This window comes from Cetorhinus maximus, chromosome 13 (assembly GCF_964194155.1).
Source record: "Cetorhinus maximus chromosome 13, sCetMax3.hap1.1, whole genome shotgun sequence".
NCBI classification, from domain to species: Eukaryota; Metazoa; Chordata; class Chondrichthyes; order Lamniformes; family Cetorhinidae; genus Cetorhinus; species Cetorhinus maximus.
Genome location: NC_135891.1, coordinates 120,940,925 through 121,013,013, shown reverse-complemented (window position 1 = coordinate 121,013,013; position 72,089 = coordinate 120,940,925). Strand labels below are relative to the sequence as shown.

Genomic DNA, 72,089 nt, shown 5'->3' with positions numbered 1-72,089 from the left:
ATTCAGGGTAAGGATCACTCACTGTGCAACTGTACAGAGTCACTGTTTATTCAGGGTTAGGTTCATTCACTGTGTAACTGCATAGGGTAACTTGTTTCACGGCAATGATCACTCACTGTGTAATTGTACAGAGTCACTAATTATTCAGAGTAAGGATGACTCACTGTGTAACTGTACAGGATCATTGTTTATTCAGGGTAAGGGTCATTCACTGTGTTACTGTACAGAGTCACTGTTTATTCATGGTTAGGATCACTCACTGTGTAACTGTAGAGTCACAGTTTATTCATGGTAATGATCATTCACTGTGCAACTGTACAAAGTCATTGTTTATTCAGCAGGGTGTGAGGGTCATTCAGTGTGTCACTGTCCAGGGTCACTGTTTATTCATGGTTAGGATCACTCACTGTCTACCTGTAGAGTCACTGTTTATTCAGAAGGGTAAGGGTCACTCACTGTGTAACTGCACAGAGTCACTGTTTATTCAGGGTAAGGGTAATTCACTGTGTAACTGTACAGCATCACTGTTTATTCAGTATCGTGGCCACTCACTGTGTAACTGCACATAGTCATTGTTTATTCAGGGTAAGGATTGCTCAGTGTAACTGTACAGAGTCACTGTTTATTCAGGGTAAGGGTCACTCACTAAGTAACTGTACAGAGTCACTGTTTATTCAGGGTAAGGGTCACTCACTAAGTAACTGTACAGAGTCACTGTTTATTCAGGGTAAGGATCACTCACTGTGTAACTGTACAGAGTGACTGTTTATTCAGGGTAAGGATCACTCACTGTGTAACTGTACAGAGTCACTGTTTATTCAGGGTAAGGGTCACTCACTGTGTAACTGTACAGAGTCACTGTTTATTGAGGGTAAGGATCACTCATTGTGTAACTGTACAGAGTCACTGTTTATTCAGGGTAAGGATCACCCACTGTGTAACTGTACAGAGTCACTGTTTATTCAGGGTAAGGGACACTCACTGTGTAACTGTACAGAGTCACTGTTTATTGAGGGTAAGGATCACTCATTGTGTAACTGTACAGAGTCACTGTTTATTCAGGGTAAGGATCACCCACTGTGTAACTGTACAGAGTCACTGTTTATTCAGGGTAAGGGACACTCACTGTGTAACTGTACAGAGTCACTGTTTATTCATGGTAAGGATCACTCACTGTGGAACTGTCCAGAGACACTGTTTATTCAGGGTAAGGATCACTCACATTGCAACTGTACAGAGTCACTGTTTATTCAGGGTAAGGGTCACTCACTGTGTAACTGTACAGAGTCACTGTTTATTGAGGGTAAGGATCACTCATTGTGTAACTGTACAGAGTCACTGTTTATTCAGGGTAAGGATCACCCACTGTGTAACTGTACAGAGTCACTGTTTATTCAGGGTAAGGGACACTCACTGTGTAACTGTACAGAGTCACTGTTTATTGAGGGTAAGGATCACTCATTGTGTAACTGTACAGAGTCACTGTTTATTCAGGGTAAGGATCACCCACTGTGTAACTGTACAGAGTCACTGTTTATTCAGGGTAAGGGACACTCACTGTGTAACTGTACAGAGTCACTGTTTATTCATGGTAAGGATCACTCACTGTGGAACTGTCCAGAGACACTGTTTATTCAGGGTAAGGATCACTCACATTGCAACTGTACAGAGTCACTGTTTATTCAGGGTAACGTTCATTCACTGTGTAACTGCACAGGGTCACTGTTTATTCCGGGTAAGGATCACTCACTGTGTAATTGTACAGAGTCACTAATTATTCAGAGTAAGGATGACTCACTGTGTAACTGTACAGGGTCACTTGATTCAGGGTAAGGACCAGTCATAGTGTAACAGTACAGAATCATTGTTTATTCAGGGTCGGGGTCACTCATTGAGTACCTGTGCAGAGTCACTAATCATTCAGAGTAAGGATCACTCACTGTGTAACTGTACAGATTCACTGTTTATTCGGGGTAAGGGTCAACCGCTGTGCAACTGTGCAGAGTCACTGTTTTTCAGGGAAAGGGTCACTCACTGCGTAACTGCGCAGAATCAATGTTTATTCATGCTTAGGATCACTTAATATGTAACTGTACCGAGTCACTGTTGATTCAGGGTATGGAACACTCACTATGTAACTGTACAGAGTCACTGTTTATTGAGTGTAAGGATCACTCACTGTAACTGTATAGTGTCACTGTTTATTCAAAAGGGTGAGGGTCACTCACTGTGTAACTGCACAGAATCACTGTTTATTCAGGGTAGGGGTCACTCATTGAGTAACTGTGCAGAGTCACTGTTTATTCAGGGTAAGGATCACTCTGTGTAACTGTACAGAGTCACTCTTCATACAGATTAAGTATCTCTCACTGCATAACTGTACGGAGTCACTGTTTATTCATGGTAAGGATCACTCACTGTGGATCTGTCCAGTGTCACTGTTTATTCAGGGTAAGAATCACTCACTGTGGAACTGTCGAGTCGCTGTTTACTCAGGGTAAGGGTCACTCACTGTGTAACTGTACAGAGTCACTGTTTATTCAGGGGAAGGGTCACCAACTGTGCAGAGTCACTGTTTATTCAGGGTAAGGAACACTCACTGTGTAACTGTACAGAGTCACTGTTTATTCAGGGTAAGGGTCACTCACTGTGTAACTGCACAATGTCACTGTTTATTCAGGGTAACGATCACTCATTGTGAAACTGTACAGAGTCACTGTTTTTTAAGGCAAGGGTCACTCACTGTGGAACTGTCCAGAGTCACTGTTTATTCCGGGTAAGGATCACCCACTGTGTAACTGCACAGGGTCACTGTCGTTTCATGGCAAGGATCACTCACTGTGCAATTGTACAGAGTCGCTGTTTATTCAGGGCAGGGTCACTCACTGTGTAACTTTACAGAGTCACTGTTTATTCAGGGTAATGGTCACTCACGGTGCAACTGTACAGAGTCACTGTTTATTCAGTGTAAGGGTCACTCACTGTGGAACTGTACAGAGTCACTGTTTATTCAGAGTAAGGATCACTCATTGTGTAACTGCACATAGTCATTGTTTATTCAGGGTAAGGATCGCTCGGTGTAACTGTACAGAGTCACTGTTTATTCAGGGTAAGGGTCACTCACTGTGTAACTGTACAGAGTCACTAATTATTCAGAGTAAGGATGACTCACTGTGTAACTGTACAGTGTCACTTTATTCAGGGTAAGGATCAGTCATAGTGTAACAGTATAGAATCACTGTTTATTCAGGGTAGGGGTCACTCATTGAGTAACTGTGCAGAGTCACTGTTTATTCATGGTAAGGATCACTCACTATGGATCTGTCCAGTGTCACTGTTTATTCAGGGTAAGAATCACTCACTGTGTAACTCTACAGAGTCACTGTTTATTTAGTGTAAGGATCACTCACTGTAACTGTACAGAGTCACTGTTTATTCCAAAGGGTTAGGGTCACTCACTGTGTAACTGCACAGAGTCACTTTTTATTCAGGGTAAGGGTCACTCACCGTGGAACTGTACAGAGTCACTGTTTATTCTGGGTAAGGGTAATTCACTGTGTAAATGTAGAGCGTCACTGTTTATTCAGTATCGTGGCCACTCACTGTCTAACTGTACAGAGTCAGTGTTTATTCAGGGTAAGGGTCACTCACTGTAGAACTGTTACAGGGTCACTGTTTATTCATGGTAAGGATCACTCACTGTGTAACTGTACAGTGTCACTGTTTATTCAGGGTAAGGATCCCTCGCTGTGTAACTGTACGGAGTCACTGTTTATTCATGGTAAGGATCACTCACTATGGATCTGTCCAGTGTCACTGTTTATTCAGGGTAAGAATCACTCACTGTGTAACTCTACAGAGTCACTGTTTATTTAGTGTAAGGATCACTCACTGTAACTGTACAGAGTCACTGTTTATTCCAAAGGGTTAGGGTCACTCACTGTGTAACTGCACAGAGTCACTTTTTATTCAGGGTAAGGGTCACTCACCGTGGAACTGTACAGAGTCACTGTTTATTCTGGGTAAGGGTAATTCACTGTGTAAATGTAGAGCATCACTGTTTATTCAGTATCGTGGCCACTCACTGTCTAACTGTACAGAGTCAGTGTTTATTCAGGGTAAGGGTCACTCACTGTAGAACTGTTACAGGGTCACTATTTATTCAGGGGAACGATCACTCACTGTGCAACTGTACAGAGTCACTGTTTATTCAGGGTAAGGGTCACTCACTGTAGAACTGTTACAGGGTCACTGTTTATTCAGGGTAAGGATCACGCACTGTGTAACTGTACGGAGTCACTGGTTATTCATGGTAAGGATCACTCACTGTGGATCTGTCCAGAGTCACTGTTTATTCAGGGTAAGGATCACTCATTGTGTAACTGCACAGGGTTACTGTTGAATCACAGTAAGGATCACTCACTGTGTAATTGTACAGAGTCACTAATTATTCAGAGTAAGGATCACTCACTATGCAACTGTACAGAGTCACTGTTTATTCAGGGTATGGGTCAACTGCTGTGCAACTGTGCAGAGTCACTGTTTTTCATGGAAAGGGTCACTCACTGCGTAACTGCACAGAGTCACTGTTTACTCATGCTTAGGATCACTCACTATGTAACTGTACAGAGTCACTGTTTATTCAGAAGGGTAAGGGTCACTCACTGTGTAACTGTACAGAGTCACTGTTTATTCAGGGTAAGGATCGCTCAGTGTAACTGTTCAGAGTTAATGTTTATTCAAAGTAAGGATCACTCACTGTGTAACTGTACAGAGTCACTGTTTATTTAGGGTAAGGATCCCTCACTGTGTAACTGTATAGAGTCACTGTTTATTCATGGTAAGGATCCCTCACTGTGTAACTGTACAGAGTCACTGTTTATTCAGGGAAAGGATCCCTCACTGTGTAACTGTACAGAGTCACTGTTTATTCATGGTAAGGGTCACGCACTGTGCAACTGTGCAGAGTCACTGTTTAGTCAGGGTAAGGGTCACTCACTGTGGAACTGTACAGGGTCACTATTTATTCAGGGTAAGGATGACTCACTGTGTTACTGTACAGAGTCACTGTTTATTCATGGTAAGGGTCACTCACTGTGTAACTGTACAGAGTCACTGTTTATTGAGGGTAACGATCACTCATTGTGTAACTGTACAGAGTCACTGTTTATTCATGTTAAGGATCATTCACTGTGTAACTGCACAGGGTCACTGTTTATTCCGGGTAAGGATCACCCACTGTGTAATTGTACAGAGTCACTAATTATACAGAGTAAGGATGACTCACTGTGTAACTGTAAAGGGTCATTGTTTATTCAGGGTAAGGGTCATTCACTGTTACTGTACAGGGTCACTGTTTATTCATGGTTAGGATCACTCACTGTCTAACTGTAGAGTCACTGTTTATTCAGAAGGGTAAGGGTCACTCACTGTGTAACTGCACAGAGTCACTGTTTATTCAGGGTAAGGGTAATTCACTGTGTAACTGTACAGCATCACTGTTTATTCAGTATCGTGGCCACTCACTGTGTAACTGTACAGAGTCAGTGTTTATTCAGGGTAAGGGTCACTCACTGTGTAACTGCACATAGTCATTGTTTATTCAGAGTAAGGATTGCTCAGTGTAACTGTACAGAGTCACTGTTTATTCAGGGTAAGGGTCACTCACTAAGTAACTGTACAGAGTCACTGTTTATTCAGGGTAAGGATCACTCATTGTGTAACTGTACAGAGTCACTGTTTATTCATGGTAAGGATCACTCAATGTGGAACTGTCCAGAGACACTGTTTATTCAGGGTAAGGATCACTCACATTGCAACTGTACAGAATCCCTGTTTACTCAGGGTAAGGTTCATTCACTGTGTAACTGTACAGAGTCACTGTTTATTCAGTGTAAGGGTCACTCACTGTGTAACTGTACAGAGTCACTGTTTATTCAGTGTAAGGGTCACTCACTGTGTAACTGTACAGGGTCACTGTTTATTCCGGGTAAGGATCACCCACTGTGTAACTGCACAGGGTAACTGTTGTTTCACGGTAAGGATCACTCACTGTGTAATTGTACAGAGTCACTAATTATTCAGAGTAAGGATGAGTCACTGTGTAACTGTACAGGGTCACTTGATTCAGGGTAAGGATCAGTCAAGGTGTAACAGTACAGAACCATTGTTTATTCAGGGTAGGGGTCACTCATTGAGTAACTGTGCAGAGTCACTAATTATTCAGAGTAAGGATCACTCACTGTGTAACTGTACAGATTCACTGTTTATTCGGGGTAAGGGTCAACCGCTGTGCAACTGTGCAGAGTCAATGTTTTTCAGGGAAAGAGTCACTCACTGCGTAACTGCGCAGAATCAATGTTTATTCATGCTTAGGATCACTTAATATGTAACTGTACAGAGTCACTGTTGATTCAGGGTATGGAACACTCACTATATAACTGAACAGAGTCACTGTTTATTTAGTGTAAGGATCACTCACTGTAACTGTATAGTGTCACTGTTTATTCAAAAGGGTGAGGGTCACTCACTGTGTAACTGCACAGAATCACTGTTTATTCAGGGTAAGGGTCACTCACTGAGTAACTGTACAGAGTCACTGTTTATTGAGGGTAAGGATCACTCACTGTGTAACTGTACAGAGTCACTCTTTATTCAGAGTAAGGATCATTCACTGTGTAACTGTACGTACTCGCAGTTTATTCAGTTTAAGTGTCACCCACAGTGTAACTGTACAGAGTCACTGTTTATTCAGGGTAAGGATCACTCACGTTGCAACTGTACAGAGTCACTGATTATTCAGGGTAAGGTTCATTCACTGTGTAACTGCACAGGGTCACTGTTTATTCAGGGTGAGGATCACGCACTTTGTAACTGGACAGGGTCGCTGTTTATTCAGGGTAAGGATCCCTCACTGTAACTGTACAGAGTTACTGTTTATTCAGGGTACGGGTCACTCACTGTAACTGTACAGAGTCACTGTTTATTCAGGGTAACGTTCACTCACTGTTTAACTGTACAGAATCACTCTTTATTCAGAGTAAGGATCACTCACTGTTTAACTGTACAGAGTCACTGTTTACTCAGGGTAAGGATCATTCACTGTGTAACTGTACGTAGTCGCAGTTTATTCAGTTTAAGTGTCACCCACAGTGTAACTGCACAGAGTCACTGTTTATTCAGGGTAAGGATCACTCAATGTGTAACTGTACAGAGTCACTGATTATTCAGGGTAAGGATCATTCACTGTGTAACTGTACAAAATCACTGTTTATTCCGGGTAAGGATCATTCATTGTGGAACTGTGCAGAGTCACTGTTTATTCAGGGTAAGGATCACTCAATGTGTAACTGTAGAGTGTAACTGTTTATTCAGAGTAAGGATCACTCACTGTGTAACTGTACAGAATTACTGTTTATTCAGGGTAAGTGTCACTCATTGTCTTACTGTGCAGAGTCACTGTTTATTCAGGGGAAGGTCCACTCACTGTGTAACTGGACAGAGTCACTGTTTATTCAGGGTAAGGGTCACTCACTGAGTAACTGTACAGAGTAACTTATTATTCAGAATAAGGTTCACTCAATATGTAACTGTACAGAGTCACTGTTTATTCGGGGTAAGGATCATTCACTGTGTAACTGTACAGAGTCACTGTTTATTCAGGGTAAGGATCAGTCACTGTGTAACTGTGCAAAATCACTGTTTATTCCGGGTAAGGATCACTCATTGTGGAACTGTGCAGAGTCACTGTTTATTCAGGGTAAGGATCACTCAATGTGTAACTGTACAGTGTAACTGTTTATTCAGAGCAAGGATCACTCAATGTGTAACTGTACAGAATTACTGTTTATTCAGGGTAAGTATCACTCATTGTCTTACTGTGCAGAGTCACTGTTTATTCAGGGGAAGGTCCACTCACTGTGTAACTGGACAGAGTCACTGTTTATTCAGGGTAAGGGTCACTCACTGAGTAACTGTACAGAGTAACTTATTATTCAGAATAAGGTTCACTCAATATGTAACTGTACAGAGTCACTGTTTATTCGGGGTAAGGATCATTCACTGTGTAACTGTACAGAGTCACTGTTTATTCAGGGTAAGGATCAGTCACTGTGTAACTGTACAAAATCACTGTTTATTCCGGGTAAGGATCACTCATTGTGGAACTGTGCAGAGTCACTGTTTATTCAGGGTAAGGATCACTCAATGTGTAACTGTACAGTGTAACTGTTTATTCAGAGCAAGGATCACTCAATGTGTAACTGTACAGAATTACTGTTTATTCAGGGTAAGTATCACTCATTGTCTTACTGTGCAGAGTCACTGTTTATTCAGGGGAAGGTCCACTCACTGTGTAACTGGACAGAGCCACTGTTTATTCAGGGTAAGGGTCACTCACTGAGTAACTGTACAGAGTAACTTATTATTCAGAATAAGGTTCACTCACTATGTAACTGTACAGAGTCACTGTTTATTCAGGGTAAGGATCATTCACTGAGTAAATGTACAGAGTCACTGTTCATTCATGATAAGGGTCACTCACTATGTAAAGTACAGAGTCACTGTTTATTCAGGGAAAGGGTCCCTCACTGTGTAACTGTACAGAGTCACTGTTTATTCCGGATAAGGGTCACTCACTGTGTAACTGTATATGGTCACTGTCTATTCAGGGTAAGGATCAGTCACTGTGTAACTGTACATGGTCACTGCTTATTCAGGGTAATGATCTCTCATTGGGTATCTGTACAGAGTCACTGTTTATTCACAGTTAGGATGATACAGTGTTTAACTGTACAGAATCACTGTTTATTCAGGGTAAGTATCACTCATTGTGTAACTGTACAGAGTCATCGTTTTTTCAGTGTAAGTTTCACTCACTGTGTAATTGTGCAGGGTTACTGTTTATTCAGGGTAAGGATCACCCACTGTATAACTGTACAGAATCACTGTTTATTCCGGCTAAGTATCACTCACCGTGTAACTGTGGAGAGTCACTGTTTATTCAGGGTAAGGATCACCCACTGTTTAACTGTACAGAGTCACTGTTTATTCATGGTAAGGGTCGCCCACTGTGCAAAGTACAGAGTCACTGTTTATTCAGGGTAAGGATCACCCACGGTGTAACTGTACAGAGTCCCTGTTTATTCAGGGTAAGGAGCACCCATTGTGTAACTGTACAGAGTCACTGATTATTCAGGGGAAGGTTCACTCACTGTGTAACTGGACAGAGTCACTGTTTATTCAGCAGGGTATGGGCCACACACTGCATAACTGTAGAGAGTCACTATATATTCACGGTACAGGTCACCCACTGTATAACTGTACAGAGTCACTGTTTATTCAGTGTAAGGTTCACTCACTGTGTAATTGTACAGAGTCACTTATTCAGAATAACGTTCAATCACTGTCCAACTGGTCAGAGTCACTGCCGAAGTTCTGCCGAAGGGCCATGGAGGCTCGAAACGTTGACTGATTTCTTCTCCGCCGATGCTGCCAGACTTGCTGAGTTTTTCCAGGTAATTCTGTTTTTGTTTTGTTTTGGTCAGAGTCACTGTTTATTCAGGGTAAGGATCACCCACTGTGTAACTGTACAGGGTCACTGTTTATTCAGGCTAAGGATCACTCACTGTGTAACTGTACAGAGTCACTGTTTACTGAGGGTAACGATCACCCTCTGTGTAACTGTACAGGGTCACTGTATATTCAGGGTAAGTGTCACTCATTGAGTAACTGTACAGAGTCACTGTTTATTCAGAAGGGTAAGGGTCACTCACTGTGTAACTGTACAGAGTTGCTGTTTATTCAAGGTATCAATCACTCATTGTGTAACTGTACAGAGGCACTGTTTATTCAGGATAAGGGTCACTCACTGAGTAACTGTACAGAGTCACTGTTTATTGAGTGTAAGGGTCACTCACAGTGTAACTGTACAAAATCACTCTTTATTCAGGGTAAAGCTCACCCACTGTGTAACTGTACAGAATCACTGTTTATTCAGGGGAAGGATCACTCACTGTGTAACTGGACAGAGTCACTGTTCATTCAGTAGGTTATGGGTCACTCACTGTATAACTGTAGAGAGTCACTGTTTATTCAGGGTAAGGGTCACCCACTGTATAACTGTACAGAGTCACAGATTATTCAGCGTAAGGATCATTCACTGCGTAACTGTACAGAATCACTGTTTATTCCGGATAAGTATCACTCACCGTGTAACTGTGGAGAGTCACTGTTTATTCAGGGTAAGGATCACCCCTGTGTAACTGTCCAGCGTCACTGTTTATTCCGGATAAGGATCACTCACTGTTTAACTGTATATGGTCACTGTCTATTCAGGGTAAAGATCAGTCACTGTGTAAGTGTACAGGGTCACTGTTTATTCAGCAGGGTAAAGGTCACTCACTGTGTAACTGTACATGGTCACTGTTTATTCAGGGTAAGGATCACTCACTGTGTAACTGTACAGAATCATTGTTTATTCAGGGTAAGGATCACTCACTGTGTAAGTGTACAGAGTTACCTTTTATTCATGGTAAGGATCACTCCTTGTGTAACTGTACAGAGTCACTGTTTATTCAGAGTAAGGATCACTCATTGTGCAACTGTACAGAGTAACTGTTTATGCAAGGTAAGGCTCACCCACTGTGTAACTGTCCAGGGTCACTGTTTATTCCGGGGAAGGATCACTCACTGTGTAACTGGACAGAGTCACTGTTCATTTAGCAGGTTATGGGTCATTTACTGTATAACTGTACAGAGTCACAGATTATTCAGGGTAAGGATCATTCACTGTGTAACTGTACAGAATCACTGTTTATTAAGAGTAAGGTTCACTCACTGTGCAACTTTTCAGAGTGACTGTTTATTCAGGGTAAGGATCACCCACTGTGTAACTGTACAGAGTCACTGCTTATTCAGGGTATGGATCACTCACTGTGGAACTGTACAGGGACAGAGTATATATTCAGGGTAAGTGTCACTCTTTGTGGAACTGTAGAGTCACGGTTTATTCAGGGTAAGGATCAACACTGAGGAACTGTACAGAGTCACTGTTTATTCATAGTAAGGGTCACTCACTGTGTAAAGTACAGAGTCACTGTTTATTCAGGGTAAGTATCACTCATTGTGTAACTGTGCAGAGTCACTGTTTATTCAGGGTAAGGATCACCACTGTGTAACTGTACAGAGTCACTGTTTATTCAGGGTAAGGAGCAACCATTGTGTAACTGTACAGAGTCACTGATTATTCAGGGTAAGGATCACTCACTGTGTAACTGTACAGAGTCACTGTTTATTCAGGGTAAAGATCCCTCACTGTAACTGTACAGAATCACTGTTTATTCAGGATAAGTGTCACTCACTGAGTAACTGTACAGAGTCACTGTTTATTCAGGGTAAGGATCACTCACTGCGTAACTGTACAGAGTCACTGTGTATTAAGGGTAAGGATCACCCACTGTGTAACTGTACATGGTCACAGTTTATTCAGGGTAAGGATCACTCACTGAGTGACTGTATAGCTTCACTGTTTATTCGGGGTAAGGATCATTCATTGTGTAACCGTACAGAGTCACTGTTTATTCGTGGTACGGATCACTCATTGTGTAACAGGACAGAGTCACTGTATATTCAGGGCAAGGATCACCCACTGTGTAACTGTACAGAGTTACTGTTTTTTCAGTGTAAGGGTCACCCACTGTGTAACTGTACAGGGTCACTGTTTATTCAGGGTAACGTTAACTCACTGTTTAACTGTACAGAATCACTCTTCATTAAGAGTAAGGATCACTCACTGTTTAACTGTACAGAGTCACTGTTTACTCATGGTAAGGATCATTCACTGTGTAACTGTACGCAGTCGCTGTTTATTCAGTTTAAGTGTCACCCACTGTGCAACTGTACAGAGTCACTGTTTATTCAGGGTAAGGATCACTCAATGTGTAACTGTACAGAGTCACTGTTTGTTCAGAGTAATGATCACTCACTGTGTAACTGTACAGAGTCACTGTTTATTCCGGGTAAGTATCACTCATTGTGGAACTGTGCAGAGTCACTCTTTATTCAGAGTAAGAATCACTCACTGTGTAACTGTACAGAGTCACTGTTTATTCAGGGTAAGGATCACTCACTGTGTAAATGTATATGGTCACTGTCTATTCAGGGTAAGGATCAGTCACTGTGTAACTGCACATGGTCACTGTTTATTCAGGGTAAGGATCACCCCCTGTGTAACTGTCCAGGTTCACTGTTAATTCCGGATAAGGATCACTCACTGTGTAACTGTATATGGTCACTGTCTATTCAGGGTAATGATCAGTCACTGTGTAAGTGTACAGGGTCACTGTTTATTCAGGAGGGTAAAGTTCACTCACTGTGTAACTGTACATGGTCACTGCTTATTCAGGGTAAGGATCTCTCATTGTATAACTGTACAGAGTCACTGTTATTCAGGGTAAGGATCATTAACTGTATAACTGTACTGAATCACTGTTTATTCAGGGTAATAATCTCTAATTGTGTAACTGGACAGAGTCACTGTTTATTCAGGGTAAGGATCACCCACTGTGTAACTACAGAGTGAGTGTTTATTCAGGGTAAGGTTCACTCATTGTGCAACTGTACAGAGTCACTGTTTATTCAGGGTAAGGATCACCCACTGTGTAACTGTACAGAGTGACTGTTTATTCGGGGTAAGGATCACTCACTGTGTAACTGTACAGAGCGACTGTTTATTCAGGGTATGGGTCACTCACAGTAACTGCACAAAATCACTCTTTATTCAGGGTATGGCTCACCCACTGTGTAACTGTACAGAGACACTGTTTATTCAGGGGAAGGATCACTCACTGTGTTACTGGACAGAGTCACTGTTCATTCAGCAGGTTATGTGTCACTCACTGTACAACTGTAGAGAGTCACTGTTTATTCAGTGTTAGGCTCACCCACTGTGTAACTGTACAGAGTCACTGATTATTAAGAGTAAGGTTCACTCACTGTGCAACTTTTCAGAGTGACTGTTTATTCAGGGTAGGCATCACCCATTGTGTAACTGTACAGGGTCACTGTTTATTCAGGCTAAGGATCACTCACTTTGTAACTGTACAGAGTCACTGTTTATTCAGGATAAGGATCACCAACTGTCTAACTGTACAGGGTCACAGTATATTCAGGGTAAGTGTCACTCTTTGTGGAACTGTAGAGTCACTGTTTATTCAGGGTAAGGATCATTCACTGAGTAAATGTACAGAGTCACTGTTTATTCAGGGTAAGAATCACTCACTGTGTAACTGTACAGAGTTACTGTTTATTCTGGATAAGGATCACTCACTGTGTAACTGTATATGGTCACTGTCTATTCAGGGTAAGGATCAGTCACTGTGTAAGTGTACAGGGTCACTGTTTATTCAGCAGGGGAAGGATCTCTCATTGTGTAACTGTACAGAATCACTGTTTATTCAGGGTAAATATCACTCATTGTGTAACTGTACAGATTGACTGTTTATTCGCGGTAAGGATGACTCATTGTGTAAATGTACAGTCACTGTTTATTCAGGGTAAGGGTCACTCAGAGTGTAACTGTATAAAATCACTGTTTATTCAGGGTAAGGCTCACCTACTGTGTAACTGTACAAAGTCACTGTTTATTCAGGGGAAGGATCACTCATTGTGTAACTGGACAGAGTGTCTGTTTATTCAGTGTAAGGATCACCCACTGTATAACTGTACAGAGTCACAACTTATTCAGGGTAAGGATAATTCACTGTGTAACTGTACAGGGTCACTGTTTATTCAGGCTTAGGATCACTCACTTTGTAACTGTACATTGTAACTGTTTATTCAGGATAAAGATCACCCTCTGTGTAACTGTACAGGGTCACAGTATATTGAGGGTAAAAGTCACTTTTTGTTGAACTGTAGAGTCACTGTTTATTCAGGGTAAGGGTCACTCACTGTGTATAGTGCAGAGTCACTGTTTATTCAGGGTAAGGGTCACTCACTGTGTAACTGTACAGAGTCACTGTTTATTCAGTGTAAGGAGCACCCAACGTGTAACTGTACAGAGTGACTGTTTATTCGGGGTAAGGATGACTCATTCTGTAACTGTGCAGAGTCACTGTTTATTCAAGGTAAGTTTCACTCACAGTGTAACTGTACAAAATCACTGTTTATTCAGGGTAAGGCTCACCCACTGTGTAACTGTACAGAGTCACTGTTTATTCAGTGTAAGGAGCACCCAACGTGTAACTGTACAGAGTGACTGTTTATTCGGGGTAAGGATGACTCATTGTGTAACAGTACAGTCACTGTTTATTCAGGGTAAGGGTCACTCACAGTGTAACTGTACGGGGTCACTGTTTATTCAGGGTAAGTATCACTCATTGTCTAACTGTACAGAGTCACTGTTTATTCAGGGTAAGGATCATTCATTGTGTAACTGTACAGAGTCACTGTTTATTCAGGGTAAGGGTCACTCACTGAGTAACTGTACAGAGTCACTGGTTATTCAGAATAAGGTTCACTCCCTGTGAAACTGTACTGAGTGACTGTTTATTCAAGGTAAGTATCACTCATTGTGTAATTGTGCAGAGTTACTGTTTATTCAGGTTAAGGATCACCCCTTGTGTAACTGTGTAAAATCACGGTTTATTCAGGGTAAGGCTCACCTACTGTGTAACTGTATATGGTCACAGTTTATTCAGGGTTAGTATCACTCATTGTGTAACTGTGCAGAGTCACTGTTTATTCAGGGGAAGGATCACTCACTGTGTAACTGGACAGAGTCACTGTTTATTCAGCAGGGTATAGGTCACTCACTGTATAACTGTAGAGAGTCACTGTTTATTCAGGCTAAGTGTCACCCACTGTGTAACTGTACAGAGTCACTGTTTATTCAGTGTAAGTACCACTCACTGTGTAAGTGTCCAGAGTCACTGTTTATTCAGTATAAGGTTCACTCACTGTGTAATTCTACAGAGTCACTGTTTATTCAGGGTAAGGATCACCCACTGTGTAACTGTACAGAGTCACTATTTATTCAAGGTGAGGATCACTCTCTGTGTAACTGTACAAAGTCACTTTATTCAGGATAAGGATCACCCACTGTGTAACTGTCCAGGGTCACTCTTTATTCCGGGTAAGGATCACTCACTGTGTAATTGTACATGGTCACTGTCTATTCAGGGTAAGGATCATTTCCTGTGTAACTGTTTTGAGTCGCTGTTTATTCAGTGTATGGGTTACTCACAGTGTAACTGTATACAATCACTGTTTATTCAGGGTTAGTCTCACCCACTGTGTAACTGTATAGAGTCACTGTTTATTCAGGGTAAGGATCACTCACTGTGTAACTGTACAGAGTCACTCTTTATTCAGGGTAAGGATCATTCGCTGTTTAACTGTACAGAATCACGGTATATTCAGGGTAATTATCACTCATTGTGTAACTGTGCATAGTCACTGTTTATTCAGTGTATAACTCATTGTGTAACTGTACAGAATCACTGTATATTCAGGATAGGTATCACTCATTGTGTAAGTGTACAGTCATTTTTTATTCAGGGTAAGGATCACTCACTGTGTCACTGTACAGATCACTGTATTTTCTGGGTAAGGATCACTGACTGTGTAACTGTACAGAGTCACTGTTTATTCAGGGTAAGGATCATTCATTGTATAACTGTACAAAATCACTGTATATTCAGGGTAAGGATCACCCAGTGTCTAACTGTACAGGGTCACTGTTTATTCAGGGTATGGATCACACACAGTGTAACTGTACAAAGTCGCTGTTTAGTCAGGGTAAGGCTCACCCACTGTGTAACTGTACAGATTCAGTGTTTATTCAGGGTAAGGATCACTCACTGTGTAACTGGACAGAGTCACTGTTTATTCAGCAGGGTATGGGTCACTCACTTTATAACTGTAGAGAGTCACTGTTTATTCAGGGTAAGTACCACACACTGTGTAACTGTACAGAGTCACTGTTTATGCAGAGTAAGGTTCACCCACTGTATAACTGTACAGAGTGACTGTTTATTCAGGGTATGGATCACCCACTGTGTAACTGTACAGGGTCACTGTTTATTCAGGGTGAGGATCACACACTGTGTAACTGTACATAGTCACAGTTTATTCAGGATAAGAATCACCCACTGTGTAAGTATACAGAGTGACTGTTAGTTCAGCAGGGTAAGGGTCATTCACTGTGTAACTGTACATGGTCACTGCCTATTCAGGTTAAGTATCACTCATTGTGTAACTGTAAAGAGTCACTGTTTATTCAGGGTGAGGATCACTCACTGTGTAACTGTACAGAGTCACTGTTTATTCAGGGTAAGGACCACTCACTGTGTAACTGGACAGAGTCACTGTTTATTTGTAGTAAGGTTCACTCATTGTGTAACAGGACAGAGTCACTGTTTATTCAGGGTGAGGATCACTCACTGTGTAACTGTACAGAGTTACTGTTTTTTCAGACTAAGGATCATTCACTGTGTAACTGTACAGAATCACTGTTTATTCATGGTAAGTATCACTCAATGTGTAACTGTAAAGAGTCACTGTTTATTCAGGGGAAGGACCGCTCCTTGTGTAACTGTACAGAGTCACTGTTAATTCAGCAGGGTAAGGATCATTCACTATGTAAGTGTACAGAATCACTGTTAATTCAGGGTAAGTATCACTCATTGTGTAACTGTGCAGGGTTACTGTTTATTCAGAGTAAGGACCACTCATTGTGTAACTGTACAGAGTGACTGTTTATTCTGGGTAAGGATCACCCACTGTGTAACTGGACAGTGTCTCTGTTTATTCAGCAGGGTATAACTGCAGATAGTCACTGTTTATTCAGTGGAAGGGTCTCCCACTGTGTAGCTGTATTGAGTAACTGTTTACTCAGTGTAAGGTTCACTCACTGTGTAATTGTACAGGGTCACTGTTTATTCAGGGTGTCACCCATTGTGTAACTGTACAGATCCACTTTATTCAGGGTAAGAATCATTCACTGTATAACTGTACAGAGTCACTGTTTATTCAGGGTAAGTATCACTGATTGTGTAACTGTGCAGGGTCACTGTTTATTCAAGGTAAGGATCACCCACTGTGTAACTGTTTATGGTCACTGTCTATTCAGGGTAAGGATCAGTCACTGTGTAACTGTACAGCATCACTGTTTATTCAGTGTAAGGATCACTCACTGTGTAACTGTACAGAGTCAGTGTTTATTCAGGGGAAGGATCAATCACTGTGTAACTGGACAGAGTCACTGTTTATTCAGCAGGGTATGGGTCACGCACTGTATAACTGTCGAGAGTCACTGTGTATTCAGGGTAAGTGTCACCCACTGTGTAACTGTACAGTGTCACTGTTTATTCAGGGTAAGGATCACTCATTGTGTAACTGCACAAAATCACTGTTTATTCAGGTTAAGGGTCACCCACTGTGTAACCGTAGAGTGTCACTGTTTATTCAGGGGAAGGATCAATCATTGTGTAACTGGACAGAGTCACTGTTTATTCAGCAGGATATTTGTCACTCACTGTGTAACTGTACAGAGTCACTGTTTATTCAGGGTAAGGATCACTCATTGTGTAACTGTGCAGGGTCACTGTTTATTCAGGGTAAGGATCACTCATTGTGTAACTGTATATGGTCACTGTCTATTCAGGGTAAGGATCACTCACTGTGTAACTGTACAGAGTCACATGTTATTCAGAGTATGGTTCACTCACTGTATAACTGTACAGAGTGACTGTTTATTCAGCAAAGGATCACCCACTGTGTAACTGTATATGGTCACTGTCTATTCAGGGTAAGGATCAGTCACTGTGTAAGTGTACAGAGTCACTGTTTATTCAGGGGAAGGATCACTCACTGTGTAACTGTACAGAGTCACTGTTTATTCAGGGTGAGGATCACTCACTGTGTAACTGTACAGAGTCACTGTTTATTCAGGGTAAGGACCACTCATTGTGTAACTGTGCAAAGTCACTGTTTATTCAGGGTAAGGACCACTCATTGTGTAACTGTACAGAGTCACTGTTTATTCTGTATAAGGTTCACTCACTGTGTAAGTGTACAGGGTTACTGTTTATTCAGGGTATGGGTCATTCAGTGAGTAACTGTACAGAGTCACTGTTTATTCACGGGATGGATCACACACTGTGTAACTGGACAGAGTCACTGTTTATTCAGCAGGGTATGGGTCACTCACTGTATAACTGTACAGAGCCACTGTTTATTCAAGCTATCACTCATTGTGTAACTGTACAGAGTCTCAATTTATTCAGGGTATCACTCATTGAGTAACTGTACAGAGTCACTGTTTATTCAGGGTAAGGACCACTCATTGTGTAACTGTGCAAAGTCACTGTTTATTCAGGGTAAGGACCACTCATTGTCTAACTGTACAGAGTCACTGTTTATTCAGGGTAAGGGTCACTCACAGTGTAACTGGACAGAGTCACTCTTTAGTCAGCAGGGTACAGGTCACTCACTGTATAACTGTAGAGAGTCACTGCTTATTCAGGGTAAGGATCACTCACTGTGTAACTGTACAGAGTCACTGATTATTCAGAGTATGGTTCACTCACTTACTGTGTAATTGTACATAGTCACTGTTTATTCGGGATAAGGATCACCCTCTGTGCAACTGTATATGGTCCACTGTCTATTCAGGGTAAGGATCAGTCACTGTGTAAGGGTACCGAGTGAATGTTTATTCAGCAGGGTGAGGGTCACTCACTGTGTAACTGTACATGGTTACTGCTTTTTCAGGGTAAGGATCTCTCATTGTGTGACTGTACTGAGTCACTGTTTATTCAGGGTAAGGGTCACTCACAGTGTAACAGTACAAAATTACTGTTTATTCAGGGTAAGGCTCACTCACAGTATCACTGTATAGAGTCACTGTTTATTCAGTGTAAGGTTCACTCACTGTGTAACTGTACAGGGTCACTGTTTATTCAGGGTAAGGATCACCCACTGTGTAATTGTACAGGGTTACTGTTTATTCAGGGTAAGGATCACTCACTGTGTAACTGTGCATGGTCACTGTTTATTCAGGATAAGGATCACCCACTGTGTAATTGTCCAGGGTCACTCTTTATTCCGGGTAAGGATCACTCACTTTGTAACTGTATATGGTCACTGTCTATTCAGGGTAAGGATCAGTCACTATAAGTGTGCAGAGTCACTGTTTATTCAGCATGGTAAGGGTCACTCACTGTGTAACTGTACGGAGTCATTGTTTATTCAGCAGGGTATGGGTCACTTACTGTATAACTCAGTATTATTAAGGTATCACTCATTGTGTAACTGAACAGGGTCACTGTTTATTCAGGGTAAGGACCACTCATTGTGTAACTGTACAGAATCACTGTTTATTCAGGAGGGTATGGGTCACTCACTGTGTAACTGTACAGAGTCTCAGTTTATTCAGGGTAAGGATCATTCACTGTATAACTGTACAGAATCACTATTTATTCAGGGTAAGTATCACTCATTGTGTAACTGTGCAGAGTCACTGTTTATTCAGGGTAAGGACCACTCATTGTGTAACTGTACAGAGTCACTGTTTATTCAGGGTAAGGATCACTCACTGTGTAACTGTGCAGAGTCACTGTTTATTCTGTATAAGGTTCACCCAGTGTGTAACTGGACAGAGTCACTGTTTATTCAGCAGGTTATGGGTCACTCACTGTATAACAGTAGAGAGTCACTGTTTATTCAGTGTAAGGTTCTCTCACTGTGCAAGTGTACAGGGTCACTGTTTATTCAGGGTAAGGATCACTCACTGTGTAACTGTGCAGAGTCACTGTTCCTTCAGGGTAAGGATCACTCACTGTGTAACTGTAGAGAGTCACTGTTTATTCAGGGTAAGGATCATTCACCGTGTAACTGTACAGAATCACTTTTTATTCAGGGTAAGTATCACTCATTGTGGAACTGTGCAGAGTCACTGTTTATTCAGGGTAAGGACCACTCCTTGTCTAACTGTAGAGAGTCACTGTTTATTCCGGGTAAGGATCACTCACTGTGTAACTGGACAGAGTCACTGTTTATTCAGGGTAATGCTCACCCACTGTGTAACTGTAGTCACTGTTTATTCAGGATAAGGATCACCCACTGTATAACTGTACAGGGTCACTGTTTATTCAGGGTAAGTATCACTCATTGTGTAACTGTACAGAGTCACTGTTTATTCAGGGTAAGGATCACTCACTGGGTAACTGTACAGTGTCACTGTTTATTCAGGGTGAGGATCACACACTGTGTAACTGTACATAGTCACTGTTTATTCAGGATAAGAATCAACCACTGTGTAAGTATACAGAGTGACTGTTAGTTCAGCAGGGTAAGGATCATTCACTGTGTAACTGTACATGGTCACTGCCTATTCAGGTTAAGTATCACTCATTGTTTAACTGTACAGAGTCACTGTTTATTCAGGGTAAGGATCACTCACTGTGTAACTTTACAGAGACACTGCTTATTCAGGGTAAGGATCACTCACTGTGTAACTGTACAGAGTCACTGTTTATTCAGGGTAAGTACCACTCACAGTGTAACTGTACAGAGTCACTGTTTATTCAGGGTAAGTACCACTCACTGTGCAAGTGTCCAGAGTCACTGTTTATTCAGTATAAGTTTCACTCACTGTGTAAGTGTACAGGGTCACTGTTTATTCAGGGAAAGGGCCACTCATTGTATAACTGTACAGAGACACTGTTTATTCAGGGTAAGGATCACCCACTGTGTAACTGTACAGAGTCACTGTTTATTCAGGGTAAGGGGTAACTGTACAAAGTCGCTGTTTAGTCGGGGTAAGGCTCACCCACTTTGTAACTGTACAGATTCAGTGTTTATTCAGGGTAAGGATCAATCAGTGTGTAACTGGACAGAGTCACTGTTTATTCAGGGTAAGGATCACTCACTGTGTAACTGTACAGGGTCACTGTTTATTCAGGGTAAGGATCATTCACTGTGTAACTGTACAGAGTCACTGTTTATTCAGGGTATGTATCACTCATTCTGGAACTGTGAAGAGTCACTGTTTATTCAGGGCAATGACCACTCCTTGTGTAACTGTTCAGAGTCACTGTTTATTCAGGGTAAGGCTCACCCACTGTATAACTGTACAGGGTCACTGTTTATTCAGGGTAAGTGTCACTCATTGTGTAACTGTACAGAGTCACTGTTTATTCAGGGTAAGGGTCACCCACTGTGTAACCGTAGAGTGTCACTGTTTATTCAGGGGAAGGATCAATCATTGTGTAACTGGACAGAGTCACTGTTTATTCAGGGTAAGGATCACTCACTGCGTTACTGTACAGAGTCACTGTTTATACTGGGTAAGGATCATTCACTGTATAACTACAGAATCACTGTTTATTCAGGGTAAGTATCACTCATTGTGTAACTGTACAGAGTCACTGTTTATTCTGCATAAGGTTCACTCACTGTGTAAGTGTACAGGGTCACTGTTTATTCAGGGTAAGGATCACTCACTGTGTAACTGTACAGAGTCACTGTTTATTCAGGGTAAGTACCACTCACAGTGTAACTGTACAGAGTCACTGTTTATTCAGGGTAAGTACCACTCACTGTGCAAGTGTCCAGAGTCACTGTTTATTCAGTATAAGTTTCACTCACTGTGTAAGTGTACAGGGTCACTGTTTATTCAGGGAAAGGGCCACTCATTGTATAACTGTACAGAGACACTGTTTATTCAGGGTAAGGATCACCCACTGTGTAACTGTACAGAGTCACTGTTTATTCAGGGTAAGGGGTAACTGTACAAAGTCGCTGTTTAGTCGGGGTAAGGCTCACCCACTTTGTAACTGTACAGATTCAGTGTTTATTCAGGGTAAGGATCAATCAGTGTGTAACTGGACAGAGTCACTGTTTATTCAGGGTAAGGATCACTCACTGTGTAACTGTACAGGGTCACTGTTTATTCAGGGTAAGGATCATTCACTGTGTAACTGTACAGAGTCACTGTTTATTCAGGGTATGTATCACTCATTCTGGAACTGTGAAGAGTCACTGTTTATTCAGGGCAATGACCACTCCTTGTGTAACTGTTCAGAGTCACTGTTTATTCAGGGTAAGGCTCACCCACTGTATAACTGTACAGGGTCACTGTTTATTCAGGGTAAGTGTCACTCATTGTGTAACTGTACAGAGTCACTGTTTATTCAGGGTAAGGGTCACCCACTGTGTAACCGTAGAGTGTCACTGTTTATTCAGGGGAAGGATCAATCATTGTGTAACTGGACAGAGTCACTGTTTATTCAGGGTAAGGATCACTCACTGCGTTACTGTACAGAGTCACTGTTTATACTGGGTAAGGATCATTCACTGTATAACTACAGAATCACTGTTTATTCAGGGTAAGTATCACTCATTGTGTAACTGTACAGAGTCACTGTTTATTCTGCATAAGGTTCACTCACTGTGTAAGTGTACAGGGTCACTGTTTATTCAGGGTAAGGATCACTCACTGTGTAACTGTACAGAGTCACTGATTATTCAGAGTAAGGTTCACTCTCTGTGTAACTGTACAGAGTGACTGTTTATTCAGGGTATGGATCACCCACTGTGTAACTGTCCAGGGTCAGTCTTTATTCCGGGTAACGATCACTCACTGTGTAACTGTATATGGTCACTGTCTATTCAGGGTAAGGATCAGTCACTGTGTAAGTGTACAGGGTCACTGTTTATTTAGGTTAAGGATCACTCACTGTGTAACTGTAGAGTCAGTGTTTATTCAGGGGAAGGATCACTCACTGTGTAACTGGACAGAGTCACTGTTTATTCCGCAGGGTACGGGTCACTCACTGTAACTGTACAGAGTCACTGCTTATTCAGGGTAAGGTTCACCCACTGTATAACTGTACAGAGTGACTGTTTATTCAGCAAAGGATCACTCACTGTGTAACTGTATATGGTCACTGTCTATTCAGGGTAAGGATCAGTCACTGTGTAAGTGTACAGAGTCACTGTTTATTCAGGGTAAGGATCAGTCACTGTGTAAGTGTACAGGGTCACTGTTTATTCAGGGGAAGGCTCACTCACTTTGTAGCTGGACAGAATAACTGTTTATTCAGGGTATGGGTCATTCAGTGAGTAACTGTACAGAGTCACTGTTTATTCAAGCTATCACTCATTGTGTAACTGTACAGAGTCTCAATTTATTCAGGGTATCACTCATTGAGTAACTGTACAGAGTCACTGTTTATTCAGGGTAAGGACCACTCATTGTGTAACTGTACAGAGTCACTGTTTATTCTGTATAAGGTTCACTCACTGTGTAAGTGTACAGGGTTACTGTTTATTCAGGGTATGGGTCATTCAGTGAATAACTGTACAGAGTCACTGTTTATTCAGGGGAAGGATCACACACTGTGCAACTGGACAGAGTCACTGTTTATTCAGCAGGTTATGGGTCACTCACTGTATAACAGTAGAGAGTCACTGTTTATTCAGTGTAAGGTTCTCTCACTGTGTAAGTGTACAGGGTCACTGTTTATTCAGGGTAAGGATCACTCACTGTGTAACTGTGCAGAGTCACTGTTCCTTCAGGGTAAGGATCACTCACTGTGTACCTGTACAGAGTCACTGTTTATTCAGGGTAAGGGTCACTCACTGTGTAACTGTAGAGAGTCACTGTTTATTCAGGGTAAGGATCATTCACCGTGTAACTGTACAGAATCACTTTTTATTCAGGGTAAGTATCACTCATTGTGGAACTGTGCAGAGTCACTGTTTATTCAGGGTAAGGACCACTCCTTGTCTAACTGTAGAGAGTCACTGTTTATTCCGGGTAAGGATCACTCACTGTGTAAGTGGACAGAGTCACTGTTCATTCAGGGTAAGGATCACACACTGTGTAACTGTACATAGTCACTGTTTATTCAGGATAAGAATCAACCACTGTGTAAGTATACAGAGTGACTGTTAGTTCAGCAGGGTAAGGATCATTCACTGTGTAACTGTACATGGTCACTGCCTATTCAGGTTAAGTATCACTCATTGTTTAACTGTACAGAGTCACTGTTTATTCAGGGTAAGGATCACTCACTGTGTAACTTTACAGAGACACTGCTTATTCAGGGTAAGGAACACTCACTGTGTAACTGTACAGAGTCACTGTTTATTCAGGGTAAGTACCACTCACAGTGTAACTGTACAGAGTCACTGTTTATTCAGGGTAAGTACCACTCACTGTGCAAGTGTCCAGAGTCACTGTTTATTCAGTATAAGTTTCACTCACTGTGTAAGTGTACAGGGTCACTGTTTATTCAGGGCAAGGGCCACTCATTGTATAACTGTACAGAGACACTGTTTATTCAGGGTAAGGATCACCCACTGTGTAACTGTACAGAGTCACTGTTTATTCAGGGTAAGGGGTAACTGTACAAAGTCGCTGTTTAGTCGGGGTAAGGCTCACCCACTTTGTAACTGTACAGATTCAGTGTTTATTCAGGGTAAGGATCAATCAGTGTGTAACTGGACAGAGTCACTGTTTATTCAGGGTAAGGATCACTCACTGTGTAACTGTACAGGGTCACTGTTTATTCAGGGTAAGGATCATTCACTGTGTAACTGTACAGAGTCACTGTTTATTCAGGGTATGTATCACTCATTCTGGAACTGTGAAGAGTCACTGTTTATTCAGGGCAATGACCACTCCTTGTGTAACTGTTCAGAGTCACTGTTTATTCAGGGTAAGGCTCACCCACTGTATAACTGTACAGGGTCACTGTTTATTCAGGGTAAGTGTCACTCATTGTGTAACTGTACAGAGTCACTGTTTATTCAGGGTAAGGGTCACCCACTGTGTAACCGTAGAGTGTCACTGTTTATTCAGGGGAAGGATCAATCATTGTGTAACTGGACAGAGTCACTGTTTATTCAGGGTAAGGATCATTCACTGTGTAACTGTACAGAGTCACTGTTTATTCAGGGTATGTATCACTCATTCTGGAACTGTGAAGAGTCACTGTTTATTCAGGGCAATGACCACTCCTTGTGTAACTGTTCAGAGTCACTGTTTATTCAGGGTAAGGCTCACCCACTGTATAACTGTACAGGGTCACTGTTTATTCAGGGTAAGTGTCACTCATTGTGTAACTGTACAGAGTCACTGTTTATTCAGGGTAAGGGTCACCCACTGTGTAACCGTAGAGTGTCACTGTTTATTCAGGGGAAGGATCAATCATTGTGTAACTGGACAGAGTCACTGTTTATTCAGGGTAAGGATCACTCACTGCGTTACTGTACAGAGTCACTGTTTATACTGGGTAAGGATCATTCACTGTATAACTACAGAATCACTGTTTATTCAGGGTAAGTATCACTCATTGTGTAACTGTACAGAGTCACTGTTTATTCTGCATAAGGTTCACTCACTGTGTAAGTGTACAGGGTCACTGTTTATTCAGGGTAAGGATCACTCACTGTGTAACTGTACAGAGTCACTGATTATTCAGAGTAAGGTTCACTCTCTGTGTAACTGTACAGAGTGACTGTTTATTCAGGGTATGGATCACCCACTGTGTAACTGTCCAGGGTCAGTCTTTATTCCGGGTAACGATCACTCACTGTGTAACTGTATATGGTCACTGTCTATTCAGGGTAAGGATCAGTCACTGTGTAAGTGTACAGGGTCACTGTTTATTTAGGTTAAGGATCACTCACTGTGTAACTGTAGAGTCAGTGTTTATTCAGGGGAAGGATCACTCACTGTGTAACTGGACAGAGTCACTGTTTATTCCGCAGGGTACGGGTCACTCACTGTAACTGTACAGAGTCACTGCTTATTCAGGGTAAGGTTCACCCACTGTATAACTGTACAGAGTGACTGTTTATTCAGCAAAGGATCACTCACTGTGTAACTGTATATGGTCACTGTCTATTCAGGGTAAGGATCAGTCACTGTGTAAGTGTACAGAGTCACTGTTTATTCAGGGTAAGGATCAGTCACTGTGTAAGTGTACAGGGTCACTGTTTATTCAGGGGAAGGCTCACTCACTTTGTAGCTGGACAGAATAACTGTTTATTCAGGGTATGGGTCATTCAGTGAGTAACTGTACAGAGTCACTGTTTATTCAAGCTATCACTCATTGTGTAACTGTACAGAGTCTCAATTTATTCAGGGTATCACTCATTGAGTAACTGTACAGAGTCACTGTTTATTCAGGGTAAGGACCACTCATTGTGTAACTGTACAGAGTCACTGTTTATTCTGTATAAGGTTCACTCACTGTGTAAGTGTACAGGGTTACTGTTTATTCAGGGTATGGGTCATTCAGTGAATAACTGTACAGAGTCACTGTTTATTCAGGGGAAGGATCACACACTGTGCAACTGGACAGAGTCACTGTTTATTCAGCAGGTTATGGGTTACTCACTGTATAACAGTAGAGAGTCACTGTTTATTCAGTGTAAGGTTCTCTCACTGTGTAAGTGTACAGGGTCACTGTTTATTCAGGGTAAGGATCACTCACTGTGTAACTGTGCAGAGTCACTGTTCCTTCAGGGTAAGGATCACTCACTGTGTACCTGTACAGAGTCACTGTTTATTCAGGGTAAGGGTCACTCACTGTGTAACTGTAGAGAGTCACTGTTTATTCAGGGTAAGGATCATTCACCGTGTAACTGTACAGAATCACTTTTTATTCAGGGTAAGTATCACTCATTGTGGAACTGTGCAGAGTCACTGTTTATTCAGGGTAAGGACCACTCCTTGTCTAACTGTAGAGAGTAACTGTTTATTCCGGGTAAGGATCACTCACTGTGTAACTGGACAGAGTCACTGTTCATTCAGGGTAAGGATCACACACTGTGTAACTGTACATAGTCACTGTTTATTCAGGATAAGAATCAACCACTGTGTAAGTATACAGAGTGACTGTTAGTTCAGCAGGGTAAGGGTCATTCACTGTGTAACTGTACATGGTCACTGCCTATTCAGGTTAAGTATCACTCATTGTGTAACTGTAAAGAGTCACTGTTTATTCAGGGTAAGGATCACTTACTGTGTAACTGTACAGAGACACTGCTTATTCAGGGTAAGGATCACTCACTGTGTAACTGTACAGAGTCACTGTTTATTCAGGGTAAGTACCACTCACAGTGTAACTGTACAGAGTCACTGTTTATTCAGGGTAAGTACCACTCACTGTGCAAGTGTCCAGAGTCACTGTTTATTCAGTATAAGTTTCACTCACTGTGTAAGTGTACAGGGTCACTGTTTATTCAGGGCAACGGCAACTCATTGTATAACTGTACAGAGACACTGTTTATTCAGAGTAAGGATCACCCACTGTGTAACTGTACAGAGTCACTGTTTATTCAGGGTAAGGGGTAACTGTACAGTGTCACTGTTTATTCAGGGTAAGGGTCACTCACTGTGTAAAGTACAGAGTCACTGTTTATTCAGGGTAAGTATCACTCATTGTGTAACAGTGCAGGGTTACTGTTTATTCAGGGTAAGGATCACTCACTGTGTAACTGTACAGGGTCACTGTTTATTCAGGGTGAGGATCACACACTGTGTAACTGTACATAGTCACTGTTTATTCAGGATAAGAATCAACCACTGTGTAAGTATACAGAGTGACTGTTAGTTCAGCAGGGTAAGGGTCATTCACTGTATAACTGTACAGAGTCACTGTTTATTCAGGTTAAGTATCACTCATTGTGTAACTGTAAAGAGTCACTGTTTATTCAGGGTAAGGATCACTCACTGTGTAACTGTACAGAGACACTGCTTATTCAGGGTAAGGATCACTCACAGTGTAACTGTACAGAGTCACTGTTTATTCAGGGTAAGTACCACTCACTGTGTAAGTGTACAGGGTCACTGTTTATTCAGGGTAAGGATCATTCACTGTGCAACTGTACAGAGTCACTGTTTATTCAGGGTAAGGGTCACTCACTGTGTAACTGTACAGAGTCACTGTTTATTCAGGGTAAGGGTCACTCACTGTGTAACTGTACAGAGTCACTGTTTATTCAGGGTAAGGGTCACTCACTGTGTAACTGTACAGAGTCACTGTTTATTCAGGGTAAGGGTCACTCACTGTGTAACTGTACAGAGTCACTGTTTATTCAGGGTAAAGGTCACTCACTGTGTAACTGTACAGAGTCACTGTTTATTCAGGGTAAGGGTCACTCACTGTGTAACTGTACAGAGTCACTGTTTATTCAGGGTAAGGATCACTCACTGTGTAACTGTACAGAGTCACTGTTTATTCAGGGTAAGGGTCACTCACTGTGTAACTGTACAGAGTCACTGTTTATTCAGCAGGGTAATGGTCACTCACTGTGTAACTGTATAGAGTCAATGTTTATTCAGGGTAAGGATCACTCACTGTGTAACTGTACAGAGTCACTGTTTATTCAAGGTAAGGATCACTCACTGTGTAACTGTACAGAGTCACTGTTTATTCAAGGTAAGGATCACTCACTGTGTAACTGTACAGAGTTGCAGTTTATTCAGGGTAATGGTCACACTGCGTAACTGCGCAGAGTCAATGTTCATTCATGCTTAGGATCACTTAATATGTAACTGTACAGAGTCACTGTTTATTCAGGGTAAGGGTCACTCACTGTGTAACTGTACAGAGTCACTGTTTATTCAGGGTAAGGGTCACTCACTGTGTAACTGTACAGAGTCACTGTTTATTCAGGGTAAGGGTAACTTATTAAAGGTAATTTATTCCCCACCGACCGGGGACGCTGAAGGATTTAATGCTATCACCATGGAGACGCTCAGACACATCCACAAGGCCCAACCGGAAGCGGATGAATGACTCGGATTAACCCCTGACCCCGGAAACCCTCCAACAGAGCCCAGGAAACCCCGCGTCACAGAGGTTGGGACGCGCCTGCGCGCGGCTGTTTCCTGGGAGACTCCGGGCGGAGCAGCGGATTCAGGAACCGAGAGGGGAGCAGGTCAGAAAATAACAAACACAGCAAATAATATAAAATATTACAACACAGATACAGTACAACTGGGGACAGGTCTGTCTCTGTATAACACTGGGGTACAGTACTGGTGGGGACAGGTCTGTCACTGTATAACACTGGGGTACAGTACTGGTGGGGACGGGTCTGTCACTGTATAACACTGGGGTACAGTACTGGTGGGGACAGGTCTGTCACTGTATAACACTGGGGTACAGTACTGGTGGGGACAGGTCTGTCACTGTATAACACTGGGGTACAGTACTGGTGGGGACAGGTCTGTCACTGTATAACATTGGGGTACAGTACTGGTGGGGACAGGTCTGTCACTGTATAACACTGGGGTACAGTACTGGTGGGGACAGGTCTGTCACTGTATAACACTGGGGTACAGTACTGGTGGGGACAGGTCTGTCACTGTATAACACTGGGGTACAGTACTGGTGGGGACAGGTCTGTCACTGTATAACACTGGGGTACAGTACTGGTGGGGACAGGTCTGTCACTGTATAACACGAGTACAGTACTGGTGGGGACAGGTCTGTCACTGTATAACACTGGGGTACAGTACTGGTGGGGACGGGTCTGTCACTGTATAACACTGGGGTACAGTACTGGTGGGGACGGGTCTGTCACTGTATAACACTGGGGTACAGTACTGGTGGGGACAGGTCTGTCACTGTATAACACTGGGGTACAGTACTGGTGGGGACGGGTCTGTCACTGTATAACACTGGGGTACAGTACGGGTGGGGACAGGTCTGTCACTGTATAACACTGGGGTACAGTACTGGTGTGGACGGGTCTGTCACTGTATAACACTGGGGTACAGTACGGGTGGGGACAGGTCTGTCACTGTATAACACTGGGGTACAGTACTGGTGTGGACGGGTCTGTCACTGTATAACACTGGGGTACAGTCTTGGTTGGGACGGGTCTGTCACTGTATAACACTGGGGTACAGTACTGGTGTGGACGGGTCTGTCACGTTATAACACTGGGGTACAGTACTGGTGGGGACGGGTCTGTCACTGTATAACACTGTGGTACAGTACTGGTGGGGACGGGTCTGTCACTGTATAACACTGGGGTACAGTATTGGTGGGGATGGGTCTGTCACTGTATAACACTGGGGTACAGTACTGGTGGGGACAGGTCTGTCACTGTATAACACTGGGGCACAGTACTGGTGGGGACAGGTCTGTCACTGTATAACACTGGGGTACAGTATTGGTGGGGATGGGTCTGTCACTGTATAACACTGGGGTACAGTACTGGTGGGGACAGGTCTGTCACTGTATAACACTGGGGTACAGTACTGGTGGGGACGGGTCTGTCACTGTATAACACTGGGGTACAGTACTGGTGGGGACGGGTCTGTCACTGTATAACACTGGGGTACAGTACTGGTGGGGACGGGTCTGTCACTGTATAACACTGGGGTACAGTATTGGTGGGGACGGGTCTGTCACTGTATAACACTGGGGTACAGTATTGGTGGGGATGGGTCTGTCACTGTATAACACTGGGGTACAGTATTGGTGGGGACGGGTCTGTCACTGTATAACACTGGGGTACAGTACTGGTGGGGACAGGTCTGTCACTGTATAACACTGGGGTACAGTACTGGTGTGGACAGGTCTGTCACTGTATAACACTGGGGTACAGTACTGGTGGGGACAGGTCTGTCACTGTATAACACTGGGGTACAGTATTGGTGGGGATGGGTCTGTCACTGTATAACACTGGGGTACAGTACTGGTGTGGACGGGTCTGTCACTGTATAACACTGGGGTACAGTATTGGTTGGGACGGGTCTGTCACTGTATAACACTGGGGTACAGTACTGGTGTGGACGGGTCTGTCACGTTATAACACTGGGGTACAGTACTGGTGGGGACGGGTCTGTCACTGTCTAACACTGGGGTACAGTACTGGTGGGGACAGTTCTGTCACTGTATAACACTGGGGTACAGTACTGGTGGGGACAGGTCTGTCACTGTATAACACTGGGGTACAGTACTGGTGGGGACGGGTCTGTCACTGTATAACACTGGGGTACAGTACGCGTGGGGACGGGTCTGTCACTGTATAACACTGGGGTACAGTACTGGTGGGGACGGGTCTGTCACTGTATAACACTGGGGTACAGTACGGGTGGGGACAGGTCTGTCACTGTATAACACTGGGGTACAGTACTGGTGTGGACGGGTCTGTCACTGTATAACACTGGGGTACAGTACGGGTGGGGACAGGTCTGTCACTGTATAACACTGGGGTACAGTACTGGTGTGGACGGGTCTGTCACTGTATAACACTGGGCTACAGTATTGGTTGGGACGGGTCTGTCACTGTATAACACTGGGGTACAGTACTGGTGTGGACGGGTCTGTCACGTTATAACACTGGGGTACAGTACTGGTGGGGACGGGTCTGTCACTGTATAACACTGTGGTACAGTACTGGTGGGGACGGGTCTGTCACTGTATAACACTGGGGTACAGTATTGGTGGGGACAGGTCTGTCACTGTATAACACTGGGGTACAGTATTGGTGGGGATGGGTCTGTCACTGTATAACACTGGGGTACAGTACTGGTGGGGACAGGTCTGTCACTGTATAACACTGGGGTACAGTACTGGTGGGGACGGGTCTGTCACTGTATAACACTGGGGTACAGTCCTGGTGGGGACGGGTCTGTCACTGTATAACACTGGGGTACAGTACTGGTGGGGACGGGTCTGTCACTGTATAACACTGGGGTACAGTATTGGTGGGGACGGGTCTGTCACTGTATAACACTGGGGTACAGTATTGGTGGGGATGGGTCTGTCACTGTATAACACTGGGGTACAGTATTGGTGGGGATGGGTCTGTCACTGTATAACACTGGGGTACAGTGCTGGTGGGGACAGGTCTGTCACTGTATAACACTGGGGTACAGTACAGGTGTGGACAGGTCTGTCACTGTATAACACTGGGGTACAGTACTGGTGGGGACAGGTCTGTCACTGTATAACACTGGGGTACAGTATTGGTGGGGATGGGTCTGTCACTGTATAACACTGGGGTACAGTACTGGTGTGGACGGGTCTGTCACTGTATAACACTGGGGTACAGTATTGGTTGGGACTGGTCTGTCACTGTATAACACTGGGGTACAGTACTGGTGTGGACGGGTCTGTCACGTTATAACACTGGGGTACAGTACTGGTGGGGACGGGTCTGTCACTGTATAACACTGTGGTACAGTACTGGTGGGGACGGGTCTGTCACTGTATAACACTGGGGTACAGTATTGGTGGGGATGGGTCTGTCACTGTATAACACTGGGGTACAGTACTGGTGGGGACAGGTCTGTCACTGTATAACACTGGGGTACAGTACTGGTGTGGACAGGTCTGTCACTGTATAACACTGGGGTACAGTACTGGTGGGGACAGGTCTGTCACTGTATAACACTGGGATGCAGTACTGGTGGGGACGGGTCTGTCACTGTATAACACCGGGGTACAGTACTGGTGGGGACAGGTCTGTCACTGTATAACACTGGGGTACAGTACTGGTGGGGACGGGTCTGTCACTGTATAACACTGGGGTACAGTACTGGTGGGGACGGGTCTGTCACTGTATAACACTGGGGTACAGTACTGGTGGGGACGGGTCTGTCACTGTATAACACTGGGATACAGTACTGGTGGGGACGGGTCTGTCACTGTATAACACTGGGGTACAGTACTGGTGGGGACGGGTCTGTCACTGTATAACACTGGGGTACAGTACTGGTGGGGACGGGTCTGTCACTGTATAACACTGGGGTACAGTATTGGTGGGGACAGGTCTGTCACTGTATAACACTGGGGTACAGTATTGGTGGGGATGGGTCTGTCACTGTATAACACTGGGGTACAGTACTGGTGTGGACGGGTCTGTCACTGTATAACACTGGGGTACAGTATTGGTTGGGACGGGTCTGTCACTGTATAACACTGGGATACAGTACTGGTGGGGACGGGTCTGTCACGTTATAACACTGGGGTACAGTACTGGTGGGGACGGGTCTGTCACTGTATAACACTGTGGTACAGTACTGGTGGGGACGGGTCTGTCACTGTATAACACTGGGGTACAGTATTGGTGGGGATGGGTCTGTCACTGTATAACACTGGGGTACAGTACTGGTGGGGACAGGTCTGTCACTGTATAACACTGGGGTACAGTACTGGTGTGGACAGGTCTGTCACTGTATAACACTGGGGTACAGTATTGGTGGGGACGGGTCTGTCACTGTATAACACTGTGGTACAGTACTGGTGGGGACAGGTCTGTCACTGTATAACACTGGGGTACAGTACTGGTGTGGACAGGTCTGTCACTGTATAACACTGGGGTACAGTACTGGTGTGGACAGGTCTGTCACTGTATAACACTGGGGTACAGTATTGGTGGGGACGGGTCTGTCACTGTATAACACTGGGGTACAGTACTGGTGGAGACAGGTCTGTCACTGTATAACACTGCGGTACAGTACTGGTGGGGACGGGTCTGTCACTGTATAACACTGGGGTACAGTATTGGTGGGGATGGGTCTGTCACTGTATAACACTGGGGTACAGTACTGGTGTGGACGGGTCTGTCACTGTATAACACTGGGGTACAGTATTGGTTGGGACGGGCCTGTCACTGTATAACACTGGGGTACAGTACTGGTGGAGACGGGTCTGTCACTGTATAACACTGGGGTACAGTACTGGTGTGGACGGGTCTGTCACTGTATAACACTGGGGTATAGTACTGGTGGGGACAGGACTGTCACTGTATAACACTGGGGTACAGTACTGGTGGGGACAGGTCTGTCACTGTAATACACTGGGGTACAGTACTGGTTGGGACGGGTCTATCAATGTATAACACTGGGATACAGTATTGGTGGGGACAGGACTGTCACTGTATAACACTGGGGTACAGGACTGGTGGGGACAGGTCTGTTACTGTATAACACTGGAATACAGTACTGGTGGGGACGGGTCTGTTACTGTATAACACTGGAGTACAGTACTGGTGGGGACGGGTCTGTCACTGTATAACACTGGGGTACAGTACTGGTGGGGACAGGACTGTCACTGTATAACACTGGGGTACAGTACTGGTGGGGACAGGACTGTCACTGTATAACACTGGGGTACAGTACTGGTGGGGACAGGTCTGTCACTGTATAACACTGGGGACAGTACTGGTGGGGACAGGTCTGTCACTGTATAATACTGGGGTACAGTACTGGTGGGGACAGGTCTTTTACTGTATAACACTGGGATACAGTACTGGTGGGGACAGGACTGTCACTGTATAACACTGGGGTACAGTACTGGTGGGGACAGGTCTGTCACTGTATAACACTGGGGTACAGTACTGGTGGGGACAGGACTGTCACTGTATAACACTGGGGTACAGTACTGGTGGGGACAGGACTGTCACTGTATAACACTGGGGTACAGTACTGGTGGGGACAGGACTGTCACTGTATAACACTGGGGTACAGTACTGGTGGGGACAGGTCTGTCACTGTATAACACTGGGGTACAGTACTGGTGGGGACGGGTCTCTCACTGTATAACACTGGGGTACAGTACTGGTGGGAGACAGGTCTGTCACTGTATAACACTGGGGTACAGTATTGGTGGGGATGGGTCTGTCACTGTGTAACACTGGGGTACAGTACTGGTGTGGACAGGTCTGTCACTGTATAACACTGGGGTACAGTACTTGTGGGGACAGGACTGTCACTGTATAACACTGGCGTACAGTACTGGTGGGGACGGGTCTATCAATATATAAGACTGGGATACAGTACTGGTGGGGACAGGACTGTCACTGTATAACACTGGGGTACAGTACTGGTGGGGACAGGTCTGTTACTGTATAACACTGGAATACAGTACTGGTGGGGACGGGTCTGTTACTGTATAACACTGGTGTTCAGTACTGCTGGGGACAGGTCTGTCACTGTATAACACTCTGGTATAGTACTGGTGGGGACAGGTCTGTCACTGTATAACACTGGGGTTCAGTACCGCTGGGGACAGGTCTGTCATTGTATAACACTCTGGTACAGTACCGTTGGGGACAGGTCTGTCACTGTATAGAACTCAGGTACAGTACTATTGGGGATGGGTTTGTCACTGTATAACACTGGGGTACAGTACTGGTGGGGACGGGTCTGTTACTGTAAAACACTGGGGTACAGTACTGGTGGGGACAGGTCTGTCACTGTATAACACTGGGGTACAGTACTGGTGGGGACAGGTCTGTCACTGTATAACACCGGGGTACAGTACTGGTGGGGACAGGTCTGTTACTGTATAACACTGGGATACAGTACTGGTGGGGACAGGACTGTCACTGTATAACACTGGTGTACAGTACTGGTGAGGGCAGGTCTGTCACTGTATAACACTGGGGTACAGTACTGGTGGGGACAGGTCTGTCACTGTATAACACTGGGGTACAGTACTGGTGGGGACAGGACTGTCACTGTATAACACTGGGGTACAGTACTGGTGGGGACAGGACTGTCACTGTATAACACTGGGGTACAGTACTGGAGGGGACAGGTCTGTCACTGTATAACATTGGGGTACAGTACTGGTGGGGACAAGTCTGTCACTGTATAACACTGGGGTACAGTACTGGTGGGGACAGGTCTGTCACTGTATATCACTGGGGTACAGTACTGGTGGGAGACAGGTCTGTCACTGTATAACACTGGGGTACAGTACTGGTGGGGTCAGGTCTGTCACTGTATAACACTGGGGTACAGTACTGGTGGGAACGGGTCTGTCACTGTATAACACTGGGGTACAATACTGGTGGGGACAGGTCTGTCACTGTATAACACTGGGGTACAGTACTTGTGGGAGACAGGTCTGTCACTGTATAACACTGGGGTACAGTACTGGTGGGGACAGGTCTGTCTCTATAACACTGGGGTACAGTACTGGTGGGGACAGGTCTGTCACTGTATAACACTGGGGTACAGTACTGGTGGGGACAGGTCTGTCACTGTATAACACTGGGGTACAGTACTGGTGGGGACAGGTCTGTCACTGTATAACACTGGGGTACAGTACTGGTGGAGACGGGTCTGTCACTGTATAACACTGGGGTACAGTACTGGTGGGGACAGGTCTCTCACTGTATAACACTGGGGTACAGTACTGCTGGGGACGGGTCTGTCACTGTATAACACTGGGGTACAGTACTGGTGGGGACAGGTCTGTCACTGTATAACACTGGGCTACAGTACTGGTGGGGACAGGTCTGTCACTGTATAACACTGGGGTACAGTACTGGTGGGGTCAGGTCTGCCACTGTATAACACTGTGGTACAGTACTGGTGGGGACGGGTCTGTCACTGTATAACACTGGGGTACAGTACTGGTGGGGACAGGTCTGTCACTGTATAACACTGGGGTACAGTACTGGTGGGGACAGGTCTGTCACTGTATAACACTGGGGTACAGTACTGGTGGGGACAGGTCTGTCACTGTATAACACTGGGGTACAGTACTGGTGTGGACAGGTCTGTCACTGTATAACACTGGGGTACAGTACTGGTGGGGACAGGTCTGTCACTATATAACACTGGGGTACAGTACTGGTGGGGACAGGTCTGTCACTGTATAACACTGGGGTACAGTACTGGTGGGGACAGGTCTGTCACTGTATAACACTGGGGTACAGTACTGGTGTGGACTGGTCTGTCACTGTATAACACTGGGGTACAGTGCTGGTGGGGACAGGTCTGTCACTGTATAACACTGGGGTACAGTGCTGGTGGGGACAGGTCTGTCACTGTATAACACTGGGGTACAGTGCTGGTGGGGACAGGTCTGTCACTGCATAACACTGGGGTACAGTACTGGTGGGGTCAGGTCTGTCACTGTTTAACAGTGGGGTACAGTACTGGTGGGGACAGGTCTGTCCCTGTATAACACTGGGGTACAGTACTGGTGGGGACAGGTCTGTCACTGTATAACACTGGGGTACAGTACTGGTGTGGACAGGTCTGTCACTGTATAACACTGGGGTACAGTACTGGTGGGGACAGGTCTGTCACTGTATATCACTGGGGTACAGTACTGGTGGGGACAGGTCTGTCACTTTATAACACTGGGGTACAGTATTGGTGGGGACGGGTCTGTCACTGTATAACACTGGGGTACAGTACTGGTGGAGACGGGTCTGTCACTGTATAACACTGGGGTACAGTACTGGTGGGGACGGGTCTGTCACTGTATAACACTGGGGTACAGTATTGGTGGGGATGGGTCTGTCACTGTATAACACTGGGCTACAGTACTGGTGTGGACGGGTCTGTCACTCTATAACACTGGGGTACAGTATTGGTGGGGACGGGTCTGTCACTGTATAACACTGGGGTACAGCACTGGTTGGGACAGGTCTGTTACTGTATAACATTGGAATACAGTACTGGTGGGGACGGGTCTGTTACTGTATAACACTGGGGTACAGTACTGGTGGGGACGGGTCTGTCACTGTATAACACTGGGGTACAGTACTGGTGGGGACAGGTCTGTCACTGTATATCACTGGGGTACAGTACTGGTGGGAGACAGGTCTGTCACTGTATAACACTGGGGTACAGTACTGGTGGGGTCAGGTCTGTCACTGTATAACACTGGGGTACAGTACTGGTGGGAACGGGTCTGTCACTGTATAACACTGGGGTACAATACTGGTGGGGACAGGTCTGTCACTGTATAACACTGGGGTACAGTACTGGTGGGAGACAGGTCTGTCACTGTATAACACTGGGGTACAGTACTGGTGGGGACAGGTCTGTCTCTATAACACTGGGGTACAGTACTGGTGGGGACAGGTCTGTCACTGTATAACACTGGGGTACAGTACTGGTGGGGACAGGTCTGTCACTGTATAACACTGGGGTACAGTACTGGTGGAGACGGGTCTGTTACTGTATAACACTGGGGTACAGTACTGGTGGGGACAGGTCTGTCACTGTATAACACTGGGGTACAGTACTGCTGGGGACGGGTCTGTCACTGTATAACACTGGGGTACAGTACTGGTGGGGACAGGTCTGTCACTGTATGACACTGGGCTACAGTACTGATGGGAGACAGGTCTGTCACTGTACAACACTGTGGTACAGTACTGGTGGGGACGGGTCTGTCACGTTATAACACTGGGGTACAGTACTGGTGGGGACAGGTCTGTCACTGTATAACACTGGGGTACAGTACTGGTGGGGACAGGTCTGTCACTGTATAACACTGGGGTACAGTACTGGTGGGGACAGGTCTGTCACTGTATAACACTGGGGTACAGTACTGGTGGGGACAGGTCTGTCACTGTATAACACTGGGGTACAGTACTGGTGGGGACAGGTCTGTCACTATATAACACTGGGGTACAGTACTGGTGGGGACAGGTCTGTCACTGTATAACACTGGGGTACAGTACTGGTGGGGACAGGTCTGTCACTGTATAACACTGGGGTACAGTACTGGTGTGGACTGGTCTGTCACTGTATAACACTGGGGTACAGTGCTGGTGGGGACAGGTCTGTCACTGTATAACACTGGGGTGCAGTGCTGGTGGGGACAGGTCTGTCACTGTATAACACTGGGGTACAGTGCTGGTGGGGACAGGTCTGTCACTGCATAACACTGGGGTACAGTACTGGTGGGGTCAGGTCTGTCACTGTTTAACACTGGGGTACAGTACTGGTGGGGACAGGTCTGTCCCTGTATAACACTGGGGTACAGTACTGGTGGGGACAGGTCTGTCACTGTATAACACTGGGGTACAGTACTGGTGTGGACAGGTCTGTCACTGTATAACACTGGGGTACAGTACTGGTGGGGACAGGTCTGTCACTGTATATCACTGGGGTACAGTACTGGTGGGGACAGGTCTGTCACTTTATAACACTGGGGTACAGTATTGGTGGGGACGGGTCTGTCACTGTATAACACTGGGGTACAGTACTGGTGGAGACGGGTCTGTCACTGTATAACACTGGGGTACAGTACTGGTGGGGACGGGTCTGTCACTGTATAACACTGGGGTACAGTATTGGTGGGGATGGGTCTGTCACTGTATAACACTGGGGTACAGTACTGGTGTGGACGGGTCTGTCACTCTATAACACTGGGGTACAGTATTGGTGGGGACGGGTCTGTCACTGTATAACACTGGGGTACAGCACTGGTGAAGACGGGTCTGTCACTGTATAACACTGGGGTACAGTACTGGTTGGGACAGGTCTGTTACTGTATAACATTGGAATACAGTACTGGTGGGGACGGGTCTGTTACTGTATAACACTGGGGTACAGTACTGGTGGGGACGGGTCTGTCACTGTATAACACTGGGGTACAGTACTGGTGGGGACAGGACTGTCACTGTATAACACTGGGGTAGGGTACTGGTGGGGACAGGACTGTCACTGTATAACACGGGTACAGTACTGGTGGGGTCGGCTCTGTCACTGTATAACACTGGGGTACAGTACTGGTGGGGACGGGTCTGACACTGTATAACACTGGGGTACAGTGCTGGTGGGGACAGGTCTGTCACTGCATAACACTGGGGTACAGTACTGGTGGGGTCAGGTCTGTCACTGTTTAACACTGGGGTACAGTACTGGTGGGGACAGGTCTGTCCCTGTATAACACTGGGGTACAGTACTGGTGGGGACAGGTCTGTCACTGTATAACACTGGGGTACAGTACTGGTGTGGACAGGTCTGTCACTGTATAACACTGGGGTACAGTACTGGTGGGGACAGGTCTGTCACTTTATAACACTGGGGTACAGTATTGGTGGGGACGGGTCTGTCACTGTATAACACTGGGGTACAGTACTGGTGGAGACGGGTCTGTCACTGTATAACACTGGGGTACAGTACTGGTGGGGACGGGTCTGTCACTGTAAAACACTGGGGTACAGTATTGGTGGGGATGGGTCTGTCACTGTATAACACTGGGGTACAGTACTGGTGGGGACGGGTCTGTCACGTTATAACACTGGGGTACAGTACTGGTGGGGACAGGTCTGTCACTGTATAACACTGGGGTACAGTACTGGTGGGGACAGGTCTGTCACTGTATAACACTGGGGTACAGTACTGGTGTGGACAGGTCTGTCACTGTATAACACTGGGGTACAGTACTGGTGGGGACAGGTCTGTCACTGTATATCACTGGGGTACAGTACTGGTGGGGACAGGTCTGTCACTTTATAACACTGGGGTACAGTATTGGTGGGGACGGGTCTGTCACTGTATAACACTGGGGTACAGTACTGGTGGAGACGGGTCTGTCACTGTATAACACTGGGGTACAGTACTGGTGGGGACGGGTCTGTCACTGTATAACACTGGGGTACAGTATTGGTGGGGATGGGTCTGTCACTGTATAACACTGGGGTACAGTACTGGTGTGGACGGGTCTGTCACTCTATAACACTGGGGTACAGTATTGGTGGGGACGGGTCTGTCACTGTATAACACTGGGGTACAGCACTGGTGAAGACGGGTCTGTCACTGTATAACACTGGGGTACAGTACTGGTTGGGACAGGTCTGTTACTGTATAACATTGGAATACAGTACTGGTGGGGACGGGTCTGTTACTGTATAACACTGGGGTACAGTACTGGTGGGGACGGGTCTATCACTGTATAACACTGGGGTACAGTACTGGTGGGGACAGGACTGTCACTGTATAACACTGGGGTAGGGTACTGGTGGGGACAGGACTGTCACTGTATAACACTGGGGTACAGTACTGGTGGGGTCGGGTCTGTCATTGTATAACACTGGGGTACAGTACTGGTGGGGACGGGTCTGACACTGTATAACACTGGGGTACAGTACTGGTGGGGACAGGTCTGTTACTGTATAACACTGGGGTACAGTACTAGTGGCGACAGGTCTGTCACTGTATAACACTGGGGTACAGTACTGGTGGGGACAGGTCTGTCACTGTGTAACACTGGGGTACAGTACTGATGGGGACAGGTCTGTTACTGTATAACACTGGGATACAGTACTGGTGGGGACAGGACTGTCACTGTATAACACTGGGGTACAGTACTGGTGAGGACAGGTCTCTCACTGTATAACACTGGGGTACAGTACTGGTGGGGACAGGTCTGTCACTGTATAACACTGGGGTACAGTACTGGTGGGGACAGGACTGTCACTGTATAACACTGGGGTACAGTACTGGTGGGGACAGGACTGTCACTGTATAACACGGGTACAGTACTGGTGGGGACAGGTCTGTCATTGTATAACAGTGGGGTACAGTACTGGTGGGGACGGGTCTGTCACTGTATAACACTGGGGTACAGTATTGGTGGGGATGGGTCTGTCACTGTATAACACTGGGGTACAGTACTGGTGTGGACGGGTCTGTCACTCTATAACACTGGGGTACAGTATTGGTGGGGACGGGTCTGTCACTGTATAACACTGGGGTACAGCACTGGTGAAGACGGGTCTGTCACTGTATAACACTGGGGTACAGTACTGGCTGGGACAGGTCTGTTACTGTATAACATTGGAATACAGTACTGGTAGGGACGGGTCTGTTACTGTATAACACTGGGGTACAGTACTGGTGGGGACGGGTCTGTCACTGTATAACACTGGGGTACAGTACTGGTGGGGACAGGACTGTCACTGTATAACACTGGGGTAGGGTACTGGTGGGGACAGGACTGTCACTGTATAACACTGGGGTACAGTACTGGTGGGGTCGGGTCTGTCACTGTATAACACTGGGGTACTGTACTGGTGGGGACGGGTCTGACACTGTATAACACTGGGGTACAGTACTAGTGGCGACAGGTCTGTCACTGTATAACACTGGGGTACAGTACTGGTGGGGACAGGTCTGTCACTGTGTAACACTGGGGTACAGTACTGGTGGGGACAGGTCTGTTACTGTATAACACTGGGATACAGTACTGGTGGGGACAGGACTGTCACTGTATAACACTGGGGTACAGTACTGGTGGGGACAGGACTGTCACTGTATAACACTGGGGTACAGTACTGGTGGGGACAGGACTGTCACTGTATAACACGGGTACAGTACTGGTGGGGACAGGTCTGTCACTGTATAACAGTGGGGTACAGTACTGGTGGGGATAGGTCTGTCACTGTATAACACTGGGGTACAGTACTGGTGGGGACAGGTCTGTCACTGTATATCACTGGGGTACAGTACTGGTGGGAGACAGGTCTGTCACTGTATAACACTGGGGTACAGTACTGGTGGGAGACAGGTCTTTCACTGTATAACACTGGGGTACAGTACTGGTGGGGTCAGGTCTGTCACTCTATAACACTGGGGTACAGTATTGGTGGGGACGGGTCTGTCACTGTATAACACTGGGGTACAGTACTGGTGGGGACAGGTCTGTCACTGTATAACACTGGGGTACAGTACTGGTGTGGACAGGTCTGTCACTGTATAACACTGGGGTACAGTGCTGGTGGGGACAGGTCTGTCACTTATAACACTTGGGTACAGTGCTGGTTGGGACAGGTCTGTCACTGTATAACACTGGGGTACAGTGCTGGTGGGGACAGGTCTGTCACTGTATAACACTGGGGTACAGCGCTGGTGGGGTCAGGTCTGTCACTGTATAACACTGGGGTACAGTACTAGTGGGGACAGGTCTTCCACTGTGTAACACTGGGGCACTTTACTGGTGAGGACAGGTCTGTCGTATAAGACGGGCACAGCACTGGTGGGGACAGGTCTGTCACTGTATAACACTGGGATACAGTACTGGTGGGGACAGGTCTGTCACTGTATAACACTGGGGTACAGTACTGGTGGGGACAGGTCTGTCACTGTATAACACTGGGGCACAGTACTGGTGGGGACAGGTCTGTCACTGTATAACACTGGGGTACAGTACTGGTGGGGACAGGTCTGTCACTGTATAACACTGGGGTACAGTACTGGTGGGGACAGGTCTGTCACTGTATAACACTGGGGTACAGTACTGGTGGGGACAGGTCTGTCACCGTATAACACTGAGCTCCAACACTGGTGGGGACAGGCCTGTCCCTGTATAATACTGGGGTACAGTACTGGTGGGGACAGCTCTGTCACCGTCTAACTCTGGGGTACAGTGCTGGTGGGGACAGGTCTGTCACTGTGTAACACTGGGGTACAGTACTGGTGGGGATAAGTCTTTGTGTAACACTGGTGTACAGTACTGGCAGGGACAGCTCTGTCACTGTCTAACTGTGGGGTTCATTACTGGTGGGGACAGGTCTGTAACTGTACAGCACTAGGATACTGTGCTAGTGGGGACAGGCCTGTCAATGTATAAGAATGTGTTACAGTACTGCTGGGGAGAGGCCTGTCAGTGCTTAGCACTGGCGTGGTGTAAATTGTGCCTTGAACCAATTAGTGGGGGAAGGGTTCAATTGAAGGGAAGTTTAGAAAATCACAAATAATCGTGAGAATAGTGATGCAGAGTAGTGAAGAGGTGAAAAATAATCCAAGTGTGACAAGAAGGGGCAGAAAATATAAGCAGAATAGTGCAGCAGAAATTCAAACCAAAATGAGTAATAATGATAAAAAGTCAAAGCTTAAGGCTCTTTATCTGAATGCACGCAGCATTTGTCACAAGATAGATGAGTTGACGGCATAAATAGAAATAAATGAATATGTCTTGATAGCTATTACAAAGATGTGATTGCAGGGTGATCAAGACTGGGAACTCATTGTTGAAGGGTCTTCGACGCCCTCGAAAAATAGGCCAAAAGGAAAAGGAGGTGGGGTAGCTTTGTTAATAAAGGAAGGTATCTGTGTGGTGCTGAGTAGTGATATAGGTGCAATAGATCGTGATGTGGAATCAGTTTGGGTGGAACTAAGGAATAACAAGGCATAGAAGTCACAAGTTGGAGTCGCCCATAGGCCCCCAGAGATTTGCCTCACTGTAGGACAAAGTATAATTCAGGAAATAATGGTGGCTTGTAAGAAGGGCGCTATGATTATCATGAGTGATTTTAATCTGCATATTGACTGGACAAACCAGATTGGCAGGGGTAACATGGAGGACGAATTTGTAGAGTGCATCAGGGATTGTTTTTTAGAGAAATACGTTGCAGAACCTACCCGGCTATTTTTGATCTAGTAATATGTAAAGAGGTGGGATTAATAAGAGTTCTCGTTATTAAAGATCCTCTAGGGGGTAGCGATCTCAACATGGTAGAATTTCAAATTTGGTTTAAGGGTGGGTGACCTGGGTCTCAAGCCAGTGTCCTCAACTTAAATAAGGGCAATTACAGAGGTATGAAGAAAGAGTTGTCAGAAGTGGGCTGGGAAAATAGACTAAGGGGGAGGTCAGTGGATGAGCAGTGACAGTCATTTAAGCAGATATTTCATAACACTCAGCAAAAATTTATCCCGGTCAAAAAGAAGGACTCGATGAGAAGGATGAACCACCCGTGGGTAACAAAGGTGGTCAAGGAGAGTATCCAATCAAAAACTAAGGCATACAAAGCAGCGAAAACTAGTGGTAGGCCAGAGGATTGGGAATTTTTTAGGAACCAGCAGCGGATGACTAAAAAGCTAATAAAGAGGAAGAAAATTGATTATGAAAGTAAATTGGCAAGAAATATAAAAACAAACAGCAAGAGCTTCTACAGGCATATAAAAAGAGAGTAGCTAAAGTGAGCGCGGGACCCTTGGAGGATGCGACTAAAGAATTGATAATGGGAAACAGGGAAATGGCAGATAATTTAAAACAATATTTTGCATCAGTCTTCATGGTGGAGGACACTATAAACATCCCAAAGATATCAGATAAGCAAGGAGCTAATGGGAGGAAAGATCTTGTAACAGTCTGTATCATGAGGGACAAAGTATTTGAGAAACTAATGGGACTAAAGGCAGACAAGTCGCCAGGGCCTGATGGCCGGCATCCAAGGGTTTTAAAGGAAGTGGCTGCAGAGATAGTGGAGGCATTGGTCGAAATATTCCAGAACTCACTGGATTCTGGGAGGGTCCCAGCAGATTGGAAAACCGCTAATGTGATGCCCCTGTTCAAAAAGGGAGGGAGACAAAAAGCAGGAATCTCCAGGCCAGTCAGCCTAACATCTGTCTTTTGGAAAATGCTAGAGTCCATTATTAAGGAAGAAATAGCAGGACATTCAGAAAAGCTAAACACAATCAAACAGAGTCAAGATGGTTTTGTGAAAGCGAAATCATGTTTGACAAATTTGCTTGAGTTCTTTGAGGATATAACAAGCAGAGTTGATAAAGGGGAACCAGTAGATGTAGTGTATTTGGATGTCCAGAAGGCATTCGATAAGGTGCCATATAAAAGGTTATTGCACAAGATAGGAGCTCACGGTATTGAGGGTAATGTATTAGCATGGATTGAGGATTGGTTAACACACAGAAGACAGGGAGTTGGGATTAATGGGTCATTTTCAGGTTGGAAAGACATAACTAATGGAGTGCCACAAGGATCTGTCCTAGTGCCTCAATTATTTACCATCTATATTAATGACTTGGAGGAGGGGGCAGAGTGTAATGTATCCAAATTTGCTGATCATACAAAAATAGGTGGGAGGGCATGTTGTGATGAGGACATAAGGAATCCACAAGGGGATATAGGATGGTTGAGTTGGGCAAAAACTTGGCAGATGCAGTTTAATGTAGGAAAGTGTGAGGTTATGCACTTTGGCAGGAAAAATCAAAAGGCAGACTGTTATTTAAATGGAGAAAGACTCCAAAGAAGTGCAGCACAGAGGGACCTGGGTGTTCTTGTGCATGAAACACAGAAAGCTAGCATGCAGGTGAAGCAAGTAATTAAGAAAACAAATGGAATTTTGGCCTGTATTGCTCGGGGGTTGGAGTTTAAAAATAGGGAAGTCTTGTTACAACTGTACAGGGTGTTGGTGAGGCCGCACCTGGAGTACTGTGTACAGTTGGCCCCCGTATTTAAGAAAGATATACTGGCACTGGAGGCAGTCCAAAAAAGATTCACTGGGATGATTCCTGGCATGAAGGGGTTGACTTAGTTAGGTTAGGCCTTCATTCATTAGAGTTTAGAAGAATGAGGGGTGATCTTATTGAAACATACAAGATTCTGAGGGGGCTGGATAGGGTAGATGTTGAGAAGATGTTTCCACCAGTGGGGGAATCTCGAACTAGGGGACATAGTTACAGAATAAGGGGACAGTCCTTAAAACTGAGATGCGAAGGAATTTCTTATCTCAGAGGGCAGTGAATGTCTGGAATTCTCTACCTCAGAGAGTTGTGGAGGCCAGATCACTGAAAGTATTTAAAGAGGAGGTAGATAAATTTTTGAAATATCAGGGAGTTGATGGAATTGAGCTGGTACGAAAGAGGAGTTGAGGCCTGAGGCAGATCCACCATGATCTTATTGAATGGGGGGGCAGGCTTGAGGGGCTGAATGGCTTCCTCCTATTTCTTATGTTCTTACAGTACTGGTTGGGACAGGTCTGTCAGTGTGTAGCATTGGGATACAGTACTAGTGGGTATAGGTCTGTCACTGTATAACACTGGGGCACAGTACTGGTGGAGACAGGTCTGCCTGTATAATGCTGGACACTACTGGTGGGGACAGGTCTGTCGGTGTGTAACAATCGGGTTGTACTGGTTTAGTCAGGTCTGTCACTGTATAACACTGGGGCACAGTACTGGCGGGTACAGGTCTCTCACTGTATATCACTGGGGTACAGTACTGGTGGGGACAGGTCTGTAACTGCATAAGATTGGGGTACAGTACTGGTGGGGACAGGTCTGTAACTGTATAAGATTGGGGTACAATACTGGTGGTGACTGGTCTGCAGTGTATAATGCTGGGAAACAATATGGGGTTGTACTCCATGTTGTTTGAACTGCACTCTGGAATGGTTTATTGTGTGTTTTTCAGGCTGGTACAGAATGGAGGCCTCTGCCTCTGGCGTGTTCTGCAGCAGGATGTTGAGCATGGTGAACCGTGAAGATGTTAATGCCATTGTCCAGGCACAGAGACACATGTGAGTATACGGATGCTTGGACCCAGGCCCTGGGTTAACAGACAACTGTCACTGATCTAGTTTCTAAGAAAAAGCATCTTCAATCCAATTGGCAGACACTGACTCTCACCGGGGTACGGGTTCCACACACATTGACTCTCACTGGGGTTTGTATTCCATGCACATTGACTCTCACTGGGGTACGAGCCCCCCACACACTGACTCTCACTGGGGTACGGGTTCCACGCATATTGACTCTCACTGGGTTATGGGTTCCACACACACTGACTCTCACTGGGTTATGGGTTCCACACACACTGACTCTCACTGGGTTATGGGTTCCACACACACTGACTCTCACTGGGTTATGGGTTCCACACACGCTGACTCTCACTGGGTTATGGGTTCCACACACACACTGAATCTTACTTGATATCCTGCTCATGTTTTCCCTGTAGGTGGGTATGTGTTTCAATGTTGTAGAACTGATGCTACCTGAGGAGGTGTTTGAAAGTTATTGCAGTCAGTGACCATGTTTGAATCTCTGAGTAAAATCATCAGAGTCACACTGCAACAGATCAGGCCAACATTTACCGACCTTTGACCTCTATCAGGCTGGACCGTTTCGAGAAGACGAACGAGATGTTACTGAACTTCAACAATCTGTCAAGCGTGAGGCTAAATCAGATGACAGAACGGTACCAGCACCATACCAGGGCACTTGTGGACATGAAAAAGGATCTTGACAATATCTTTCGGCGAATAAGGTACGACATTAACAAATGGACAGGTGTTATGAATGATTGGAAGGGGAACTGCACTGTCCCTCCCTCTCCTTCCTCCCCTGCCATCCTCACCGTTATTCTTCCTGATCATATTGACTTCTTCAAAATCTTCATCCTTGTTTACAGGCCTCGCTATGCCTCCACACCACTCGACCTCTGCTGCCTCCTCCAGCTCGCAATCCTGCCTTTCTAACCTTGATCTCCCCACTCCTCTCTCTGCACCAACCTCAGTGGCAAAACCTTCAGCTGTATGATACTGCACTTTGAAGTTTTTTTCCACAAAGAAGGAAACCTACCATTCTGACCTTATCCCTGGGCTAGTGATAAATTCCTAGTCCTGGTCTCAGTGACTCCTGCTCTCCAGTCAGATCTCTCCAGTCCAGTTGCGACAGGGAGGCGATGGTGTAGCGGTATTCTCGCTCAACCAGTAATCCAGAGACCCAGGGTAATGCTCTGCGGACCTGGGTGGAATCCAGCCACAGCAGATGCTGGAATTTGAATTCAATAAAAAATCTGGAATTTAAAGCCTACTGATGACCATGAAACCATTGTTGATTGTTGTAAAAACCCATCTGGTTCACTAATGCCCTTTACACAGAATCACACAGTGCAGAAGAGGCCCTTTGGCCCATCGAGTCTGCACCGACACATGAGAAACACCTGACCTACCTACCTAATCCCATTTACCAGCACTTGGCCCATAGCCTTGAATGTTATGACGTGCCAAGTGCTCATCCAGGTACTTCTTAAAGGATGTGAGGCAACCCGCCTCCACCACCCTCCCAGGCAGTGCATTCCAGACTGTCACCACCCTCTGGGTAAAAAAGCTTTTCCTCACATCCCCCCTAAACCTCCTGCCCCTCACCTTGAACTTATGCCCCCTTGTGACTGACCCTTCAACTAAGGGGAACAGCTGCTCCCTATCCACCTTGTCCATGCCCCTCATAATCTTGTACACCTCGATCAGGTCGCCCCTCAGTCTTCTCTGCTCCAACAAAAACAACTCAAGTCTATCCAGCCTCTCTTCATAACTTAAATGTTTCATCCCAGGTAACATCCTGGTGAATCTCCTCTGCACCCGCTCCAGTGCAATCACATCCTTCCTATAATGTGGCGACCAGAACTGCACACAGTACTCCAGCTGTGGCCTCACCAAAGTTCTATACAACTCCAACATGACCTCCCTACTTTTGTAATCTATGCCTCGATTGATAAAGGCAAGTGTCCCATATGCCTTTTTCACCACCCCACTAATATGCCCCTCCGCCTTCAGAGATATATGGACACACACGCCAAGGTCCCTTTGTTCCTCAGAACTTCCTAGTGTCATGCCATTCATTGAATACTTCCTTGTCAAATTACTCCTTCCAAAGTGTAGAACACTTTTCAGGGTTAAATTCCATCTGCCACTTATCTGCCCATTTGACCATCCCGCCTATATCTTCCTGTAGCCTAAGACACCCAACCTCACTGTTAACCACCTGGCCAATCTTTGTGTCATCCGCAAACTTACTAATCCTACCCCCCACATAGTCATCTATGTCGTTTATATAAATGACAAATAATAGGGGACCCAGCACATATCCTTGTGGTTTGCCACTGGACACTGGCTTCCAGTCACTAAAGCACCCTTCTGTCATCACCCTCTATCTCCTACAACTAAGCCAATTTTGAATCCACCTTATCAAATTACCCTGTATCCCATGTGCATTTGCCTTCTTTATAAGTCTCCCATGTGGGACCTTGTCAAAGGCTTTGCTGAAATCCATATAAACTACATCAACTGCACTACCCTCATCTACACACTTGTTCACCTCCTCAAAAAATTCAATCAAATTTGTTAGGCATGACCTCCCTCTGACAAAGCCATGCTGACTATCCCTGATCAAACCTTGCCTCTCCAATTGGAGATAGATACTCTCCTTCAGAACTTTCTCCAATAGTTTCCCTATCACTGATGTGAGACTCACTGGCCTGTAGTTCCCTAGCTTATCTCTACAACCCTTCTTAAATAGCGGAACCACATTAGCTGTTCTCCAGTCCTCTGGCACCTCCCCCGTGGCCAGAGAGGATTTAAAAATTTGGGCCAGAGCCCCTGCGATCTCCTCCCTTGCCTCCCTCAACAGTCTGGGACACAAACTAACCGGACCTGGAGATTTGTCCACTTTTAAACCTGCCAACACCTCCAATACCTTGTCACTCCCTATATCAATTTGCTTAAGAACCTCGCAGTCTCTCTCCCTGAGTTCGATACCTTCATCCTCATTCTCTTGGGTGAAGACGGATGTGAAGTATTCATTCAACACTGTAGCGATGTCTTCTGGCTCCACCCATAGATTGCTCCCTTCGTCCCTTATGGGCCCTACTCTTTCCCTGGTTATCCTCTTCCCATTGATATACTTATAGAATATCTTGGGATTTTCCCTACTTTTACCAGCCAGAGCTTTCTCATATCCCCTCTTTGCTCTCCTAATTGCTTTCTTAAGCTCCACCCTGCACTGTCTGTACTCCACTAATGCCTCTGCTGATTTACTCCCCTTGTACCTGCTAAAAGCCTCTCTTTTCCTTCTCATCGTAACCTGAATAGCTCTGGTCATCCATGGTTCTCTGGGCTTGTTACTCCTTCCTATCATCCTGGAGGGAACATGTTGAGTCTGTACCCTCCCCATTTCCTTTTAGAACACCCCCCACTGTTCCTCTGTAGATTTCCTCATAAGTAACTGTTCCCAGTCTACCTTGGCCAGATCCTGCCTTATTTTACTAAAATCCACTCTCCCCCAATCTAAAACATTTTTTTGCAACTTGTCTATTTCTTTGTCCATAACAAATTTAAACTGTACCATGTTGTGGTCACTATCGCTAAAATGCTCGCCCACCACCACCTCAGCCACCTGTCCGGCTTCATTCCCCAGAATTAGGTCCAGCACTGCGCTGTCCCTTGTTGGACCCTCTACATATTGACCTAAAAAGCTCTCCTGTACACATTTCAAGAAATCCACTCCATCCAAGCCCTTAACACTATGTCTATCCCAATTAATGTTGGGAAAGTTGAAACCACCTAATATAATTACCCTATTATTGTTTTTACACACCTCCACAAATTGTGCACATATTTGCTCCTCAATTTCCCGCTGACTATCTGGGGGTCTATAATAAACGCCTAACCATGTGGTTGCCCCTTTTTTATTCCTAAGCTCTACCCACAAAACTTTAGGGAAGGAAATCTGTCATCCTTACCTGGTCTGGCCTACATGTGACTCCAGACCCACAGCAATGTGGTTGACTCTTAACTGCCCTCTGAAATGGCCCAGCAAGACACTCAGTTTTATCAAACTGCTACAAAAGTCACAAAAAAGGAATGAAACCGGACGGACCACCCGGCATCGACCTACGCACCGGAAACGACAATGGCCATCTCGGCCCTGTCGACCTTGCAAAGTCCTCCTTAATAACGTCTGGGGGCTAGTGCCGAAATTGGGAGAGCTGTCTCACAGACTAGTCAAGCAACAGCCTGACATAGTCATACTCACGGAATCATATCTTCCAGGTAATGTCCCAGACATTACCATCACCATCCCTGGGTATGTCCTGTCCCACCAGTAGGACAGACCCAGCAGAGGTGGCAGCACAGTGGTATACAGTCAGGAGGGAGTTGTCCTGGGAGTCCTCATCATCGACTCCGGACCCCATGAAGTCTCATGGCACCAGGTCAAATATGGGCAAAGAAACCTCCTCCTGATTACCACATACCGCCCTCCCTCAGCTGATGAATCAGTGCTCCTCCATGTTGAACACCACTCGGAGGAAGCACTGAGGGTGGCAAGGGCGCAGAATGTTCTCTGGGTAGGGGACTTCAGTGTCCATCTCCAAGAGTGGCTCGGTAGCACCACTACTGGCCAAGTCCTAAAGGACATAGCTGCTAGACTGGGTCTGCGGCAGGTGATGAGGGAACTAACAAGAGGGAAAAACATACTTGACCTCATCCTCACCAACCTGCCTGCCGCAGATGCATCTGTCCACGATAGTATTGGCAGGAGTGGCCACCGCACAGTCCTTGTGGAGACAAAGTCCTGCCTTCACATTGAGGATACCCTCCATCGTGTTGTGTGGCACTACCACTGTGCTAAATGGGATAGATTTCGAACAGAACTAGCAACCCAAGACTGGGCATCCATGAGGTGCTGTGGGCCATCAGCAACAACAGAATTGTACTCAAATTGATGCCCAGCTTGGGTTCTGCCAGGGCCACGCAGCTCCTGACCTCATTACAACCTTGGTTCAAACACAGACATAAGAGCTGAACTCGTGAGGTGAGGGTGACTGTGCTTGACATCAGGGCCGCATTTGACCGAGTGTGGCATCAAGGAGCCCTAGCAAAACTGGAGTCAATGGGAATCAGGGGAAAACTCTCCACTGGTTGGAGTCATACCTAGCACAGAGGAAGATGGTTGTGGTTGTTGGAGGTCAATCATCTCAGCTCCAGGACATCACTGCAGGAGTTCCTCAGGGTAGTGTCCTCGGCCCAACCATCTTCAGCTGCTTCATCAATGGCCTTCCTTCCATCATAAGATCAGAAGTGGGGATGTTCGCTGATGATTGCACAATGTTCAGAACCATTTGCGACTCCTCAGATACTGAAGCAATCCATGTCCAAATGCAGCAAGACCTGGACAATATCCAGGCTTGGGCTGAGAAGTGACAAGTAACATTTGCGTCACACAAGTGTCAGGCAATGACCATCTCCAACAAGAGAGAATCCAGCATCACCCCTTGATGTTCAATGGCATTACCATCACTGAATCGCCCACTCTCAACATCCTGGGAATTACCATTGATTAGAAACTGAACTGGACAAGCCATATAAATACTGTGGCTACAAGAGGAGGTCAGAGGCCAGGAATCCTGCAGAGTGTAACTTACCTTCTGACTTCCCAAAACCTGTCCACCATCTGCAAGGCACAAGTCAGAAGTGTGATGGATACTCCCCACTTGCCTGGATGAGTGCAGCTTCCACAACACTTGAGAAGATTGACACTGTCCAGGACAAAGCAGCCCGTTTGATAGACACCAATTCCACAAACATTCACTCCCACCACCACCGATGCACAGTAGTAGCAGTGTGTACCATCTACAAGATGCACTGCAGGAATTCACCAAGGCTCCTTAGACAGCACCTTACAAACCCTCGACCACTACCATCTAGAAGGACAAGGGCAGCAGATAGATGGGAACACCACCACCTGGAAGTTCCCCTCCAAGTCACTCACCATCCTGACTTGGAAATATATCGTCGTTCCTTCACTGTCGATGGGCCAAAATCCTGGAACTCCCTTCCAAATAGCACTGTGGGTGTACCACATTACATGGACTGCAGCGGTTGAAGAAGGCAGCTCACTACCCCCTTCTCAAGGGTAACTAGGGATGGGCAATAAATGCTGGCCCAGTCAGCGAAGCCCACATCCCGTGAATGAATTTTTTAAAAAAAACATTGTTGAAGACAGGATGTGGCTGTGACTTCTCCGGACTCCCAGTTGTTGAACACACTGCCAGCAGTTGTAGTCATTGTGGACTCTCACGACTCAGTGGGGATAGTGCACTGTAATATCCAGGCCCACTGCTCCCCGAGCCGTGACGAATGTGAAAAGCTTGACCCAACCACCAGATTGCCCCAATTCTACCTAACTGTTTAATTTAGGTTAACAGAATACAAGCACCAAGTTTGTAAACTTAATAAGTAAATAACTGTTTTTTGAACAAACTGTTGTTAACCAATGGCAAAAGAAAGAAATGTTAACTGCTAACTTCTAATTCTATAACTTAAACTCTACCCCTTCTTAAACCCCCATGCACAAACACACACACAAGATGCACAAAACATGGATTTTAAGGGTGAGATAAAACAGTTCAGTAGTACCAATCCAGAGTACAGGATTAGATGAGTTGATTTTGATCGATGTCTCCCAAATTCCTTTTAGTTTGTTGTTGATGACGTGAGGTGGTCTCCCAGCACTTTCAGTCTGTGGTTGACTGGTTGAAAAAACTTGCTTTTCAATGTCTGTACTGGTGATTTTTTCCCTTTTCCTCTTGATTGGGGTTTTCAGAGAAAGCAGCTTACAGAGATGTGAGGGATAGCCAGCTAGCTACTATGGCAAAATTACTGGAATCATACAAACATAGGAAATAGAGGTTATAGGTCTTCCCGCTTTACAGGCTAGGAGCTGTTCTGCCTGCACTGTTACCACACAAAACTCTGGTCACCTGGTCAGGAGCCAATTAAAATGCTGTCGTCAGGCAGTTCCCCTTAGTCCAGGACTCCTTTCCGGCACCATCCTGTTATTTTATGGCACGCTTTGTTCCAGGATAGCAACATTGTAGATATTCCTCATCCTATTCCAGTGAACATGTCTCTCAAACTGCAGCCATGGTAGTTTTTAAAGCTATAGCCCAATTTTAAAACCACAGTCCAAGAAAAAGAAAAGTAGGTTCTTTACAGGACACATGAAGGACGAGTTATCAGCAGACAACTGCCCCTGGAGAAATTGTACTGCAGGGAGCCTTGTGGAGTGGGGGAGATGATTTCACAGAATTGTTAAAACACAAGGAGGCCATTTGGCCCATTGTGTCTGTGCTGGCTCTCCAAAGGAGCAATTCACCTAGAGCCACTCCCCCACCTTCTCCGCATAGCCCTGCACACTCTTCCTTTTCAGATAATAACCAACGAGAAGAATTTTTTCTGAGTGTTGAGAGTCTTTGGGATTCTCTCCCTAAAAAAGCAGTGGAAGCAGAGCCTTTGAATATTTTTAAGGCAGAGCTAGATGGATTCTTGATAAGCAAGGGGTGAAAGGTTATCAGGAGAAGGTGGGAATGTGAAGTTGAAGTTACAATCAGATCAGCCATGGTCTTGTTGACTGGCAGAGCAGGCTCGAGGGGCTGAGTGGCCTACTGCTGCTCCTAATTTATATAGTCCAATTCCCTCTTTAATTGCTTGATAGACCCTACCTCCTCCACACTCTCAGCAGTGCATTCCAGATTCTAACCTCTCGCTGTGTGAAAAAGATTTTCCTCATGTCAACATTGCTTCTTTTTGCCAATTACCTTAAATCTGTGCCCTTTGGTTCTCGATCCTTCCACCAATGGGAACAGTTTTCCCCTACCTTCTGTCCAGAACGCTGATGATTTTGAATACCTCTATGAAATCTTCTCTCAACCTTCTCTTCTCTAAGGAAAACAGCCCCAACTTCTCCAATCTATCTACATAACTGAAGTTCCTCATCCCTGGAATCATTCTCATGAATCTTTTCTTCACTCTCTCCAATGCCTTTACTTCTCTCCTAAAGTGTGGCACCCAGGACTGGGCACAATACTCCATTTCAGGCTGAACCAGTGTTTTACACAGTTTAACATAACCTCCTTGCTCTTGCACTCTATGCCCCTATTAGTAAAGCCTAGGATACTGTTTGTTTTATTAACCACTCTCTTAACCTGCTCAGTCACCGTCAGGTTTAAGCACATGTATACCCAGGCCCCTCTGCTCCTACACCTACTTTAGAATTATACTCTTTATTTTATATTGTCCTCCATGTTCTTCCTACCAAAATGATTCACTTCACATTTCTCTGCATTGAACTTCATCTGCCACCTGCCTGCTCATTCCACCAACCTGTCTCTGTCCTTTTGAAGTTCTACACTCTGCTCCTCACAGTTCATAATGCTTCCAAGTTTCATATCATCCACAATTTTAGAAATCCTGCTAGGTCCAGGTCATCAATATATATCAGGAAAAGAAAGTGCCCTAACACCGACCCCTGGGGAATCCACTGCAAACCTTTCCCCAGTTCAAAAAACATTCATCACCCACTACTCTGGTTTCCTGTCACTCAGCCAACTTTTTACACATGTTACTATTTTTGATTGCATGTGTTACAACTTTGCTAACAAATCTGTTGTGCAGCACTTTATCAAATGCCTGCAGGAAGTCCATGTACACTACATCAATGGCACTGCCCTCATCAACCCTCTCTGTTACCTCTGTTACCTCATCAAAAACTCAAACAAATCGGATAAACATGATTTGCCCTTAACAAATCCATGCTGGCAATCCTTAATTCATCCGCATTTGCCCAAGTGACTATTCATTTTGTCACAAATTATTGTATGGGAGGGGAAAGGCGAAAATATTTGCACTTTTGCCAAAACATTGATGTGTTATTGAGGAATTGGTTATAAGCTCTGTATTGAAATACTGCTTGGTGCCACTGGAGGGCGCAGGTGCATTATACAAATACCGTCATAGCTGGAACATTGCAGGATGTGTACCACGGGGCCTGTCATAATCAACTTAATGTCAGTGGGCACGTGTAGTATGGCTGTGGGTGGGCACATGCAGTGTCCCTGTGGGTGGGCACATGCAGTGTCCCTGTGGGTGGGCACATGCAGTGTCCCTGTGGGTGGGCACATGCAGTGTCCCTGTGGGTGGGCACATGCAGTGTCCCTGTGGGTGGGCACATGCAGTGTCCCTGTGGGTGGGCACATGCAGTGTCCCTGTGGGTGGGCGCACTGTCCCTGTGGGCGGGCACATGCAGTGTCCCTGTGGGCGGGCACATGCAGTGTCCCTGTGGGTGGGCGGGTGCAGTGTCCCTGTGGGCGGGCGGGCGCGGTGTCCCTGTGGGCGGGTGCAGTGTCCCTGTGGGTGGGCGGGTGCAGTGTCCCTGTGGGTGGGCGGGTGCAGTGTCCCTGTGGGCGGGCGGGCGCGGTGTCCCTGTGGGCGGGTGCAGTGTCCCTGTGGGTGGGCGGGTGCAGTGTCCCTGTGGGCGGGCGGGTGCGGTGTCCCTGTGGGCGGGCGGGCGCGGTGTCGCTGTGGACGGGCGGGCGCAGTGTCCCTGTGGGCGGGCGCAGTGTCCCTGTGGGCGGGCGGGGCGCAGTGTCCCTGTGGGTGGGCGGGTGCAGTGTCCCTGTGGGCGGGCGCAGTGTCCCTGTGGGCGGGCGGGTGCAGTGTCCCTGTGGGCGGGCGGGTGCAGTGTCCCTGTGGGCGGGCGGGCGCGGTGTCGCTGTGGGCGGGCGGGGCGCAGTGTCCCTGTGGGCGGGCGGGCGCAGTGTCCCTGTGGGCGGGCGGGCGCAGTGTCCCTGTGGGCGGGCGGGGCGCAGTGTCCCTGTGGGCGGGCGGGCGCAGTGTCCCTGTGGGCGGGCGGGCGCAGTGTCCCTGTGGGCGGGCGGGCGCAGTGTCCCTGTGGGCGGGCGGGCGCAGTGTCCCTGTGGGCGGGCGGGGCGCAGTGTCCCTGTGGGCGGGCGGGGCGCAGTGTCCCTGTGGGCGGGCGGGGCGCAGTGTCCCTGTGGGCGGGCGGGCGCAGTGTCCCTGTGGGCGGGCGGGCGGGGCGCAGTGTCCCTGTGGGCGGGCGCAGTGTCCCTGTGGGCGGGCGGGCGCAGTGTCCCTGTGGGCGGGCGCAGTGTCCCTGTGGGCGGGCGGGCGCAGTGTCCCTGTGGGCGGGCGGGGCGCAGTGTCCCTGTGGGTGGGCGGGCGGGGCGCAGTGTCCCTGTGGGCGGGCGCAGTGTCCCTGTGGGCGGGCGGGCGCAGTGTCCCTGTGGGCGGGCGCAGTGTCCCTGTGGGCGGGCGGGCGCAGTGTCCCTGTGGGCGGGCGGGCGCAGTGTCCCTGTGGGCGGGCGCAGTGTCCCTGTGGGCGGGCGGGCGCAGTGTCCCTGTGGGCGGGCGGGCGCAGTGTCCCTGTGGGCGGGCGGGGCGCAGTGTCCCTGTGGGCGGGCGCAGTGTCCCTGTGGGCGGGCGGGCGCAGTGTCCCTGTGGGCGGGCGGGCGCAGTGTCACACTCTGTAGTGAAGTTAATCCCATTTTGCATCTCCGTCAAATGTCTAAAATTTGTAGCGTTTGTCTGAATCTGTTTTCCAGGGGTGATGAGTCCATCATTTGTTTTTTCCTTGTAGGATTTTGAAGGACAAGCTGGCAAAGCAACACCCAGAAGCATTCAGCAGTAAGTATCGTCAGGGAAATTCTGCATTTTTCACAGACTTTTGCCTTTTATCCAACTGAGGTAGCTGTAGAAGATTTCCTTATACACTTAACAAGTTATAGCAATGTCTGGAAAGTTTCACAAACACACAGAAATCTTTGCTTTGAGGCATTTTGATATTCGGCCTTTTCACACTTGAATGGTACGAACTGCAGGAGCCTAAGGATAAGGGTAATGAAGCACAGGCAATGAATGCAGTACCCACTGCCCCAGAATTTTTTAAAAAATAATTGCATTTGAATCGAATAATCAAGTAAATCCACATTCTGTGTCAAAAATAAATGCAAATGTTCAGAATTACAAAACTTTGCTTTAATTAGTGCAAGAATAATAACCGCAACCATTTCCACAGCATTTGGTGTAGATACTAGTTGATGAACATCGTCTGCTCCCACTTTGCATTCTGTGGGATGGAGCAGATATCCCAAACAGATTGAATTTTTGTATCAGCCCTAAACTGAGTGGGAAGCATTGTTCTCTGCTTGGTAAAGTTCAACTGATTTTGGAATTCTTCTTCCAAGGAGTAATTTTATTTAATCCATTTTATCCTTTCAATCAGAAGCTCTGCTGAAGCTTGGGAAAGTTTGGGAGCCAAACTTCACATCCAGAGGTTGTGTACAGAGATATTCTCTGAGCAGAGACTAACAGTCTGTGTTGAATTAACTGTTTCACCTGGGGAAGCATCTCAGTTGCTGGAAAATCAGCAAGAATACTTCCTCCTGATCACTATACAGAGACACATGCTGGAAAGTTTGACCTTGGGCGTGCGTAAAAGCTCGCCAAAGACTGGATAAAATGTGTAATTGTAAATGCCTGAGGAGGACAGGATTGGGGTCAGTTATGATCAATGTTCCCTCTAAACTACAGCAGTGCAGCAAACCAAAGGTTCCTGTGCAGCCGCGCACAAGTTGGCTGCTTTAAATTACCCCTTGTAAAAAAAAACCTAAAGAGGCCACAGACTTAAAAAGAAAGGGATGGCATTCGTGATGCCTTCACAGTTCAATGCCTAACTAATTTTTCCAAATTTGCGATAGTGGAGCTGATGGTGTGGTGGTATTGTCACTGGACTGGTAATCCAGAGACCCAGGGTAATGCTCTGGGGACCTGGGTTCAAATCACAGCAGATGGTGAAATTTGAATTCAATAAAAATCTGGAATTAAAAATCTAATGATGACCGTGAAACCATTGTCGATTGTTGTAAAAACCCATCTGGTTCACTAATGTCCTTAGGGAAGGAAATCTGTCGTCCTTACCTGGTCTGGCCTACATGTGACTCCAGACCCACAGCAATGTGGTTGACCCTTAAATACCCTCTGGAATAGCCTAGCAAGCCACTCAGTTGTAAAAAAAACCTCTACAAAGTCTCGAAAAAGGAATGAAACCAGATGGACCACCCAGCACTGACCTAGGCACCGGAAGAGACAAAGGCAAACTCAGCCCTGTCGACCCTGCAAAGTCCTCCTTACTAACATCTGGGGTGCCAAAAATGGGAGAGCTGTCTCACTGACTAGTCGAGCAACAGCCTGACATAGCCATCCTCACGGATTCATACCTTACAGGTAATGTCCCAGACTCCACCATCATCATCCCTGGGTTTGTCCTGTCCCACCAGCAGGACAGACCCAGCAGATGTGGCTGCACAGTGGTATACAGTCAGGAGAGAGTTGCCCTGGGAGTCCTCAACATCGACTCTGGACCCCATGAAGTCTCATGGCATCAAGTCAAACATGGGCAAGGAACCCTCCTGCTCATTACCACGTACCACCCTCCCTCACCTGATGAGTCAGTGCTCCTCCATGTTGAACATCACTTGGAGGAAGCACTGAGGGTGGCAAGGGCCACCTGAATGTACTCTGGGTGGGGGACTTCAATGTCTATCACCAAGAGTGGCTCGCTAGCACCCCTACTGACCGAGGTGGCCGAGTCCTAAATGACTAGACTGGGCCTCTGGCAGGTGGTGAGGGAAAAACATACTTGACCTCATCCTCACCAACCTGCCTGCGGCAGATGCACCTGTCCATGACAATACCGGTAGGAGTGACCACCAATCAGACATTGTGGAGACGAAGTGCTGACTTCACATTGAGGACACCCTCCATCGTCTTGTGTGACACTACCACCGTGTCAAATGGGATACATTTCGAACAGATCTAGCACTCCAGAATGGACATTCATGAGGCGCTGTGGGCCATCAGCAGCAGCAGAATTGTACTCGAACACAACCTGTGACCTCATGGCCCAGCATATCCCCCACTCTACCATTACCATCGAGCCAGGGATCAACCCTGGTTCAATGAAGAGTGCAGGAGGGCATGCCAGGAGCAGCACCGGGCATATCTAAAAATGAGGTGTCAACCTGGTGAAGCTACAACACAGGACTACTTGCATATCAATCAGCACAAGCAGCAAGTGATAGACAGAGCTAAGCGATCCCACAACCAACGGATCAGATCTAAGCTCTGCAGTCCTGCCTCATCCAGTCCTGAATGGCGGTGGGCAATTAAACAACTCACTGGAGGAGGAGGCTCCACAAATATCCCCATCCTCAATGATGCAGGAGCCCAGGACAGTGCAAAAGGTAAAGCTGAAGCATTCGCAACAATCTTCAGCCAGAAGTGCCGAGTGGATGATCCATCTCGTTGTCCTCCAGAGGTCCCCAGCATCACAGATGCCAGTCTCCAGCCAATTTGATTCACTCTACGTGATATCATGAAACGGCTGAAGGCACCGGATACTGCAAAGGCTATGGGCCCTGACAATATTCTGGCAATAGCACTGAAGACTTGTGCTCCAGAACTTGCCGCACCCCTGGACAAGCTGTTCCAGTACAGCTACAACACTGGCATCTACCCGGCTATATGGAAAATTGCCCAAGTGTGTCCTGTACACAAAAAGCAGGACAAATCCAACCCGGCCAATTACTGCCCCATGAGTCCACTCCTTGGTTCAAACATGGACAAAAGAGCTGAACTCCCGAGGTGAGGTGAGAGTGACTGCCCTTGATATCAAGGCAGCATTTGACTGAGTGTGGCATCAAGGAGCCCTAGCAAAACTGGAGTCAATGGGAATCGGGGGAAAACTCTCCACTGGTTTGAGTCATACCTAGCACAAAGGAAGATGGTTGTGGTTGTTGGAGGTCGGTCATCTCAGCTCCAGGACATCACTGCAAGAGTTCCTCAGGGTAGTGTCCTCGGCCCAACCATCTTCAGCTGCTTCACCAATGACCTTCCTTCTATCATAAGGTCAGAAGTGGGGATGTTCGCTGATGATTGCACAATGTTCAGCACCATTCACAACTCCTCAGATACTGAAGCAGTCCATGTCCAAATGCAGCAAGACCTGGACAATATCCAGGCTTGGGCTAAGTGGCAAGTAACATGCGCGTCACACAAGTGTCAGGCAATGACCATCTCCCACAAGAGAGAATCCAACATCACCCCTTGATGTTCAATGGCATTACCATCGCTGAATCGCCCACTATCAACATCCTGGGGATTACCATTGACCAGAAACTGAACTGGACTAGCCATATAAATACTGTGGCTACAAGAGCAGGTCAGAGGCTAGGAATCCTGCGGTGAGTAACTCACCTCCTGACTCCCCAAAGCCTGTCCACCATCTACAAGGCACAAGTCAGGAATGTGATGGAATACTCCCCACTAGCCTGGATGAGTGCAGCTCCCACTGATGAAGCTGGATACCATCCAGGACAAAGCAGTCCGCTTGGTTGGCGCCCCACCCACAAACATTCACTCCCTCCACCACCGACGCACAGTAGCAGCAGTGTGTACCATCTACAAGATGCACTGCAGGAATTCACCAAGTCTCCTTAGACATCACCTTACAAACCCTCGACCACTACCATCTAGGACAAGGGCAGCAGACAGATGGGAACACCACCACCTGGAAGTTCCGCTCAAAGTTACTCACCATCCTGACTTGGAAATATATCGCCGTTCCTTCACTGTCACTGGGTCAAAATCCTGGAACCCCCTCCCTAACAGCACTGTGGGTGTACCTACACTACATGGACTGCAGTGGTTCAAGAAGGCAGCTCACCACCGCCTTCTCTAGGGCAATTAGGGATGGGCAATAAATGCTGGCCCAGCCAGTGAAGCCCACATCCCATGAATGAATAAAAAAACACACTGGGGGGTGGTGTCATTAATTTAGGGGCGGGGGCTGCAGCAAAATACGAGAAAACATCAATAGACATGCAGAATGAACATGCAATTGGCTAATGAATTGCAATACAGAGAATTGTGAGGTGTACCTTTTGGTAGGAAGAATAAGGAAGCCAAAAACGCCCTGGGAAATCTTGAGTGCCAGTGGGTTAGAGGAGCAGCAGGAATCTGGGGCCATAGATATGTAAATACTAAAAGTACTGGCACGGTTTAGTAAAAATATTGTTTTTAAAAAGCAAAGGAATACAGTTGAAAAGCAGACAAGTTATGTTAAATTTGTAGAGAACTTTAGTTATATCACATTGGTTTCCATATTATAAGCAAAGATATAGATGCACTTGAGAGTGCAAAAATGATTCACAGCAATAATACCAGAATTGAAAGGAAGCACTGCCTTAGAGTGTGGTGGAGGCAGGTTCGAATGAAGCATTCAAAAGGGAATTAGAGTGTTATCTGAAAAGGAGGAATGTGCAGCATTACATGAAGGCAGGAGAATGGCACTAAGTGAATTGCTCATACAGAGAGCCAGTGGAGACACAATGGGCCAAATGGCCACCTCTGTGTTGTAACAATTCTGTGATACTATCAGGAAAGAATGATCAGATTGTGACTGTACAAGAGATAGGTGAGGCAATAACCTGATAGAGGTCTTTAAGATTATGAAAATGTTTGATGCGGTTGACATAGAGAAAATGTTTCCACTTTTGGGACAGTCAAAGAAGGGGCCATCAATGTAAGATAATCAGAGGAACGTAGGGAGTAGGAGTAGGCTTCTGCTCCTTGAGCCTGCTTCGCCATTCGATTGGGTCATGGCTTATCTACCTCAATGCCATTTTCCTGCACTTTCCCCATATCCCTTGATATCTTCAATATGTAGAAATCTATCGATCTCTGTCTTGAACATACTCAATGACTGAGCCTTCACAGCACCCTAGGGTAGAGAATTCCAAGGATTCACCACTTTCTGAATGAAGAAATTCCTCCTCATCCTAAATGGCCTACCTCTTATTCTGAGACTATGTCCCCTGGTTCTAGACACCCTAGTCAGGGGAAACATCCTTCCTGCATCACCCCTGTTGGACCCTGAAAGAATTTTATATGCTTCAATGAGATCACCTCTCATTCTTCTAAACTCTAGAGAATATAGGCGTAGTTTCCTCAATGTCTCCTCATAAGGCAATCACACCATCCTAAGGATTAGTCTGGTGAACCCTGGTTGCACTCCCTCTATGACAAGTACATCAGTCCATAGGTAAGGAAACCAAAGCTGTACACTATCTTTCAAGTGAGATCTCACTGTTTGCCTTCCCAATTGCTTGCTGCACCTGCTTGCTAGCTTTCAGTGACTTATGAATAAGGACACCCATCAACACTTTGGACTTCAACACTTCTCAATATCTCAGCATTTAAAAAGTACTCTGTATTTCTGTTTTTCTTACCAAAGTGAATAACTTCACATTTTTCCGTGTTATATTCCATTTGCCATGTTCTTGCCCGTTCACTTAGTCTGTCTAAATCCCTTTAAGCCTCTTTCCATCTTCCTCACAACTCGCATTTCCACCTAGTTTTGTGTCATCGAACTTGGAAATATTACAAAAACAAAAACAAAATTACCTGGAAAAACTCAGCAGGTCTGGCAGCATCGGCGGAGAAGAAAAGAGTTGACGTTTTGAGTCCTCACGACCCTTCAACAGAACTGAGTATAGTTAGGAGAGGGGTGAAATATAAGCTGGTTTAAGGTGGGGGGGCGGGGGGAGAGAAGTTGGTGGGGGGGGTGGGGGGATGGTTGTAGGGACAAGCAAGCAGTGATAGGAGCAGATAATCAAAAGATGTCACAGACAAAAGGATCAAAGAGGTGTTGAAGGTGGTGATATTATCTAAGAAAATGTGCTAATTACGAATGGATGGCAGGACACTCAAGGTACAGCTCTAGTGGGGTGGGGTGGAAAGGCTGACAAGGTATTAGTTGTAGATTTAAAAATAATGGAAATAGGTGGGAAATAATAATTTATTAATATCAATAATCTATGTAGAGTTTTCTTTTCCCACCTATTTCCATTAGTTTTAAATCTACAACTAATACCTTGTCAGTCTTTCCACCCCACCCCACTAGAGCTGTACCTTGAGTGTCCTGCCATCCATTCTTAATTAGCACATTTTCTTAGATAATATCACTACCTTCAACACCTCTTTGATCTTTTTGTCTGTGACATCTTTTGATTATCTGCTCCTATCACTGCTTGCTTGTCCCTACAACCACCACCCCCCACCCCAACTTCTCTCCCCCCCCACCCCCCACCTTAAACCAGCTTATATTTCACCCCTCTCCTAACTATACTCAGTTCTGTTGAAGGGTCGTGAGGACTCGAAACGTCAATTCTTTTCTTCTCCGCCGATGCTGCCAGACCTGCTGAGTTTTTCCAGGTAATTTTGTTTTTGTTTTTGTTTTGGATTTCCAGCATCCACAGTAGTTTTTTGTTTTTATCTCTGTGTTGGAAATATTACATTTGGTTCCCACATCTAAATCATTGATATAGATTGTGAAGAGCAGGGGCCCCAGCACTGATCCTTGTGGTACCCCACTAATCACAGCCTGCCCATTTATTCCAGTGAGAAAGAAAGACCCTTTGGGAAGAATGCACCATCTGTGCCTAACCAAACAAGTTAAAGATCATATCAGATTGAAAGAAAAAACATATAATTTTGCAAAGATGAGTGGCAGGTCAGAAGATTGCATAGAATACAAAGAACAGCAAAGAACAACTAAAAGATTAATAGGAGGGAGAAATTAGAGTATTAGAGAAAGCTAGCTAGAAGTATAAAAACAGATGGCAGGAGTTTCTATGGATATTTAAAAAGTAAGGGAGTAGGTTAAGTGAGTATTGGTCCTATAGAGAGCGAGTCTGAGGAATTAATAATGGAAAATTAGGAAATGGTGGATGAATTGAACAGATATTTTGCAGCTGTCTTCAATGTAGAGGATACAAATAATATCCCAGAAATAATTGTGAATTGGGAGGTGAAAGGGAGGGTGGAGCTTAAAATAATGACAACCACCAGAAAAAGGGGACTGAGAAAATTATTAGCTGACAAGTCCCTAGTCCTGATGGAGCTGCTGAGATAGTGGATGCATTGGTTTGAATTTTCCAAAATTCCCTAGATTCTGGAAAGGTCCCATCAGACTGGAAAATAAGGAATGTGACTCCTTTATTCAAGAAAGGAGGGAGACAGTTAGCCCAATATCTGTCATAGGGGAAATGCTGGAACCTATTGTTAAGGAGGTTATTGTGGGACACTTAGGAAATCTCATTGCAAGCAGGCAGAGTTAATGGGGTTTTGTGAAAGGGAAACCATGTTTGACTAATTTATTGACGTTCTTTGAGGAAGTAACAAGCTGCGTCGATAAAGGGGAAACTTTTTTATTCTTTCATGGGATGTGGGCTTCGCTGGCTGGGCCAGCATTTATTGCCCATCCCTAATTGCCCTTGAGAAGGCGATGGTGAGTTGCCTTCTTGAACCGCTGCAGTTGATGTGGTGTAGGCACACCCACAGTGCTGTTAGAGAGGGAGTTCCAGGATTTTGACCCAACGACAGTGAAGGAACGGTGATATATTTCCAAGTCAGGATGGTGAGTAACTTGGAGGGGAACTTCCAGGTGGTGGTGTTCCCATGTGTCTGCTGCCCTTGTCCTTCTAGATGGTAGTGGTCGTGGGTTTGGAAGGTGCTGCCTAAGGAGCCTTGGTGAATTCCTGCAGTGCATCTTGTAGATGGTACACACTGCAGCCAATGTGCGTCGATGGTGGAGAGAGTGAATGTTTGTGGATGGGGTGCCAATCAAGCGGGCTGCTTTGTCTTGGACAGTGTCAAGCTCCTTGAGTGTTGTGGGAGCTGCACTCATTCAGGCAAGTGAAGCATATTCCATCACACTCCTGACTTGTGCGTTGCAGATGGTGGACAGGCTTTGGGGGGTCAGGTGGTGAGTTACTCGCCACAGGATTCCTGGCCTCTGACCTGCTGTTGTAGCCATAGTATTTATATGGTTAGTCCAGTTCAGTTTCTGGTCAATGGTAACCCCCAGGATGTTGATAGTGGGGGATTCAGCGATGGTAATGCCATTGAATGTCAAGGGGCAATGGTTAGAGTATGTTGTTGGAGATGGTCATTGCCTGGCACTTGTGTGGCGCAAATGTTATTTGCCACTTGTCAGCCCAAACCTGGATATTGTCCAGGTCTTGCTGCATATGGACACGGACTGCTTCAGTATCTGAGGAGTTGCAAATGGTGCTGAACGTTTTGCAATCATCAGAGAACATCCCTGCTTCTGACCTTATGATGGAGGGAAGGTCATTGATCAAGCAACTGAAGATGGTTGAGCCTTGGGCACTATCCTGAGGAACCCCTGCAGTGATGTTCTGCAACTGAGATGATTGATTTCCAACAACCACAACATCTTCCTTTGTGCAGTCCTTAGATTTCCAGAAGACATTTGACAAGGTGCCACATCAAATATTATAATGCAAAAGAGCTGATGGTGCAGAGGGTAACATATTGGCATGGAAAGAGGATTGGATAATGAAGAACCAGGAAATGGCTGGGGAGTTGAACAAATACTTTGCATCAGTCTTCAAGGTAGAAGACACTAATAGCATTCCAAAAATACTAAATAGTCGAGGGGAGAAAGGGGAGAGGAAGTAAATACAATAATTATCACTAGAGAAAAAGTACTAGGGAAACTAATGGGGCTAAAGTCTGATAAGTCCCCTGGATCTGATGGGTTGCACCCTAGGATATTAAAGGAAGTAGCTGCAGAGATAGTGGATATTATCTTCCAAGAGTCCTTACGTTCTGGAAAAGTCCCAGAGGATTGGATAACTACCAATGTAACACCTTTATTCAAAAAGGGAGACAAAAAGCAGGTAATTACAGGCCAGTTAGCATCGCTTCTTGAAGGGGAAATCATGCCTGACAAATTTATTAGAATTCTTTGAGGAGGTAACAAGCAGGATAGATAAAGGGGAACCAGTAGATGTAATATGTTTGGATTTTCAAAAGGCGTTCGATAAGGTACTGCACATAAGGCTACCTAATAAGATAAGAGCCTATGGTGTTGGGGGTAGTATATTAGCATGGATAGAGGATTGGCTAACTAATAGAAGACAGAGAGTTAGGATAAGGGGGGCATTTTCAGGGTGGCAACCTGTAATTAGTGGAGTGTCACAGGGATCAATGCTGGGGCCACAATTGTTTACAATATATATCAATGTCTTGGATGAGGGAAGTGAATGTACTGTCACCAAGTTTGCTGATGACACCAAAATAGGTGGGAAAGCAAGGGGTGAGGATGACGCAGCGAGTCGACAGAGGGATATAGACAGGTTAAGTGAGTGGGCAAAAACTTGGCAGATGGAATATAATGTGCGAAAATGTGAGGTTATGCACTTTGGGAGGAAGAATAGAAGAGCTGAATATTATTTAAATGGAGAAAGACTGCAGAAAGCTGCAGCACAGAGGGATTTGGAGGTCTTCTAACATGAATCACAAAAAGCTAACATACAAATTCAGCAGGTAATAGGGAAGGCAAATGGAATGTTGGCCTTTATTTCAAAGGGAATGGAGTATAAAAATAGGGAAGTCTTGCTAAAACTATACAAGGCACTAGGTAGACCTCATCTAGAATACTGTGAACAGTTTTGGTCCCCTTATCTAAGGAAAGATATAGTGGCATTGGAGGCAATCCAGCGAAGGTTCACTAGGTTGATTCCGGGTATGGAGGGATTTTCTTATGAGGAGAGGTTGAGTAGGTTGGGCTTGTACTCATTGGAGTTTAGAAGAATGAGAGGTGACCTTATTGAAACATATAAGATTTTTAGGGGGCTTGACAGGGTAGATGCTGAGAGTCTAGAACCAGAGAGCATAATCTCAGAGTAAGGGGTCGTCCATTTAAGACAGAGATGAGAAGGAATTTCTTCCCTCAGAGGGTAGTCAATCTGTGGAATTCTTTACTGCAGAGGGCTGTAGAGGCTGGGTCGTTAAGTATATTCAAGGCTGAGATAGACAGATTTTTAATTTGTAAGGGAATCAAGGGCTATGGAGAAAAGGCAGGAAAGTGGAGTGGAGGATTATCAGATCAGCCATGATCTTATTGAATGGCGGAGCAGACTTGATGGGCTGAATGGCCTACTTCTGTTCCTACATCTTATGTAAAGTATTATTTAAACGGCGAGAGATTGCAGAATTCTGTGGTACAGAGGAATCAGGGTGTCCTTGTACATGAATCACAAAAATCAACATCCAGGTACAGCAGGTAATTATGAAGACAATGGCATGTTGTCATTTATCACAATGGGGTTGGAGTACAAAAGTAGGAAAGTCTTGCTTCAACTGTACAGGGCATTGGTGAGACCACACCTGGAGTACTATATACAATTTTGATTCGCTTACTTAAGATGGAATATACTTGCATCGGAGGCAATTCAGAAATGGTTCACTAGGCTGATTCCTGGGATGAGGATTAGTTTTATGAGGAAAGGTTGAGCAGATTGGGCCTAATATCTGACGGGGCTTGAGAGGATATTTCCCCTCATAGGGGAGTCTACGACTAGGGGGCACAGTTTAATAAATAAAGGGTCTCCCATTTACGTCAGATGTGAGGAGGAATTTCTTTGGAATTCTCTTCCACAGGGAGCAGTGGAGGCTGGGAAACTGAATATATTCAAGGCTGAATTAGAAAGATTTTTGATCCGAAAGAGAGTCAATGGTAATGGGAGACAGGCAGAAAAGTGGAGTTAAAGCTACAGTCAACTTGACCATGATCTTATTGAATAGCAGAGCAGGCTCAAGGGGCCGAATGGCCTACTCCTGCTCTTCAGAATCACAGAATCAGAATCTTTACAGTGCAAAAGGAGGCCATTCGGCCCTTTGAGTCTCTGGCTCTCTGAAAGAGCATTCCACCAAATAACGCTCCCCTTCTTTATCCCTGTAACCTTGCACATTCTTTCTTTTCAGGTAGCAAGTCAATTCCTTTTTAAATACCTCAATCAAACCTGCCTCTACCACCCTTTCAGGAAGTTCATTCCAGACTCCAACCACCTTCTGGGTGAAAAAGAATTCCTTCACATCACTTCTATTCCTTTCGCCCATTATTTTGAATCTGTGCCCTCTAGTTCTTGATGTACTCTTGAATGGGAACAGTTTCTCACTATTTACCCAGTCCATACCCCTCAGGATCTTGAATACCTCTATCAAGTCTCCTCTCAGCTGCCTTTTCTCTAAGGAAAACAGACCCAACCTCTCCAATTTATCCTCAGTTCTTTATCCCTGGAATCATTCTTGTGAATCTCCTCTGTACTCTCTCCAATGCTTTCACATCCTTCCTCAAGTATGGTGCCCAGAACTGCTCATGATTCTAATGATATCATGAATAGAAGGATATACTCATAGGATTAAATGAAGTACAGTGGGAGGAGGCACATGTAGAGCAGAAACACCAGCACAGACTAGTTGGATGAAACGCCATGTTTCTGTGCTGTAGACTTATAACACTCATATGGACTTGGGTGAGGTGCCAGGACATGACTGCTGCCTGAGGAAAGGTTCCAGCAAGTAGAGAATCACTGGAGCCACAGAGGAAACAGCACATCACCCAGAGGAAGGAAAAGTCAAACAATGAACTGATTTAAAGATATTGGTCTGGAGGAGCTATCTCCAGTTATTCACTGAAGTGTGAAATGCTGCCAATAGTTTCTCTTTGTATCTGATGTATTGAGGATCTTGGGCAGGGTTGTGGGTAATGGTGTGCCATGGAATGGTTGGGTGTGAGCTAGAAGTTGGGTGGTGAGTGGGGTAGATGTTGGAGTTGCAAGATGGGGTAGGAATGGGTTGGGTAAGGATGGGGTGAATGGTTGAGTTTGGATTGTGTGGGCTATATCTTGTATGAGTGGCAATGGTCAGTAACTGAGGTCTGTTAACTGGGTTGATGTGTGACCAGATCTCACTGATGTTTGCTTCTGTTTTTGGGGGTATAGGTACCTACAATTCCCTGGCTGCAGAAGATGATGAGGATTTTGATCCAATCCCACAGGGCTCATTACCGCTTTCTGCCACTTTGGATCTGAGCTCTGACTCCAGTAATACCAGCCCAACATTACTGTCTACTGGAGCAAGTGGGGACTCAGAAGACGCCTCACAGGGACTTGCCAACACTCTGGCTACTAAGGGACAGATTGATGGTCATGAGCAGTCTGTCAGGGTAGGTGGGGGAGAGTAAACTCCAAAATGCACCTGGATAATGTGTCTCCTCCATCAGGAGGGGTGTAGGCAGCCTGGAAACCAGGCTCAAGGACCCAGCAAGCTCTTAAAGAAGCTTCTAGCCCATTACTGTCAGAGCAAAGACACTGAAGTTAATGCCTGAGGAGCTATGAATTCTCTTCAAGCGTTGGCTGTTTTTCTTGTTTTTTTTTATTGCAGCGTGAATTACTGTTTCTAAAAATATTCGGTGACCCCCCACTCACTATGTGATCCTGGGGGTTAACATGAAACACACTCAGTGTGACTGTAGGATTTGTGCAGTGTGGATTTATGATAAAAATGTACAATGAGACAAAATAAAATGTCGCCAGCAGCTGCAGCCGATGGAATAGAATGTGTTGCGGTGTCGGGTGGGACAGGTTAATTGTTGATGTGTTGAGAATGCCACAGTTGGGACGGCGAAAATGCTTGTCGCCCAGTCCTCCAAAAAAACTCAGCATTTTATCTCAGCCAGTGATGCTTCTATTGCTGGGATGCTGTGAATCACAGTCAGAAAAGGTAGGTAGCAATGTGGATTTTAATAGTCTCTTTTTGAATTAAGACATGGCAATTTTAAACTGAATCCTTGTAAGAAACCTCAGGAATGACGAGACTGCCAAACAGATGAGGATCCTACAAGTAAAAGTGGAAAAGCGGCAAGTGAGGCCTGAAAACTGTCACATGCTGAAGTTGCACTGTGCAAAGGATTCCTGTCCTGCACTCGCACTGAATGTTCTTCACTTGATTCCACTCCAATTTTCCAGCTTGTTAGGGCAGTCCATGGTCTGTTTTATTAACTCTGCTTTGATCCTAATCTTACCCACTTGAAATTCAGTAAGTTACTACCCTTCAGTAAGGAACATATTAAAGTTTGTTACTAGTTAAGTTTTCACTGTCAGTTGTTAAAGGTATGCTGCTCGTTATAGTTACATTGCTGATTATTAACTATGCTGCCACTTGTTTTCTCATCTCTTCATTGAGAAGTATAGCTTTCAGTGCTTCCTCATTACAGGACTTCTTGCAAGAGGACCAACTTTCCAGGTGTTTACGTGCCCAGAGCTGGACTGCTCACATCCATCATTGTGCTAATATCCATCAGATATCTACCGGATTACAACAACATGTATTACATAGCACCTTTAACTGTAAAATGCCCTCAAGCACTTCACAGAGGTGATTATCAAACAAAACTGATCCACATATGATATTAGGATGGGTAACCAATAACTTGGTCAAAGAGGTATATTTTATATAGTGCCTTAATGGAAGGAAGAGATACAATAAAGGCTTGCATTTATATGGCAAATTTCATGACCATTGGATGTTCCAAAGCGTTTTACAGCCAAGGAAGTATTTTTGAATTGCAGTCACTCTTGTAATGTAGGAAATGGTGGGAGAAAGGTGGACAGGTTTAGGGAGGGAATTCCAGAGCTTAGGGCCCAGGCAGCTGAAGGCACGGCCGCCAATGGTGGAGAGTTTAAAATTAGGGATGCTCAAGAGGATCAGAATTGGAGGAGCACAGAGATCTCAAAAGGTTTAGGATTGGAGGAAGTTACAAAAAAAAGGGAGGGGCAGGGCCCTCGAAGGATTAAACATGAGGATGAAAATTTTAAATTTGAGTAGTTTGGTGGATTGGGAACCAATGTAGGATTAATGAGCAAAGGGTGATGGGTGAATTGGAGTTGGTCCTAGTTAGGATGCAGGTTTCAGCAACAGAGGCAGGAGTGGAGACAGCTGGTATTATGTACATGGTAAGTGAGAGGATATAGGGG

At 45.7% G+C, this 72,089-nt stretch overlaps 1 protein-coding gene across 1 annotated transcript; it reads left to right on the top strand.

The window, feature by feature from the left end:
• The first annotated feature begins 28,882 nt into the window (after window positions 1-28,882).
• kxd1 (KxDL motif containing 1) lies at window positions 28,883-70,672 on the top strand. The gene is made up of 5 exons (XM_078556236.1): window positions 28,883-28,962; window positions 46,959-47,064; window positions 47,658-47,810; window positions 57,761-57,807; window positions 70,056-70,672. Exons 2-5 carry the CDS (start codon window positions 46,970-46,972, stop codon window positions 70,295-70,297), a joined length of 537 nt encoding a protein of 178 aa, XP_078412362.1. The 5' UTR covers window positions 28,883-28,962; window positions 46,959-46,969; the 3' UTR covers window positions 70,298-70,672.
• Window positions 70,673-72,089: the final 1,417 nt, after the last annotated feature.

Bases quoted from the DNA above. Each gene is read 5' to 3' on its own strand.
- kxd1 (XM_078556236.1), top strand. From the start codon at position 46,970: ATGGAGGCCTCTGCCTCTGGCGTGTTCTGCAGCAGGATGTTGAGCATG. The intron at 47,811-57,760 runs GTACGACATTAA...TTTTCCTTGTAG, and splicing joins AATATCTTTCGGCGAATAAG to GATTTTGAAGGACAAGCTGG. The intron at 57,808-70,055 runs GTAAGTATCGTC...TTGGGGGTATAG, and splicing joins ACACCCAGAAGCATTCAGCA to GTACCTACAATTCCCTGGCT.